Source organism: Papaver somniferum, chromosome 1 (assembly GCF_003573695.1).
Source record: "Papaver somniferum cultivar HN1 chromosome 1, ASM357369v1, whole genome shotgun sequence".
NCBI classification, from domain to species: Eukaryota; Viridiplantae; Streptophyta; class Magnoliopsida; order Ranunculales; family Papaveraceae; genus Papaver; species Papaver somniferum.
In genome coordinates this window covers 1191005-1263093 of record NC_039358.1, presented here as the reverse complement: position 1 = coordinate 1263093, position 72089 = coordinate 1191005, and the positions used below count along the sequence as shown (strand labels likewise).

General features: G+C 37.0%; 4 protein-coding genes and 1 long non-coding RNA gene across 7 annotated transcripts; 4 read left to right on the top strand and 1 right to left on the bottom strand.

The window, feature by feature from the left end:
• The first annotated feature begins 18998 nt into the window (after positions 1-18998).
• Positions 18999-23510, top strand: LOC113276994. 3 transcript variants are annotated; one of them, XR_003324755.1, is made up of 5 exons: positions 18999-19917; positions 20019-20495; positions 20753-21822; positions 22348-22443; positions 22541-23510. XR_003324755.1 is itself a non-coding variant. In XM_026526307.1 (3 exons), exons 2-3 carry the CDS (start codon positions 20105-20107, stop codon positions 20911-20913), a joined length of 552 nt encoding a protein of 183 aa, XP_026382092.1. In that variant the 5' UTR covers positions 19000-19464; positions 20019-20104; the 3' UTR covers positions 20914-21896. The 3 variants fall into 3 exon arrangements, 1 of the variants encoding a protein (XP_026382092.1); XR_003324754.1 differs by having other exon boundaries at positions 19000-19464; positions 22541-23509; XM_026526307.1 differs by lacking the exons at positions 22348-22443; positions 22541-23510 and having other exon boundaries at positions 19000-19464; positions 20753-21896.
• A 5852-nt stretch (positions 23511-29362) lies between these two features.
• LOC113333567 (NAC domain-containing protein 83-like) lies at positions 29363-30617 on the top strand. The gene is made up of 3 exons (XM_026580001.1): positions 29363-29633; positions 29784-30136; positions 30237-30617. The coding sequence occupies exons 1-3, from the start codon at positions 29363-29365 to the stop codon at positions 30615-30617; spliced, it is 1005 nt and encodes a 334-aa protein (XP_026435786.1).
• A 3232-nt stretch (positions 30618-33849) lies between these two features.
• LOC113276978 (glycine-rich cell wall structural protein 1.8-like) lies at positions 33850-35185 on the top strand. The gene has a single exon (XM_026526306.1). The coding sequence runs from the start codon at positions 33910-33912 to the stop codon at positions 34939-34941; it is 1032 nt and encodes a 343-aa protein (XP_026382091.1). The 5' UTR covers positions 33850-33909; the 3' UTR covers positions 34942-35185.
• A 5079-nt stretch (positions 35186-40264) lies between these two features.
• LOC113324839 lies at positions 40265-42945 on the top strand. Its single transcript, XR_003347951.1, has 7 exons — positions 40265-40792; positions 41059-41175; positions 41263-41345; positions 41480-41570; positions 41651-41736; positions 41834-41880; positions 42649-42945. It is a non-coding gene; the product is annotated as an uncharacterized LOC113324839 (long non-coding RNA).
• A 3041-nt stretch (positions 42946-45986) lies between these two features.
• LOC113324831 (major latex protein 15-like) lies at positions 45987-46825 on the bottom strand. Its single transcript, XM_026573121.1, has 2 exons — positions 46573-46825; positions 45987-46460 (listed from the first exon to the last, which is right to left on the bottom strand). Exons 1-2 carry the CDS (start codon positions 46775-46777, stop codon positions 46186-46188), a joined length of 480 nt encoding a protein of 159 aa, XP_026428906.1. The 5' UTR covers positions 46778-46825; the 3' UTR covers positions 45987-46185.
• Positions 46826-72089: the final 25264 nt, after the last annotated feature.

Genomic DNA, 72089 nt, shown 5'->3' with positions numbered 1-72089 from the left:
GAAAAACTTATGTCCAGAACTATGATGCCGCTTCAAATTACCAAACCTTGTAGGAAGATGCCCACATAAGTAGACTGATAAAGAATGTTTCAGTAATACCTCTTTCAATGTCTTCCCAGAATCTGTGGCAGCTGAGAATGAGAGCAGAAAGTGACCAAAGGAAACTTTAGCAACTTGTGTAGCAGGCTCCTACAGAAATTACATGCCACTTAATCATATCACCTCATGAAACAAATATGGAAATGGAATGAGTAAATCAGAAAGAAAATTGATGAACAAGAGAAGAACATCCGACTAGGCAATCTAAGACCAAGTGTAGAAGAGTTGAACAACTGAAGCAATGAGAGATTGGAACGGTTACTGAAATGTAAAGGGTATACGATAAATTAAATTTGAAAAAATAAAAAAAATTAAATAGATTTTTTCTTAAAACTTAAATAGCAAAAAATGGAAATTAAGGCCACAATTACGACTTGAGCAATAAAAACAGACATATACGAGCGTACACACTAACGAGGAATGCATTTCAGCTGAAAACATTTCCAAGCCCCTAAACATGAGATTGGAAGAAGCATTACTGAAAAGTGAACCACACTTAGATTTCCGTAGGATCCAACATACATCCAACATTCCAATTACTGTCATTTACAAAGCTAAACATCAAAGCGAAAACAGTTGCGAAAGCTTATAAAGGAACTCAAAAGGTTTAAACGACAATGAAATGCAAGTAATATACTGACAGACCTCAAAATTTGAACCTCTATCTAAATCACAATAACCTCATAAGGTTTGAAGAAAACTCACTTCTGATGTTGTTCATGCACAATCTAAGATGCATATTAAGCAACCACTTCTTGCTTTGGCTTCAATAAATTGCAGTATCTTGAACTTTAGGATCAGTTGCAATCTCGCATTCCAGCACAGGGAAACAACTTCACATTTTAAAACAGTTGAAGTGTTTTAAAATGTAATATAGATGAGAACAAGGATGAGGCCAAGGTTTTGGAATTCCCACGAATTGGCATCAGATGACATATAGGATGGAAGCATTGCCTTGAGCTTCATCTTTCCACCCCTAGCTGTGAATATGAAAATCATCAATTTAAAAATTATAAATTTCTAGATAAAACCACGTAGATTAAAACTCCAGATTCTAAATCTTCTCAGATTGAAGACTAAAATAGAACAATCACTACAGACCCAGAAATACTAAAATCCTAACAAAGATGGAAAAAGATAGATGTATCAAATGGATTAAAATCAAAGAACATCTCAAGAATACCATACCATAGAAACCCCTAAAAGGGAAAGCTTTAACAATAATAATTCTATGTTAACAGTTTAAAAGGGTAAAAAAATATATAAAAATCGATTTTACAATACTAAGACCTTCTACATTACTGAAATTACGAAGAATTCCGGTCATTTCTTGGTATAAAAGCTGCAATAACAAATATGAAGAAATCAAAATCCCTAACAAATTCTAGATTCAAAAAGAATTCCCAATTTCAATTAAACCCTAGACTCTTTACAATAATCTACCCAAAATTGGATTTTTTTTATGAAAACCCTAGAAACTTACTGTAGATGGGGAAAAACGATTTGCTGGTTTTTACGGAATTGAGGATATGACCATGTGGAGACTCCTTGAATTGATCAAATGCTCAACCTCACACAGATACACTGCAAGAAGGGAGTTCTTTAAATTCGAGAGATCATTCTGTAGGACTCCGGCCTAAACCAGGACAATGGCCGTTACAGAGTCAATTCGGTCACAAGAGAAGATGGGCTGATCTATAGGAGGGAAGCTGAGAAATGTGTGAGATCAACGGGGATAGAGATTGTAGGTATGTTGTGTATTCTGCGTAAGAAGGTTCTGAATGATTGAATTTACTCAGTTGAGAGTGATTGCTCAGAAGATGAGTTCGTGTAGACGAAAGATTGTCTGTGTGAACTTGTCGAGAAATTCTTGTCTGTTTCAATCATGATTTAGAGGCCTTTTATATTGATGAATTGAAAACACCATGATCCCATGAAGTGTGACAGTTACTGGAGTCAAAGAGTGGGGAAGTGAAAAATCGTGTTGAAACTAGTTGTTGATCGTGCAGAGACTTGGTTAACTTTCCACCCACTACTTTGCTAACTCCTCCAACTGATTGCACGACTTGCTCACATTCTCATCGTGTGTATAAACACACATGCCGTAGACCGCCAGACCAAAACCCTAGTTAATATCCTCCCATGTGACACGATTTATATCTCATGAATGTGGAGTCTGAAAGACAGACGTGTATTTAGTTAGTCAGTTGATGACTTTATGGGACTATGACTACTTGTAGTGCTGAGTTGAATATAATTTGCAAATGTTCTGAGACTCATGAATCGAACATGTCTGTCGAGACAGAAAATATCATTGTCGAATAAATGTTGATAACCTGAGCAAAATGTGCTGCTGAATCGTTGAATATTGATAGTCGAACCAATATTCCTTAGTCTGAGCAAATATTGCTAGTCTGAGAAAATATTGCTCATCTGAGCAAATGTTGCTCATCTGATGAATTATTGAATATTGGTAGTTGAACCAACATTCTTCAGCGTGAACAAATATTGTACATTTGATCGAATGTTGCTCATTTAATGAATTGTTGAATATTAATAATTGAACCATTATTCTTTGGTGTGAGCAGATGTTGCTCATTTGAACAAATGTTGCTCGTCTGAGCAAATGTTGATTTAAGATGCTGGCATCTGAGCCGAGCATAATTATTAAAATGTTGACCACGGGATCAACGTAAAATTGTTAATGTTTGAATCTGCTCAGAATTATGTTTTTTGCAGAGCTCTGGATTCGAAACCCTAATTTTGATCAATTGCTGAATTGATGATTTATTGAAAACCGTTCATGATATGAAAGAGGGACCGGCTACATGAGATGATGAATCGACAATGTATCTCCCAGATGCTCAAGTGAGCAAAAATACCAAAGTCTCTGAACACCAGTTGGTGAAAGGATGATTAAATTCTGGTTTAATCATTTATTAAAATAATGCTCGTGTGAGCGTTAGGTAGTAAAACCTAGTTATGAAAAGATGAGGACCGATCAAGAGAGCATGAGACCGACCCTTGGTGGTCGCGAGACCAGCTGATGATCATTTGAGAAAACTCCAAGTTATTTGACAAGAGTTTGGACCTAATATGAGCAATCGATAAAATTAGGTCGAAATTATTAAAACATGCAGGACCGGCTATTTGCAAGCCTTATGACCATCCTTGGTCGGTCAAGGGGATGCCCGTGTTACCATAATGTCTGTGTTTCAGTTCTGAGAGTTTCGATATTTTCCGGTGCGCGTTTGAGCAACATTTTGAGAAAATATGAAGGATCCAGGGTTTTGCTGAAACTAGGAAAAATTCATGAGATGATGAAAATAATTAATAAAATATGAGATCACAAGGTGTGGGACCGGCCACGGCTAGGGCATGGCGGCCAGCTAGCAAGCTCGGTCCCGCATCACTTTTTCTAGTTTTATGTAATTTTTCATGATTTTAGGGAAATATCATAAAATCAAAAAGGTTTGTTGAAACCAGGGAATTTTGTTGAAATCAGAGAGTTTCCATAAGATGAGGAAACATAAAATAATAATAATAAAGTAAGGGACGTGCGGGACCGTCTAGGGCATGACCGGCCAGCTAGGGCCCGGTCCCACGAGTTTCACTAATTTTATATTATTTTTCATGGGTTTAGGGAAATTTCATGAATTCAAGGAATTTTCATGGGATGAGGGAAATAATAATAAAATAACAAGGAATCATGAGGTGTGGGACCGGCCACGGCTAGGGCATGGCCGACCGGATAGTGAGCCCGGTCCCACAATATCTTTCCTAATTTATTATTATTTCTTTGATACGAGGAAACACCATGAGACTGGAGAGTTTCCTTGAGACGAAGGAGATTTGCTTAAATGAAGGGATTTTCATGAGATCAGGGAAAATAATAAAAATATGATAAAAAATAACATTAGACGTGGGATTGGCCACGTCACGACTGGCCGGCCGGTGGGACCAGTCTCCCAGCGTGTTGATTAATATTTTATTATTTATTATTTTCTTCCTACTTTGCATAGTTTCATCGTTACTTCGTGTTTTAGAATGCTCGTTTGTGCATTCAGGTGCTCGTTTGTGCGTTATTGCTTAGTACACTTGCACCATCTTGGTCGGGGCTTACTCGAGAGCTTCTCAGATGCCCGTGCGTCAAATATTTATCACTAACCCATGGAATTCTGCTGGGAAGAACCACAAATTGAAGTAACGAAATATTACGAAGGATCGTAGAATATTGTTAAATATTCAATTAACGATTAGAGATAATTAATTGATGGCTCTATACTAGCAGGCATGCTGTCTAGAAGCATTAATTATCTGATAATTGAGAAATATGAGCTTGTTGAAACGTTATATCTCCTTTATATAGTCAGGGAAAACCTTGTTGCATCCTGAAGACGTTATTTCTCTATACTAGCAGGCAAGTTGTCTAGGAGCCGTCCAATCTTTCGATTCCATATAGAAGTAGTTACCGAAATTGCTCAGTATTCATGAGATGTGTCGTTGCCTCAGCTGAGAGACTACACATCTACATATACTCCGAGAGACAGCATTCTCAGTCAGAGATTTTGTGGCATGTGCTTTCATGCTTTCGACGAGAGACATGAGTCTCAATACTCATCTGATCGCTGGATCAGGAGTACTACAATTATGGTTTTACGATTTTAGTCTTTGTCGAAAATCCACCATCTACATTAAGTCCCCTGCTTAGTGAGGGACATTCATGTTCCTCAGTCAGCATTAAATGGTGATTTTCCAGTTATGAACGAAATAAGTAATTGAACTTAGCCGTAAGATAAGACGTTTCAATTGCACGAGGGGACCACGGCTTGAACGAATATCCCAGTGACATGATGAGCATAAATTGGTGTTAAATCGCTGGTTTGGTTAAGGAACCTTGGTCGATTTAGGATTCATGGGCCGTGCCCGAAAAGGAAATCCTTGTCTTAGGAACAGACGCTCGTTCGTTTCTTAGTTTAAGGAACAAACAAAATAGACCTCAGTCTGATGATATAAAATTTTGTCTATGAGCTTTCACGAAAACCAATTTTTTTTTATTTATTTTAAATATGTGAGATTTCATAAAGTGGAATAAACTCTCGTTTCAAAGGTGGATGCTCGTATGAGAGAAAAGTTTTTTTTTATTAATAGACGTGCATCTGTTAGTAATAAAATTTTGTTTATGAGCTTTCATGAAAAAAAAATTTATATTCGAGCTTTCAGAAATCTTTGAAAATGTACTCTCCCTTCAAAGACAGATGCTCGTGCGAGGGAGAAAACATATATAGATATATTTTTCAAATTTATGTGAGTTTCACGTTAAATATTTATATATTTTGTAAAATCATGTTTTGATTTTGAACAACTGTTGAAAGTAGACCATTATACATGGTGAAATAATGTCTGCATGTGAATTTTCATAATTGTAGAATGGACGTCTGTCTAGTTTTTGAAAAAACAGTGGATGTTAAAATTCACTTGGATTGTTCACGGTTTTATGAAAATCAAGTCATGATTTTGAATAATGAATTTTTCTCGTCTTTGCAGGTTTGAGGGAACGAGCAAGTTTTCGAAATTCTGACGTATAATCACTACAGCTAGTGAAATTGTAAATAGGTAAGAGTTGGATTGTTACCATTTTGTTACGCGTTTATTATTGGTATATCCATGACTCCATGTCTTTCGCCTCAGATAGTGGTGACTTCTGGTTACAACCACTCTTCTGGCCCTTCCGGGGAACGCTCCAGAAATATCAAGTCAAAGATGAAGACTTTTCTAGATGTTCATGTCGAGGTGAATCAACCTTCCAGAGACGCTGGAAAGCTGATGCATTGTATGTTTCTCGATCATACGGGAGTCATCCGTGGTGGAATCAACGCTTTCTTAGCCTTAGCGGATGCAGAAGAGAAGCAAGGACGAGATGAGTTATTACTGAAAAGGAAAGATGAAGATGAAAGGCTTGCAGCTTATCAGAAAAACGCCGCCGACTTCAGCAAATGAGACTAGCGGCTGAAGATGAAGTCAGATCTCGCGCGGAAGGCGTAGTTTCTGATTCAGATGTAGATGAATGAAGAATTTCGTCGTAATTCGTCATCTGAAAATTTAGAAGTCAGGTCTTCATTGAAAATGTTGTAGAATCTTCGTCCGATGTAGGATTTTCCTGATCTACCCGTGTTTCTTCATCCTCAGAAAATTTCCAAGCTTTACCTAAGAAGATTTTCGGCGTTTGAGCACGTTTAAGGGCCGAAATTGACGAAACAGTAAACTTCCGGGAGGTTTTCAGAAAATTTTCAGCTGTCATGTAGTCCAAAATTTTGGCCACATCTTTTTGCTCGTTTCTCCAATTTCTGTGAATTTTGGATATGTTTTAGAGAACATCAGTACGAAGAGAATGGTATATGACCCATCCCTAGATTCTTCACCAATTTCTCCCATATTTATACTTTGTGCGGGACCGTGTAAAATCATCTTAGACAAGCTTGTTGTAAAACACTCCTGTTGTGTCTTTAGAACACTCGCTTGTTTCTTGAACGGTTAGTGAAGGATTTTAATGTTATTGAGTAATTTGAGATCAAGAATCCTTGATTGATACATGAGCATGGTGCTTGCAGTGCCATCTTGCTTCTGTCAGTCGTAGAAACATCACTTCTGAAACCCTGGTCACGGGACCATAGCTGAGGTTGCTCTCAAGAGGGGATGATATAATGACCATGGTTGCATGTCCTGGTCTTAGCATTACTTTTATGATGAATGATTAGCACATGAGAGTCTGGTGCCACCGGTCTTGGACTGTGAAACTGATCATCATGATCAGTGGACCGTCAGTCCCCAGTATTTTGTTAAATATCTCCCTTTCGTTTTCCCTTCTTCCGGCAAGACCTAGATAGAGGAGCCGGGTAGAAAAATTGATGCAAAGACCTAGGTGTTCGAAGTTGGAGGTACCTTGATGAAGGACTTGATGGATAGACATGGTGGACACCGATCGACTGTGGAAGTTATGAATCTCATCCAAGAATTGCTGCCCGCATGTTGTATGTTCTGGAAGCTGTAAGAACCTCATACGATGTCGGAATTCGATGCTTGACCCCAACTTTTGAATATAAGAGACTGAGTTATCATATGATAAAACAATCACTCAATTTGGAGTTGTAGAGGTCATCCAACGAAGCATGCACATTTGTAATTTATAATCCCGTACAAATTTTTCAGATTTCGTAGACCTGACGGTAAAGGCCATATCTTTCAGCTCGTATGTCCGGTTGATGCGCCCTTTTGGTATGTTGTAAAAGATACATAAAAAACATCTTTCGTTGAGGAAGTATTGTCCTATTTCTCACTCAATTGTACGTTTTTGTAAACCCATGGGCTGAAGTATGTTGTATGTCATTTGTAGAGGTGATGAGAACTTCTTTTAGTAGACTTGGGATTGTGCTCGCCTGTTGTGCAAGCTTCGGAAAGACTTTCATGTGAACATATTTCATGTCTACATACCTTGATATGAATCATTAGTGATTGGAGAAGTCTGATCCATCAAGTAACACTTCAGAGAAGGGATAGTTGATGAAGCTGGTCATGAGGATGCTTCCCCTGAGACCGTTGTTGATGCTGGATCACGATATAATTTTCTACAGAAATGCTTGTTGATGCCAATACTATGGTCGGAGTTGCTCCAGAGACCGAAAAAGTTATATCCACGATTATCGACTTAGTCTTTACTCCTTCATCCAGTGAACCTTTACATTCACGAACTAATTAATGAGTTGAGCGTCCCTAAGATGAGGTTGTAGGGTTTAACCCAAATTATCCCGAACCTTTACTGTGAATTGCCTTGTCAGGGAATCTTTGTTGTTGTGGTAGATAGAAGCGGAAGTTTTTATTCTGGATGTGATCGGTGAAGAGAGGAAGTTCCTCAGTCGTGCAGGGGCTTGCGATGTAGAGAGAACCGTTGATGAAGTTTGATGGAATCACGTCAGGTCGGAATAACTTGTTATGTGGATAACATTTATTGAAATAAAATTGATTTATCCAATAAGATCAAGTCCCCGGTGTATGTTGAAGGAGTTTGTGTCATCGATGGATGAATGATGTTGCATCTGTTTCAGAAGTCTTATCATGGGATAATGAAGAATTAGCGATTGTAATTTAGTTACACTTTGATTGTGCTGGTGTTGAATCAGTATGTTATCTTCGAGATATTTGTGCTGAAGCTAGATGCGCCTTTATAGGAGGTGTACTCTTTGATTGGGAGTACAATTTGAAGGCTTCTTGAGCGTTGAAGCGTCATATCCTTTGAGCATGTCTTAGGTTTGATCGTTTGGGTCCTAACTATCTTATGTTGATTCAGCATTCCTTTAGTCGCGGTAGTGGGATTCAACACTTGTGTAAACATCATAGCTTTCTGATTTTGTGGCACACATGAACACTCCTGCAAGGCTATGGAGAAATGACCAAACTGTTCTTTGTCGTGCTTGACCATCATCTCAGTAATGAATGTCTCAGTGAGATACTCGACACGGAAAAATGTCAGATTCAACCACTTGGTAAAATATTGCTGAAGTCAGATTACCCACTTGACATAGACATGGGAGGAATGAGACTTGCTTGAGTGCAGGACCTTTTGATGAATGTATATGCATTTTTTGCAGGTTCTCGTTTCAACCTCGTCAAAGATCGAAATTCCTCCAAGTGCTCTGATGATGGAATATCCGCCAAGTCTTCTGGATCAGAACTTTCTTCGTTGGAGAGATGTGTAACCAAAGGCTTTTTATAAGTACCCATCTGTTTAGCGTGGGTCCACGCTCGTATGAAGGACATGTCATATCCTGGATCTTCCTAATTATGTGAAACTTGGTTTCTGTCCAGGTTGAACTTATGTTCACTTTGAGAGTGATGTAGCCATAAGTATTTCCGAGCGTTCCTTCAAGGTCTCTGATTGAGATGGGAGCATGAGTAGCTTCTTGTTGAGTGATTCCTGTGGATTCGATGGTACTCAGTGGAATGTTGTTGATGCTGGTGCCAGCATCGATCAACATTCTTCCAAGTTCCTTTCTTCTGAGATTGTCTGTGGTAAGCAGTCCCCAGTCGTACATATATTGGTCTGTGGCTGGAGGCTCAAGAAGTATTTCCGGAATGGACTTCTTGACACGATGTGGTTCAGTGTTGTTAACATGTCTCTCCTTTGCGCCTTCGACAGATAGAGCAATTCACGGTCGACCAAGGATTGAACTTGCTCTTTGATAGGTTGTTCAGAGAGTGTAAAGGTTCTGATTGGGAGAGGATTCTTGTGTACTCCTTCAGTACCCAGTTGAAGATATTGTGGATCAACCTTCTCCTTGAAGATGTGCTTCAAAATATTGCAGTTACTTGTTGGATGATTGATGAATCTATGAAGATGACAGTACCTGGGATTATAAATTTTTTCTTCAGTTGGCTCTCTCTGGTGAATAGTAGATTGCATCATCTTGAACCCTTAATTCCAGTAACTCGATCACTCCTTCATGAGAAGAGAGAAGTTTGAGTCTGTCCGATCATTTCCCCGTTCGTTGATGTCGGGTCAAGGTTTGTACATTTCAAGATTGGTTATCTTTCTTTGGTGCTTTCAGAGGAGATGGAGAAGCGTGCTTGCGTTGTGACTCAGCTTTCAAATTACTCCCTTCTGCAACAAAATTTGTGGAAGGTTAGAGGTTGTGTTGTTTGTTGATCAAACATATGTTACCTCGAGTTTCTCGTGGTTCCTCAGTTTTTGTAGCTTGATATTTCTAGTAAAGCAGGTGCGGTAGTTGCTGATCACTTAGATGCTTCATGAAGTTGTGAAAAAGTCTGGAACCAGAGATTTTCCAGTAAAGCTCTGTAGAACGGGATCGTTCCGTTGATGCATAAGTATACAAGTTGTTTCTCTGTGATAACTGGGTCGTGGCAATCCAAGGCTTGAACTCTGAATCTTTTCACATAGTCATTGGGATGTTCATTGCTCCTTTGAAATATTCTCCCCAGATCAGAGAGAGTAATTTTCTCTGACACGAAGAAGTACTTTCTGTAGAAGGCGTTAATCATTTCTCCCCAACTAGTGATGCTTCCTGGCGCGATGTTGTTGTACCAGTTATATGCCCTGCCTTTCAGGGACTTTGAAAATTCCTTCATACAGACAACATGATTGTTCTCATGTTCTCCCAATTCTTCCAGAAACCGAGAGACATGCTCTTGAGCATTGGCTGTTCCATCATACAAAGTGAAGGTTGGAGAGCTATAACCTTTTGGAAGAGGAATTTTTTGCGTAGAAACAGGGTATGGAGGATGGTAATGATGGACATGTGGTGTCTTGTCTTCTCCACGGTCCTCCAAGAGGCGTTCCAAATCTTCCCGAGTAATGAAATTTGGTGATTCTTTCGCTGATGGATCGCCTGCATCTTTGCGGACTTCATTGTCATCCACCGTATGAACTGGAATGACTTCAGGATCAGCATCCGAAGATGTTTCTTTATCTTTTCCCTTTTATTGAGTTTTCTCTGACATCTTGTCAGTGAGCATTTTGAGATAATTGCACAACTCCTTCTGTGTTGCTGCCATGTCCGTCTGATTCTTGGAAAGAGTATGTTGCACCTTCATGGGATCTCCTATGGTAGGTGGATTTTATATGACTTCTTCGGGATGCCGACCGAAGAGAGGATGACTTCCAGTGTTGGGCTGAGGAGGCGTAATGATCACCACCATTGTTGGGATCAAGAATGGTTTCTGGGATACCATTATTGTCATTGTTGCTAGTGCTAGCGTCGTTTGTATTCGTAACTGACCCAGACCTAAGATCAACCATTTTGTGAAAGTTGAGATTGCAACTGAGAGATTAATCTCCTATTGTGGTCGCCAATCTGTAGATGGGGAAAAATGATTTGCTGTTTTTTACGGAATTGAGAAGATGACCGTGTGGAGACTCCTTGAACCGAGCAGATGCTCAACCTCAGACGGATGCACTGCAAGAAGGGACTGCTTTAAGTTCGAGAGATCAATCTGTAGGACTCCGTCCTAAACCAAGACAATGGTCGTTCCAGAGTTAATTCGGTCACAAGAGAGGATAAGCTGATCTGTAGGAGGGAAGCTGAGAAATGTGTGAGATCAATGGTGATAAATTTTGTAGGTGTGTTGTGTATTCTGCGTAAGAAGGTTTTGAATGATTGAATTTACTCAGTTGAGAGTGATTTCTCAGACGATGAGTTCGTGTAGACGAAAGATTGTCTGTATGAACTTGTCGAGAAATTCTTGTCTGTTTCAATAATGATTCAGAGGCCTTTTATATTGCTGAATTGAAAACACCATGATCCCATGAAGTGTGACAGTTTCTGGAGTCAAAGAGTGGGGAAGTGGAAAATCGTGTTGAAACCAGTTGCTCGTCGTGCAGATACTTGGTTAACTTTCCATCCACTACTTTGCTAACACCTCCAAATGATTGCACAACTTGCTCACATTCTCATCATGTGTATGAACACACGTGCCGTAGACCGCCAGACCAAGACCCTAGTTAATATCCCCCCATGTGACACGATTGATATCTCATGAATGTGGAGTCTGCAAGACAGACGTGTATTTAGTTAGTCAGTTGCTGACTTTATAGGACTATGACTACTTGTATTGCTGAGTTGAACATAATTTGCAAATGTACTGAGACTCATGAATCGAACATGGCTGTTGAGATAGAAAATATCATTGTCGAATAAATATTGATAACTTGAGAAAACTGTGTTGTTGAATCATTGAATATTGATAGTTGAACCAATATTCCTTAGTCTAAGCAAATATTGCTCATATGACCAAATATTGCTCATTTGATGAATTATTGAATATTCATAGTTGAACCAACATTCTTCAGCGTGAACAAATATTGTACATTTGAGCGAATGTTGCTCATTTGATGAATTGTTGAATATTAATAATTGAACCAATATTCTTTGGTGTGAGCAGCCGTTGTTCATTTGAACAAATGTTGCTCGTCTGAGCAAATGTTGATTTAACATGATGGCATCTGAGCCGATCATAATTATTAAAATGTTTACCACGGGATCAACGTAAAGTTGTTAATGTTTGAATCTGCTCAGAATTATGTTTTTTGCAGAGCTCTGGATTCGAAACCCTAATTTTGATCAATTGTTGAATTGATGATTTATTGAAAATCGTTCATGATATGAAGGAGGGACCGGCTACATGGGATGATGAATCGACCATGTAGCTCCCAGATGCTCAAGTGAGCAAAAATACCAAAGTCTCTGAAGACCAGTTGGTGAAAGGATGATTAAATGCTGGTTTAATCATTTATTAAAATAATGCTCGTGTGAGCGTTAGGTAGTAAAACCTAGTTATGAAAAGATGAGGGACCAATCAAGAGAGCATGAGACCGGCCCTTGGTGGTCGCGGGACCAGCTGATGATCATTTGAGAAAACACCAAGTTGTTTGAAAAGAGTTTGGACCTAATATGAGCAATTGATCAAATTAGGTCAAAATTATTAAAACATGCGGGACCGGCTATTTGCAAGCCTTAGGGACAGCCTTGGTCGGTCAAGGGGATATGCCCGTGTTACCATAATGTCCGTGTCTCAGTTCTGAGAGTTTCAATATTTTCCGGCGCGCGTTTGAGCAACATTTTGAGAAAATATGAAGGATCCGGGGTTTTGCTGAAACTAGGAAAAATTCATAAGATGATGAAAATAATTAATAAAACATGAGATCGCAAGGTGTGCGACCGGCCACGTCTAGGGCATGGCTGGCCAGCTAGCAAGCTTCGGTCCCCCAACACTTTTCCCAGTTTTATCTTCATGATTTTAGGGAAATAGCATAAAATCCAAAAGGTTTGTTGAAACCAGGGAATTTTGTTGAAATCAGGGAGTTTCCATAAGATGAGGAAACATAAAAAAATAATAATAACAAAGAAAGGGACCTGTGGGACCGGCTAGAGCATGACCGGCCGGCTAGAGCCCGGTCCCACGAGTTTCCCTAATTTTATATTATTTTTCATGGGTTTAGGGAAATTTCATGAATTCAAGTAATTTTCATGGGATGAGGAAAATAATAATAAAATAACAAGGAGTCATGAGGTGTGGGACCAGCCACGGCTAGGTCATGGCCGGTCGGCTAGTGAGCCCGGTTCCACGACATCTTTTCTAATTTATTATTATTTCTTTGATACGAGGAAACACCATGAGACTGGGGAGTTCCCTTGAGACGAAGGAGATTTGCTCAAATGAAGGGATTTTCATGAGATCAGGAAAAATAATAAAAATATGATAAAATATAAAATTGGACGTGGGACTGGCCACGACAGGACTGGCCGACCAGTGGGCCCAGTCCCCCATCACCTCGATTAATATTTTATTATTTTCTTCCTACTTTGCATCGGTCCATCGTTCCTTCGTGTTTTAGAATGATCGTTTGTGCATTCTGGTGCTCGTATGTGCATTATTACTGAGTACACTTGCACCATTTTGGTCGGGGCTTACTCGAGAGCTGCTCAGATTCCCGTATATCAAATATTTATCATTAACCCATAGAATTCTGCCGGGAAGAACCACAAATTGAAGTGAAGGATCATAAAATATTGTTGAATATTCAATTAACGATTAGAGATAATTAACTGATGGCTCTAGACTAGCAGGCATAAGCGTGCACACGGTACGGTTCGGCTGGTTCTTGTCGAGGCCGTACCCGTACCTCCCTAACCTCGGTTCCAAAATTTTGGACCGGTACCTGTATCCTGTACCTCGGTTCCGGTACCATTCGGTACACTTGCGGTACCAGGTATGGTTCCGGTACTAGTCTCGGTTCCAGACCCAAAAAAAATCCCATTATAGAGGAAAAATAGAGATTACTGTAACATATGTTGTAATCGATAGAGATCCAAATACAGAGATTCTACACTGGTTAACTGTGTTAAGTTAGCTCGGAATTGTTATGATGTTGTTGCTCCTAATGTCCAGTGAAGGTTACTCATTTGTCGGGAACACAAGTTAGGGTTTGAATGAGTAAATGTATGACTAATAACTATTTTCTAACACTCTTAACAGAATCTAATACATATTTTCATTTTGTTACTTGTCTACCAAATTGACAGGAGGGTTTTCACTTTTGAGTTGTTCTAAAACGTTTTTAGAATGTGTGAATGAGTAATGATCAGTTCATTAAGTTGATAAGTATTTGTTCATGCCGATGAGGGTATTTTTTAACTTCTGGATCCAAACTCAACGTCACATAATCGAAATTCTTGATAGATTGATTTTTCTATTAACTTTTTTTCAGCATCTCCTATCTGCAACTCAAGTTTAAAACTCTCATAACATCAACGCATCCTTAAGATTCCGGTACATTCAGTCCAGGACGGTACGGGACTATAGAAGGACCGTGTACATGTACTTGCTTAGTCCTAGTTTCTATTTTTTGGACCAGTACCTGTACCTCCTTCCTCGGTTCAGTACAAAAACAGGTACGGTTCAACCGGTTCCGGGACGGTCCATCGGTCCGGCTCGGTTCTTGTGCACCCTTAAGAAGTCATGCTGTCTAGGAGCTTTGATTATCTGAGAATTGAGAAATATGAACTTGTTGAAACGTCATATCTCATTTATATAGTCATGGAAAACCTTTTTGCATCCTGAAGATGTTATTGCTCTATAGTCGCAGGAAAGTTGTCTAGGAGCCGTCTAATCTTTCGATTCCATATAGAAGTAATTACCGAAATTGCTCAGTATTCATGAGATGTGCCGTTGCCTCAGCTGAGAGACTACACATCTACATATACTCTGAGAGACATCATTCTCAGTCAGAGATTTTGTGGCATGAGCTTTCATGCTTTCGACGAGAGACATGAGTCTCAATAATCATCTGATCGCTGGATCAGGAGTACTAAAATTACGGTTTTACGATTTTAGCCTTTGTCGAAAATCCACCATCTACACTTACAAGAACATTAAATCTAATTAAATCCAAATTCAACAAGAGAAAACGAACAAGAAGAATCATACGTGAAATAAAGGTTTTGTTTAATGAGAAATAAACTGTTTTTGTTATCTTTGGGTTTGTTTGAGAATTTGGGTTTTTGTCGAGAAGATAAAAAAGACAGAGAAAGGGGTTTGAGTTTGGGTTTATTTTCTCTTAAAGTTTCAGTTTTTGGTTCTTTGGAGATGGAGAAAACGGAGAAGAGGCGCACAAAGGTTAGGGCTAGAAGGAAAAGAAATGGAGAATGAACAAAAATTGGGCTTGTACTAGTGACCAATAGGTCCAATACCGAAGCAGGTGAAAGCTCGCGGCAAATTAGGGGTGTGCGGTTAACCATTTTCAGACTTACAGTAATGTGGCATTACATGTGGCTAGCCACCTCTGGGTATGCAACAGAAGGCTAGTACTGAGCGTATAAATACTAAAAATATTTGTCGGATTTATTGCGTGATATAATGGTTTCTCGTTGAATCACGCACCTAGTGAATTATCACGTTCGAGAATGACATCTTTTTTGCGTTAAATGATGGGCCTTACTATTTTAATTTTATATGAAGGATTTTGTTTGTGAAACTCTATTCACGTAATTAACCCATCATATAAAAACGTGATTAATATCCCTTTCTGGACTAGTGTATGTTTTCCTATCAGTTTGCGTCCATGTGTACTCTACATGACAGTCTGCACGTTTAACTAGCATTGGTAGACTATGTATGTGTAACTAGTAGTTACACATGCTAATTAAATATGTAACTTCTAGGTACACAAGATAAATGGATGTGTATCTACTAGTTACACATGCTAATTAGATGTGTAACTTATAATTACACATGCTAATTTGATGGGATATGCATATGCAGTTCTTAGAGGCATACTTGCTGATCTAATTGAAACTCGTATGCTAATCTAGTAGTTTTGTGTTTTTTTGTGCAGGGAAACACATTAGCAAGTTGGTTAAGATGGATTCATCAGCTGCAAACCAACACAAATTCACTCTCGATCTCATAAGAACAATTGGGTTGGCTGCAAATATTTCTGAGAACCTTTCAGACTATTGGTAAATCGCCTACTCTTAATCTTTTCTAGTATGTATATCAATATATGTATTTTTATAGAAGTAATTTCTAAATGATTTTAACCTTTTATAGATCAATTGATGTCTATGCAGGTCTCAATGTGGTTTGCACGCATTAACATGACACTCTAGCAATTTATGCCTGTCAAGGTAAGCAGTGATGATCCTTTTCTCATGGATGATATCGTTGACTATGTCAAGTACTTACAGCTTCAGATTAAGGTACTTCTCCCTCTTATATTCATATGTTTCATTTGGACATGGATAAATTGTACAAAAATGATGCAATAGTAGCATCTTGAAGTACTAGGCGAAGTTTTTAAATTTTGCTAATGAACATGCCTTATAACCAAAAAGTATGCCTGGATCTCATCCCATATGCACGTGTAACTAACTGATATACATCCCATATGCATATAAACTGCTGAGTGCACGTCTCATATTCTTGTTTCACCAAGTCTAGACACTACTTGTATTTAGACTTAAAAATGATTTTTCACATTTTGTACATGTTATCTTGCTCGTTTTTTTTTATTTACTTTTCCTTGTATTGGACTAGACTACTTTATCTCTTAGTTTCATTCGGTTATATGGTTCCTAGTAGACCTTTTAGATATTTCCTAGTCTTTTGATATACATAAGTAACATGGATGTGTAATTCCTAGTTACACATGCATATCACATGTATAATCCCAGTTACACTAGTCAGATATATGTGTAATTTCTAATTATACTGGATAGATGCATATGTAACTCCTAATTACACATGTTAAGATAAATTATCAAGTTTTTTTATGTTATTCGCATTGCAATTTGTTCTATAATTCTGTTTTTTCCTTTCTGTTCATCCAACCTAATCCCATGGATGTTTATTTTGTTATAGATATGTAAGCATTTTGATATCGAGGAAGACAAAAAAGGAGCGGATCATGATTTCACATTTTTAACTCGTTTATTGTGTTCAATAATAACCATTTACTATGATTGATAAACGAAGAAATTATTGGAAATGAACATTAAATTAATACATGTATATTCTGTATGTGTATATTTGTGTAACTGCTGAGTACACATCCATATTCATGTATAACTTCTCACTACACATGTCATATGGATGTGTAACCTTTGGATACAAATATTATGTGGATATTTAACTTCTTGATACACATGCCATACTCATGTGTAACTTCTCCGTACACATGTGTAACTACTGAGTACACATCTATATACAAGTGTCACTTTGCATTACACATGTCATATGAATATGTAACTTATGGATACACATGCCATATACATGTGTAACTTCTGTGTACACATCCATATGTTGGTGGGTGGCGACGGCGGTTGTCAGTGACAATGGTGGTCAGAGGTAGTTGGTGGCGGTGGCGGTCGACGATGGCGATGATGGTCGGAGGTGGTTCAGGGTGGGTGGCGGGAGGTGGTGGTGGTCGGAGGTAGTTGGCGGTGGTGGTGGTCGGAGGTGGTTAGTGGTGTTGACGGTCGGCGGTGGTGGTCGGAGGTGTTGTTGGTGGTGGTCGGAGGTGTCTTTGGTGGTCGGAGGTGGTGGGAACATCACACTATATTTTAATAATTTTGGGCTTAGATTTAAATTTTATTTAATTATGGGCTTGACAATATGTATCAAGGTCTTTTAACATTTGGGGGCCTAGATTTAAACTTTTTTTAAGAAACCTATTGTAGGGGCTCCAAGAAAAGAGTTTTGAGGGCTCCTACGGATTCAAATATCCTACAATGAAGATAAGGGCACCTAATTCATAAGAAAAATACTAAAATACCCTTAACATATTAAATATATTGAAACCTAAAACTAATTTGTTTTCATTCCTCTCCTTTTAACTCTTCCATTTTCTTCTTTCCCATCACCTCCATCGTCTATTTCTTCGATTAATCATCAATTCTCAAAATAATTATTTATCGGTTAACACCACTTAATCCACCCGGAATGACTTTAATAAGGTAAAAATCAAAAAAGCTTCATTAGTTTTTATGCATAGATAGGTCGGAATCGATAGAATTAGGTTTTTGAAAAAACAGTATCAGAACTGTCTACGGTGTGGAGTTAAGAACTCCAAACCGTATATTCTGGGTTCAAAAATCCTACGCTTTGAAAAAATCATACTTCCATACCGTAACTTGTACGTACGGTTGGGAAGTATGAATTTTCCCGACCGTAGGTTAACTTATAGTTCGAATTTGGGGGTTTTCAAAAGCAAAAATAAATGATGAGTTTTCTTAGTTTTTTTTTCTTTTTGTGGTCGTGTTCTTCATCGCGACGGAGAATAAGAAGAGGGATAGAAGAATAATAGGGTATTTTTATGATCCTCATCTTCATCATGATTTATGAATGAAAAGAGAAGGAGAAGATAAATAAATTTAGTTTTTTTGTATATGATCATCATCTTCGTCATGATGAAATTATAGTCATCATCTTCATCATGATTTATGAATGAAAAGAGAAGGAGAAGGTAATAAATTTAAATGTATAATTCATGGAGGATAGTTTAGCCACTACGAAAAATAGTTGGATATGGGATTTTGTTGATTATTATTTTATAACCTGATTTTGTCATTTTGTGAGCCTTCAAAATCCAATATTTAGAACCTTATAATAGATTTCTTTTTTAATCAAGGGCTTGATATTATGGATAACCTGTGGATCACGCCTTAGTTCTTATACGGTTTTTTGCTTTTCTATTGAAATTTATGGACCGAGTAAAAAAATGAATGCCAAATCCTAGTAGTCTAGTGCCATTCTTGACTCTTCTAGTCAGTCTCGTGGTGACCACCACTATCAGTACTTGGTAGTCTTGTCTCGTGGAACTCAATTTTATTTTGGAACCCCTAGATATTATCTCTGAAGTGAAAAGCATCCAAAATTCCTGAATCCATTTCGTAAAATCTTTCTAATGACCACCACTACCAGAACTCAATTTTCTTTTCGATCCAAACCCTAATATTATCTCCGACTCTGAAGTGAAAACCATTCCAAATTCCTGAATCAATTTCGTAATTTTTTTCTAGTTTCTTTAAAATTTCTTTGCAATTTCAATTTTTAATGTATGAGATTCGAGCACGATTGGTTCATCATGAGCAGGAAAGTTATGTAATGATTTGGACATTCGGTTTGGGCGGAATCGGAAAAGGATACTGTTTACCAAAGGACAGCTACGGGATCATTCACTTATTCTGTTGATGGTGGATCGTTCATCCGTAGTATCTTGGCCTGTTCTATGGCATAAACATACCCGATCTACTATTCTTTTTGCGTCAGGAATATTATTTTTTTTCAATTTCCAAGGTTTGCTTTCTTTTCTATTTCGAATTTCTCCCTTTTAGGTTGATTTTGGTATTTGTGGATCTAGATTCATTTTGTTGCTGTTTTAGAGAGATTCATGTGTTGTGTATTGCCTGGGGGTGAAGCATTTAGGGATTTTTGCTTATTTCTATTTTAAATTACCCTTTTTCAATTTTGTTGTTAATGTCCATAATTCATAGTTGGTAGCTTTGGTGTATTCATGTCATTTTGATTTTTATTGTATCTGTGTGCATATCAATGGATTCCTTCTGAATTTGTAATTTTGAGTTATTATAGATCTATTAAGTTTTTACATTAATAGATTTTTAGTTAATAGAGCTAAGATTGGGTCTTCTTCCCGGTGGTTTCCTTAAATCATCATAGATTAACAAGAAGAGGGCATTTTCCGAAACGGTTCACATACCTTACCTATATATACAGGAAGGAGTTACAGTGGTAAATGCAGCTTCAAAAATTACAGGAGAGTTACTTTCTGTGTCAAAAATTTAAATGGACTTTCTAACTTGTACTTTCAAATTGGTGTTGCTCCATTGCAGGATCTTGAGGAAGAAAAAGTGCAGTAATGTTGATAAAATTATTCCATTTTCTTTTGGATACTTGGCATGCCTCTACGGGTCTATGAATGCAGATGGATCCGTGTCATGCAAGCTTTTCTTATTTGAAAAATGACAGAAAGAATCAAATAATAGATCTTATCAGTTGCGGATTCCAGTGTCCTATGTGTGACAGACATGACAAATTGGAGAAATGTTCAAATATACTGTTGCCCAACAAGCAAAGCTTAGAGAATTGCTCCGACCATCACTTAGATATTCTATTGTCTCTATTTCCTGAACTTCTTTATGATGATTCATCTGAAGAGGCTCAGGCTGCATGTATGAGAGTTATTCCGCGGATCCTCATGCACACGCCTCAAGACTTTCTTAAGACAAAGCATAAGTTCACTAAGGAAACTGATATGGCGTCACTACTTTCTATGCTACCAGGAGTCTTTGCTCTTGCACTTCTCCAAGGTAATAGGACAGCCTAGACCTCATGTTGCAGTTTTATCACATACGAACTGGATTTACCAAGCGGGATATTTTTGAAGCTATATTACCATTACTGGTCCAGAAACTTGTGGCAGAGCACCAGTATATTCACACAGAAAAAAATTTATAATATAGCCATTCAACATACTCTAGTAAAAATTATTTTCAGTAAATTTTATTATGGTAAGATTTCTTTATCATCTCCTTTGCATTAATCCATTGTAGTGTCTATGTTGCAGATAATAAAGGGCAGCAAGACTACAGCAGTATACACCATCTCCTAAGAAACAAACTCAAAACGAACAAAAACAGGTTGGAGCAACCTGAAAGTGCTGGACCTATGGGTCAAAATATCTCATTGCGATCTGACAAACCAGTACTACCTCAAACTGCAGTCTAAGAGAGTTGCTGATAATGCTAAACCGGCACGAAAGGGAGTAAAGCAGAAATTGGGATCAGGCCATGTCCCAATGTTCGAATCAGGGATGTGGATGATACTTTTTTAGATATGGAGGCAGGATTTGAAGATTTACAGTCCGACATAGCTACAGAAGAGGAAAAGATGGGGTTGGAAAGTGATATAATGATGTGGTAGAAGAAGACATGGGAATGGAGAATGATGTCGGTGTTACTGCTGATAAGGATACGGTCAGGCAACACCATGATAAATTCCGAGGCAAGGAAGGTGCAATCATTAAATTCAAGGCACCGAGATAAGGGACGGGACTATTAAATCTCCGGTCGTAGTAGCAGCTGTTGACATGGCTGTGCTCAAGGACGCTGTTGCTTTTGGAAAACAAGAAAACAGGCTAGAAGAGCATCCCGTGTTTGTCGGACTGGTTTTCCTCGGGTTTTACGGCTATGACAGTGACATATCTGTTGTTACCACAGAGTACATGTTGTTTTGCAAATACCAGATGTGGACGAGTCCATTTCCAGTGGTAGCTGGTATTACCTCAAGCCTTGTCTGACGTCTTAAGCCCGTAATGAGTATAATTGCAAGTTTCTATTGTCATGGTTAGATTGGATTATGGCAAACTTTGGAGTGTTTTTGCCATGTGGCCTGCACATCTTCATCATTCTCATTTAAAGTCCATTTCCAGTGGTAGCTGGCATTACCTCAAGCCTTGTCTGACGTCTTAAGCCCGTAATGTGTATAATTGCAAGTTTCTATTGTCATGGTTAGATTGGATTATGGCAAAACTTTTGGAGTGTTTTTGCCATGTGGCCTGCACATCTTCATCATTCTCATTTAAAGTCAAACACTCCTACATCTCCTGCATCAACAAGAGGATCCTGACTTGGAAAGGTACCTTCTCCACGTACTCTTGAATTGCTGCTGTTGCTTCCATTTCTCTCTTACTCGCAAGTAGTTTCTTTCTTCCTTCCTTTTTAAAATTTTTTGTTCTTTGTTTTTGTTTTTGTTTTTGTTTTTGTTTTTGTTTTTGTTTCTTTTTTTTTTTTTTTGCTTGTGTTTCTATGCATATTAATGATGTGATATATGTACATGAACCAAGATAAAATCCCAGTTGAGGTTCCGTGTAGCATTCATCACATCTCTGAATTATCCGAAAATCACAAAATCTACTTGCAATTAGTGTTAAGAATTCTAATATCACTGTAAGATAAAATTTATTGCCTTTTCGAAACTCATATATTTCTTCCAAAAACTTGTTATCATCGTTGTTGATTCTATTATCTTGTACATCTGTTGAGGTCCAAGCTCAATTGGTTATTCACGAGTTGTTAATCATAGTAGTGATAAAGATCCAGATTACGAACAGATATTCTGTTGATGGTGGTTAAAAGGAGTTCTCTTTATTCTGTTTTTCAGAAATATTTTAATTACTTGAAAAGGAAGTACAAATGGGTTCTATATTGATTTTGACATTTGGCATGAGCGGAATCGGAAATGGAGATTTTGTATCAGGTAATTTTTCATGTTCTTCAAAAGATGTGGCAATTGTGAGTGTTATGTTTTTTGGTAAAAGAGATTTTCTTATTTTTAATGTTTTATGTGAAAACAGATTATGTTGTTGGGTTTATGAGGTCCAAGGTCTGTAAACCTAAGGAAAATGGTGGGTTAGGCATTCACAGCTTGAAATTGGTGACAGTCTTGTGAGTAAGATTTAATGTCCTGCTGCATCAGCAGTACATTTATCAGTAACAATTTTGACCAGCTGAGTAAGTTATATGGTCGACATCTTCGATGAAGGTTTCGCATAAGATCCATTAGATAATAGGATAATACCGATTGTTGTAATTAAACAATGTTGTACTAGGTAGAGATGATTGAACACACTAGAACCTCCACACTCTGTTTCTTCTTTAATTCCTTCATGATAACCTTACAGAAAAGATCACAACAATACGAAGAAACCCTAAAATGAAAGCAACTAACACACCACAAATTCAACAATTAAGTTAGATCAAAGAACTGTTTAACTAAAAATAATAACTCTCTTAGTTTATTACTTTCAGCATCCTATCCTCAGATACAAGCAGCCACCAGCAGGTACACACGACCAAATGCTACTGATAATAATCCCCACTCCCCTAGTTAAATGACTACTTGTGCTTCATGTTTTATCTTTTCTAATTCATATAGGGATGTATAATACAGCAAGTAACTTGTTTGTACCAGAACAGGGACGAACACAAAAATCTTGTATGGGTAGGGCTGGAATACCGGCAGTTGGCAATGCGGCCGAAGGGCGCAATTATTTTTCGAACGAATCGAATAATAACTCATATTTACAATTGAAATACTAGACAGATAGACAAATGATCAAAAGGTAAGCAAGATGTATGGCGAACGCGATTGGACAAAGAAATTTCTGAATTAGGGAAAAAAACGAAAAAATAATTATGTTTTAAAGAAGATTTTTGTCTTAGTTTTCTCATAACATCGGGTAAATACTCCAAAAAAGAACAAAAACATGGGCTAAAGCTAATTAGGCAAAGAAAATACATTAGCTAAGTTCAATTAGGGGAGGGCTAACCACTAATTTTTAAAAATTTAACATAACAAATTTTTCGTTAACAATTATAGTGACGGGCAATAGCCCGGGTTAGCCCCTTGCTAGGCCCGTCCCTGTGCCAGAACATTCGCCTCAATTTCTTTTTTTTTGCACCGACTTACTTAGACTAGTATATCAACCGATCCTCAATGTCTCTCTTGCACATCTGGTAGAAGTGTACATTTGAAATTTTGAACGCTGAAGTAATCGATTTAAGTTTTTAAAAGTCTCGCGCTTCATGTTATCTTGAATTTTGATTTTCAGATGTTGCTCTTGTTGATGTTGTGATCTCCTAGTTATTGTTAAGAAACATTGTGTTGACAACATGGAGGAGTAGAGACCTTGCATATCTCACTATCTTTATAATGAAGATATTGGCGTATATATTTTCTACATGTTACGCATATATATTATTTTGCATGCAAGATATATATTATTATGTATTATTGTTATTTACTTTCTAAGTCTCTGTAACTTGTATAAGAGAAGCATTGCTTCATTGTAATCTTTACACCGATTAATATATCAATCTTGATTCCATGACATTTCTTGTCATGGGATCAGAGCCACAATCTTCCGCTGCAAACCTTCAATAATCAGATTCCTTTCAAACTCTGAAATCGTGTTTACTCTATTTATTTTCTTTATCTCAATACCTACTTTCTCATCATGTCTCGAGAAGACTATTCACCAATTACAGCCAAGTTCGATGGAACTAACTATAATCATTGGTCCTTTCTCATGAGAAGTTTCCTCAAAGGAAAAGGACTATGGAAATACATAGATGGTACAGAAAAGCGTCCTGCAACAACTGTTCTAGAGAAAAAAGACAAAAAGGAACCCTCAGCCAGTGACAGTCTCAATGACTGGGAGATCAACAATCACAAAATTCTTACATGGATCAGAAACACTGTTATTACATCCATCAGTATGCAGCTTACCAACTTCGAGGTCGCCAAAGAAGCATGGGACTTTCTCTCCAAAAGGTATACTCAAATCAATTTTACTCAACGTTATAAACTTGAACAAGATATCCGATCCTTAAAGCAACATAATGACCATACAATATCGGATTCTCACTCAGAGATGTCTGTAATATGGAATCAATTAGCATTATGGAACCCAGATGGACTACTGATGCACAACATTGGTAAAAATATCGAGAAGAATCGCGGTTAGTCCGACTTCTTATGGCTTTAAGAGACGAGTTTGAGTCTGTTAGAGCTTCAATCCTACAAAGAACACCTCTACCAAAAGTAGAAGCTGCATTGTCAGAACTCATCACTGAAGAAACAAGGAAGAGAATTAAACCAGAAATCTCAGCTGTCTTTGCTACATCTTCAAGGCCAAACTATAATACTCAAAATAATCCATCAAGCCGTGACATATCTCAAGTTCAATATCACAACTGCAAGCAACTTTGACATCTAGCCAGAAACTGTACCCAACCATCTGTTCAATCATCAACAACGTCTCAAGCTTTATCTCCATATCAATGTAACTACTGCAAGGAATTTGGACATACGGTGAACAACTGTACATCAATAAATATGCGTGAGAGAAGGAGGAACCTGAATTCAAATACATCAACAAGATTCACTGCAACACCAGTTTCAGCTGAACCAGAAAAGAAGCATGAACCATATCTACCTGATATTCAAGAGATGATCAAACAGATCATGTCAATTGATAATAATTCTTCATTGGCTTCTGCACTGGCAATTCCCACAGGTATATTCTCAACTGAGTGGTTTCTCGACTCAGGTGCTTCCAGCCATATGACCTTTAATCCGCACTTCTTTGAGAGTCTGAATCCAATAATAACTTCTAAAATTCATACTGCTGATGGATTTCTATTAACTGCAAGTCATATTAGATTGGTTAAAACGTCCAACAATTTGTGTATACCTGATGTACTTCTTGTTCCTAAGATTACCATGAATCTTATCTCTATTGGACAACTATGTGATCAAGGATTTAAAATTCACTTCTTTTCTTCTGGTTGTGTTATACTGGATCCAAAGACGGAGAAGCTAATTGGGATAGGCTGTAGAGTGGGTCGACTTTACCTTGTAGAGATGCTCATTGTCCCTATACAATCCAAAGATCAAGTTGCTGCTATTTCAACCTCTACACCGTCTTCCATATCTCCATTCATGTCTTGGAACTCTAGGTTAGGCCATATATCATTTCCTCGTCTTAGATATATGATTAACAAAGGTTTGTTAGGTTCTGCTCAACTAGATAAAGAACCTTGCTGCATTACTTGTAAGATGGCTAAACAACCAACTTTACCTTTTAATAACAGTACAACTTTTTCTAATGCTCCATTTGATCTTATTTATTCCGACGTTTGGGGAGAATCACCTATTGTTTCAAAGGGAGGGGCTTTATACTATGTGATTTTTATCGATGATTATACAAGATATACTTGGATATATCTTTTTAGTTCAAGGTCAAATTTCTTAAAAATCTATATTGAGTTTTCTACCATGATCAAAACTCAATTTTCAAAAACCATTAAAACCTTCCGTGCTGATCAGGGGGGGGGGGAATATATATCAATTCCTTTTAGAAATCATCTTAAATATGAGGGTACACTTCTCCAATTATCTTGCACAGAAACTCCTGAACAAAACGGTGTTGCAGAACGCAAACATCGTCACATAGTAGAAACAGCTAGGACTCATTTACTTTCTGCTTCAGTTCCATCTAATTTTTGGGGGGAATCTGTTCTTACTGCGGTTTACACAATAAATCGTATTCCAACATCTGTCATAGGTGGAATATCTCCATATGAACGTCTCTATGGAGAAATACCCAATTATTCAGAACTCCGTGTATTTGGATAAACATGTTTCGTTCTTTTCCCAGAACGAGAGCGTAACAAACTCAGTAAAAAGAATTCAATATGTATTTTCCTAGGGTATGGGATATAACAGAAAGGGCATCGTTGTTACGATCCAACAAGTCAAAAACTTCGTGTGTCTCGACATGTCACCTTTTGGGAGAAAATACCATATTTTTCTCTTCCTAGAAGTAAGCTCTCTGAAAGTTTCACATATAAAGATCCTTTTGATATAGGTACTCTTCCATTAGAACCTATTTCCGAGACAAGCATATCACCAGAAAATTCTCAATCCTCCATTCCTGATACTCAAGATATGCCTGAATTCTTCATTCCTCCTGAACAAGAAGTGCCTGAATTATCCATTTATGATGCTCAAGATGTACCTGAATTATTGTCGAATCACTCTATTCATCATCCCGACAATGCTTCTCCTGAACATGATCCTACACCTTAAGAGATACCTTTGGATCCCCGTGAAAGACGTCCACCAGCTAAGTTATCTGATTATCATTGTTATTTTGTCAACCATTTTTCCATCATATGAACTCTAAATCTTACAGAGAAGCGTCTGCCATTCCGGAATGACAACACTCAATGAAGACAAAATTGGGTGCACTAGATAAAGCTGGAACTTTTGAAATGATAGATCTTCCACCTGGGAAATCTGTGGTTGGATGCAGATGGGTTTACAAGATAGAAACAAGGGCTGATGGTTCTATAGAACGATACAAGTCTCGTCTTGTTTCTCAGGGACATACACAGGAATATGAAATTGATTACGAGGAAAATTTTGCACTTGTTGCTCGTATGACAACAGTTCGCACTATTTTTGTTGTTGCTGCATCTCGTGAATGGGATCTTCATCAAATGGACGTTACAAATTCCTTCCTTCACGGAGAACTTCAAGAGGAAGTGTACATGAAGCCACCTCCAGAATTGTCTCACTCTCCAAACCAAGTTTGCAAGCTTCGTAAAGCCCTGTATGGTCTCAAACAAGCACCTCGTGCTTGGTTTGAAAAATTCAGCACTTATTCTTCAATATGAATTCAAACAAAGCCCTTACGACTCAGCTATGTTCTTTAGGAGATCAAGCAAAGGTATTGTGATTCTTCTTCTTTATGTTGACGATATGGTGATTGCAGGCAGTGATTTAGACGGTATTGATACTCTAAAATCACAACTGAGTTCATCCTTTTAGATGAAGGACCTTGGTCATTTATAATATTTCCTTGGCATTGAAGTAGATCGATCATCTTCTGGGCTTTTCATCTCTCAAGTAAAGTATGCTTCTTAGATTCTAAGTCGTGCAGGGTTATCTGATAACAAGACAGCTGATACTCCATTAGAAGTGAATGTTAAATATAACCCTATGGATGGAGAAGTTTTATCTAATCCTACATTATATCGTCAATTAGTTGGTAGTTTAAATTAATTAACTGTCACTCGACCTGATATTAGTCATGCAGTTCACATCGTGAGTCAGTTTATGTCAGCTCCACGTTCAACACACTATGCAACTGTTTTTAGAATATTGCGCTATATCAAAGGTACGTTATATCAAGGATTGCATTTTTCTTGAACTTCTGATCTTAAACTCATAACGTATTCCGACTCTGACTGGGCTGGTGATCTTACTGATCGTCGTTCAACCACTGGGTATTGTTTTTTTATGGGAAACTCTCTAATTTGCTGGCATAGTAAGAAGCAAACTGTTGTCTCTCGATCTAGTGCAGAAGCTGAATATCGAGCACTTGCTCCTACTACTGCTGAAATTGTCTGGATGAGATGGCTTCTTAGATATGGGAATTTCATCTTTCAAGACCTACTTCATTGTTCTGTGACAACAAAGCTGCTATACATATTGCTCACAACGATGTTTTTCATGAACGCACAAAGCACATTGAGATTGATTGTCACTTTGTGCGACATCTTTTTAAGAAGCGAACCATTGATCTGCAATTTGCCAAATCTGAACTTCAGATAGCATATTTATTGACAAAATCACACCCCTCTAATCTTCTCCGCTTTCTGATATCCAAACTCAAATATGTGCTCTAGGCCATCTTGAGTTTGGGGGGGGTGGGGGTGGGGGGGGGGGGGGGGGGTGTTAAGAAACATTGTGTTGACAACCTGGAGGAGCAGAGATCTTGCATATCTCACTATCTTTACAATGAAGATACTGGCGTATATATTTTCTACATGTTACGCATATATTATTCTGCATGCAAGATATGTATTATTATGTATTATTGTTATTTCCTTTCTAAGTCTCTGTAACTTGTATAAGAGAAGCATTGCTTCATTGTAATCTTTACACCGATTAACATATCAATCTTGATTCCATGACATCTCTTGTCAGTTATCATGACTCTTGGTTTGTGTATCTTTGTTTGTTGTTTCAGATATGTTGTATGTTAGGGTCATAGCCTAAGAAATTAAGGGAATGGAGTCTTTCTTGGTCTTACGGCTGCTACATCTTGGCTGAACCCAAGATCAACGTGCAGCCATCAGAAACGAAAGAGATTTGAGCAACATGACAGTCTGTGGAGCAAAATATATAACTAACCGTCTATTTGCAGCCGTATAGATTAGAGCCCGAATAGCATACAACACGGACACAAATTTAATTAGTAATCCTCACCGTAGAATTTAAATATTTTTTTGATAACATACCGTTGGTAGAGTTTAATATGCATCGGAACTCTACAAAACTAGTGAATATCAAACTCTATAATCATCTAAAATAAACTAAAACTCACCGATATATGTAATTTGTGCCGGTATTTAATCTTCAGACGACGTTCTCTTTTCTTTTATCATAGTAAGACTCTGATTATTCTTCCCTTCTCTCGGTTAAGGTAATACTGGTTTTCTTTTGTCATTGTTGATATCTTAACCTTCTCTTTACTTTGATAATCCTTAGTATTTTCCTTGTAAATTTATTGATTTTTTGATTGTTTTAACATAAGAAGAAGACGATGGGTGACCAAAACTTTGTTGCAAAGTCAGAGTTATCTCCATCGGAAAAATATTGCATGGCTGGTGATCAATGTTACTTAAAAACTTTCAATGGCTACCCAGATGATCATGAGTGTTACATACAAAGGATACCAGTTGGTTTTAGATTTAAACCAACTGATGCTGAGCTAATATCTCATCACCTCACTAACAAAATCACACACAAACCATTAGATCCTCACCATATCCAAGAAGTAAACATCCGCGATTATGCACCTTGGGAGCTTACAGGTATACATGCACATATTTATGATTCTCGCAAATACTTCATCATACACTACCTCCGTTTATGGAAAAGAAGTATTTTTACTTTTTCAATTTTGGAGTATATATTTAATTTATAATTATGTTTTTTTTTTCTTTTTCGTGATCAAATAATAGATATGTATAAGGATCATGCTGTGGATGGATTAGAATGGTATTTCTTTACCAAGAGAGAACGGAAATATCCCAACGGGAACCGGCCTAAACGTGATGCTGGTGGGCGTCAAGGATATTGGAAAGCTACTGGGACTACTCGGCTGATTAACGACGAAAATGGGAAAGAAATTGGGTCTAAAAGGACTTTGGTTTACTATAGATGGAAGAATAAGGATTTCCCGATCAAAGGAACCGAAATTAAGACTGACTACAAAAAGCACGAGTACGTTATGGCTGCCCCAGCAAAATCTGCTGAAGATCCTGGCACTGCTGATATTGAATATCCGACCGAGCAAGACAGTAAAGTGAAGGCGGTAAGTACACATATAATCTGGTGCAGTTTATGAATTTTGATTTATTATCTTTGATTTTGCTTTTATAAATTTTGATTTAGTATGTTTGATATTGTTGCAGTTTACAGATTTTTCCTTGTGTAAAATATATTTGAAACCTCCTAAAACGACAGGAAACTCCGGACCTGACAATGAGGGCTATACTCCAGCTGATTCTGATGATAATGAAGAGGAATTCGTCGATCCGTTTCCATATCTTGGAACGAGTCTAAGTCCAGAGGAGGAAAATGAACTCTTTCAGAGGGAACTTATAGAAGAAAATCAAACGAACGAGTACTTTAATAATCTACCAGATACGGATCCAAACCAACCAGATTTCTATGATTTTGATGGTCAAGAGATTCTCACTGATGAGCAACTCTCCTTTATCAGTTGTAACCGGACTCATTGTGCAGTTCCCACGCTACAGAAGTCACGTCAACCGCGGAAGCAGCGCAAATAGCTTGAGATAATGTTTCACATCTATGAGTGCAGTAGTGCATGCAGCTTAGATGTTATAAGCTTAGTTGAGTACTATTTTTAATTATAATCAAGCATCGAGTTCTTGTTCTTTCTTTAGAGGCATCGGACATGGGTTCTTAATTTACTACATAACTAGTTTCATCATTGTTAATTTGCGTTTTTTTCTTATATTTATTTTCGCCTGATCCAACAAACGATGAAGGAGATTTGGAGTGTGGTAGTTGGTATGAAATTCTAAACAAGTGTTCATATGACTTACTTTCATATATTTGTGAACTTTCATATATTTGTGAGCTCTATTTTGTTGCTTATTTTTATCGATATGAGGTTGCTTTTGTCTCAGTTGTGCCAAAACTATCTTTATCTGTTTTTCGGGTCCACTTAGACAGCTATTCCTACTTGCTAAGTTAGCTGGGGAACAATTTGTAGGGGTTAAATAACGTATCCACAGGTGTCATGCGAAGGGATTCTATTATAAGGGGGCGAACGTACTCGCATGTAGTGTATTTCAGATGACGAGGCTGATAACGTCATAAGGTCACGAGTAAAATGTGAAGTCAGTGCGAGGATTCAAGAGTATGTGCGACAAGATCAAAATGAAAGCGTGAGAGAACATCGCACGTTAGATCCGAAAATAGGGACTTTATTAGCTGTCATCCAATATGTAAAAACCCTATATATAGGACCAACCATCACTATGTAAGGAGAGAGATCTTTTGGAGAGTCGAGTTAGAACTTTAAGAGAGAGAAATTTATTTGCTCCCCAAGTTAAGGGTTTTACTTTACTTCTTTGTATTGATTTCAGAACTTAATAAAATTCTTATAAGTGTTCTTCACGATGATTTCTTAGTTGATTGTATAGATTATCTAAGGGTTGTAGTAGTAGAAGAATTTTATGTTACTACATGCAGTATATATTGCATCTATGATATTGTAGTTGCTAAGTTTTGTAACAATTAAGAGTTCAATGCATCGGTCACGCATACGGTGGTGCCTAAAGTAAGAAATGACTATATAATGCCCTAACTAGTAACTATCATTTTATGATTATTGTTATATCTTTTTTTTGGGTTGTTAGCATTTGCCTTATGTTTGTGTTTGTTTAGTGGTTGTACTAAACAAAGTCTTATGGCCACTGGGATTGTATATTTTTGCTGATATCTGATAAGCATGTCCTTACGATATATAATTACATTTGCCGAGGGAAAAAAACGAGAGACTAGCTAATAATCTGTCTATTTAGTCACACACAAAACATAAGATCAACATTGTCAATTCAAAACATATATATTCACACATTAAATGGGTCTATTGAAGCAAATTATCTAGTGATGGTGATGAGTTTAGGAGTGTTAGGGGGAAAAAAAATGGAAAATTCAGGACAACTCATGTCAATGTGTCTAATGAAACATCAAAAACAACTCTTGTTGATCCCTTCTGTCTTCTTCATAGTATCTTGGTTTATTTTTCAACAAATTTGAATAAAAAAGAAAATGTAACAAGGCAAAGTGCCCCCATTTTGATGTCCTTTTAACTGAGTACATTCTATCTATCATGATCTTCCAGTGAGAAATTAAATCTCTAAAAATATAATGTCCAAACCATTTTTGATTTGAACCCCAGATGTATATTAACAGTTTGACTTCATTGATGATTTTTGGTGAGCTTTTGGGGCGTTTGTGTGCCATGACACTCCTGTTCCTCTCAGTCCATAAAGCCCAAACAATTGCAAAAGGAATTAAGGGCCGAATTTTCCTGCCTCTGTGTCTTCTCCTTGTAAAAACTTTTTACTTCGTGGTCACTTAGTCACGCTTTTTTTGAATTGTGTATTTTTGGATGCTGAATCTTATTTGAATTTAAAACTCTAGCGGACACAATTGACTAGACTCCCATCATATTTGTTGGAAATCAATAAGCATCACCCATGGATAACTCACTTTTCGGAGGTGAATGCCGGAAATGACAAAGGAAACCTAAGAACCGGAAACTGGATAAACGCTGAAACATATATGTTTTCCAACAAGTTCGGCCTTTTCCGATCAGAAAAGAGAAGTTCCGCTCTGCAGCTATCAGAGTCATGCATGCAAAAAAAAAAAAAAAAAGCCATGCATGCACCTACTCTAGTACTTCTTTTGTCGTGTGAATTAATTAAAATATCGGAAAATGGGTCATTTATCCAAATATTTTTAAATCACAGTTCAAATGGACGAGTAAAAAATAGTTTGGATGAAATGGCCAAAAAAAAAAATAGCAAGGATGAAACTGGATTCATCCTAGCTTAAATTTAAAAAATAGCAAGGATGAAACTGGATACATCCTGTGTAAATTAAAAATAAGAAAAAATATTTGAAAATGGGCACGATGAAACTGGTTACATCCTGCCTATTTTTATATTTTTGTCCATTTAAACAGTATCAAAATCTAACTGTCCATTTCACCCAGAAATTGTTGATTTTGGTCTTTTTAATCAATTTTGTGTTAAAACATATAGTACCACTAGAAAGAGCAAAGCAATCATGAGTGGGAGTTGGTTTGACAAAGAAAATTTCACCTCTTAGCGGAAGTGGCAGACATATATACAGCGTCAGTAAAGAGCTACTTCTTTCTTTTTTTTCCCGAAAGTAGCCAAGATATTACATGGATTTGATCACCAAAATTTCTCGCCAACCCTCACTAATTTCATCCTCAAATGCGGAAGTCAAAAAGTTTTACTGATGTTTATAAGATTTTTTCTTTTTTTGATGTAATCTTTATAAGAATTTATATCTTAGTACCAGCTTACTAGCAAATTAACTTTAGCCGCGATGTCGGTTTGCCTCGTCATAATTTGCTAATTTGGATTATTAGGACTGCTAATCAAATCTACCCTACACTTTACTTTATGGACGAAGAAATTCAATCCCTTTTATTGTCATGAAAAAGCAGTGGATACGTGTATAATAATACCAACTAAAATAATAAAACAATAGTGATTACTGATTAGAAAACTGTTGATATTAACCATAATGAATGGACGATTAGTCAAGTGTCTGGTGAACTTTGCAGATTCGGCCATATATATGTTTTGCACATACAGTTGGTGCCGTGGGTCCAATAGAATGCACAAAAGTCTACCTTACATATGCTCTCTCTCTCACTCATTGGTTCTCCAGTCTAAAGCATGCATGCATGCAAGGCGGATCAGGTGCCCTCTCCAGACTCTATAAATACCAGGATCAGTAACCTTGCAGTGTCATCAGTTTCTCATATACATTCTCATAGTGTTGGTTAAAATGGCTACTCATAAAAGAGCTATTGTTAGTGTTATTTTCAGTGTCTTATTAGGTTTAAGCATTTGTTCATCAGCTAGAAATCTGCTCAATGACGAAGAAGGTGGTGTCGGTGTAGCACATGCTGGTGGTGAAGGGGGTTATGGCGGTGGAGGAGCCTATGGTGCTGGTGGAGGAAGTGGTGGAGGATATGGTGCAGGTGGAGGAAGTGGTGCAGGGTATGGTTCTGGTCATGGTGCTGGAGGTGGACATGGTGGTGGCGTTGTTGGTGGAGGATCTCAAGGTGGAGGTTACGGTGCCGGAAATGGTGGAGGAGCTCGTGGTGGGGTTGTTGGTGGTGGAGGTAGTGGAATAGGTGCTGGTGGGGCTCATGGTGGTGGTTATGGTGGCGGAGGTGGCGGGGGAGCTGGAGGATCTCATAATGGTGGTGGTGGAGCTCATGGTGGTGGTTATGGTGTCGGAGGTGGTGGAGCTCAAGGAGGAGGTTACGGTGCTGGAGGTGGTGGAGGAGCTGGTGGAGCGCATGGTGGTGGTTACGGTGTTGTAGGTGGTGGAGGATCTGGTGGAGCTCATGGTGGTGGTTATGGTGCCGGAGGTGGTGGAGCACATGGTGGTGGTTATGGTGCCGGAGGTGGTGGCGGAGCTGGTGGAGCTCAAGGTGGTGGTTACGGTGCTGGAGGTGCTGGCGGAGCTGGTGGAGCTCATGGTGCTGGAGCTGGTGGAGCACATGGTGGTGGTTATGGTGCCGGAGGTGGTGGCGGAGCTGGTGGATCTCAAGGTGGTGGTTACGGCGCTGGAAGTGGTGGAGCTCACGAAGGTGGTTACGGTGCTGGAGGTGGTGGCGGAGCTGGTGGAGCTCATGGTGGTGGCTATGGTGCGGGAGGTGGTGGCGCTTACGGTGGTGGTAACGGTGCTGGAGGTGGTGGAGCTCACGGTGCTGGTGGTTACGGTGCTGGAGGTGGTGGAGCACATGGTGGTGGTTATGGTGCCGGAAGTGGAGGAGCTGGTCACGGTGGAGGTGATGGTGGTTACTAAACATATTGCTGTTACCGGAGAATATATATTATGAATAAGAGTTTGAATTGGAAGGAGGAGTTCTAAGAAGTTCTGAAAGATACATCATTAGTATAATGTATGTTTTATAACTTATATTCAAAAAGTGTATCATGAAGTTATTTATCTAGTTTGGAGAAATCGCTGTGTGCTTCTGTGACACTGTTATTAATTCTGAACGTACCACCTATTCAATCAATATTCTACAGTTACGATCGAGTTCATAGTTTTTTTGTGTTTGTTGTGCGTGTTTATTTTCAGTATTGTTTAGTTCTGAGACCAGCCTGGCAGCCTTAATAAAAAAAAAAAATTGGTTCTCTCAAAACTATTTAGCTATTCAGTCGAGAAAAATTTCACATTGGTTATCTAATAAAAAACATAATGATTCTACTTCTAAACAATTAGGTTGTTTCAGTATTGAATCACTATATAAGATACCATGTAAAGTCAAGGAACGGCTTTCGTATATGGAGCTCTAGATTGCAGTGCTAGGAGTAAAACAGTGAGATTACATCAGCGTCGGTCTCTTCTTCCCCACCAATATATTTTTTTTTCGGTAAATAAAATTATATCAGAAATGTAACGTACATAAATTGTTGTAGGAAACCCATATACAAGTTACAACCCCACATTGAAATGCCTATAAGAACGCAAAATGGAGAATCCAGACCAAGGCAGATGAATGCCTAGCCAAAATTCGTATCCCAAGAATACTCGATCGAGCGCAGAGAAATACATGTGAAAAGCCCAAATATCCCGCGGACATAAGTCCGCAAATAAACCCAGTTAAGAAGTCCACAATAGAAAACCCTAACAAACAACCCTAATAAACATTAGATCTCCGAATCTTCTATCACAGTTATCCGTCAATCCCACTGTCACCGCTGCCTCTTTTTCCGATCATCGCCACCTGCCTCCGATCCATCTTCACTTTCACCTCTACTACCACAATCATCACCCCAAAATATCTCCCACCAATATTTCCCCCACCAATCTCCCCTAACCAACCTAATCCTCATCCCAATATTTCCCCCCACCAATATCTCCCCTAACCAACCTAATCCTCATCTGCATGTCAGCATCAATCATTGAATTTGACAACTAAGTTACCGGAATATATATACTAGTACACTAGATGGTCACCATGGATTCTTTGAAGCAGTTTTTGGCCTATCAATCTCACCCCTCTTGCTCCACTTTTCCCCTCTTTACCTCCTATAATTCCAAATACAATTATCCAACTGTTTTCATACAAACTCTATTACCTTTTTGTGGAAAATGAACTATTGTCTTTCCTTCTGATGTGCCTTCACAAATATCCGTAACAGACTTTACAAATATCCCTGATGGAATAATTGAAATTTTCAGTAAAAACAAATTTTTTATAATTCTATTGTTGACCTTCTACTTCTTCTTCTTCTTCCTGTGTTTCTTTCTTCTACGAATCGATACGTAGTTAAGAGAGAAAGAAAACCCCTCACCGTCGCCTGCACCAATACCAACACCTTCACCAGCTCCGCCACCTCTATCAAATTTGTCATCAGCAGCACCTGATTCGTATCGATTGAATCAGGAATCAGAGATAAACAAAAACCCCTCACCGTCGCCTGCACCACTACCAACACCTTCACCAGCTCCGCCACATCCATCAAATTTATCATCAGATCCGGCAGCATCTGATTTGTATCGATTGAATCAGGAATCGGTAAGAACCTAATCTCCAAATCTCAAACTTGATCATCAGAAATATTAGATTCATTTTGATTTCAATATTGAATTCAGTTTTAAGAACCTAAAATCGATAATAACGGTGTTTGTTCAGGAAGATTTGGATGTATCAATGGGGAAGAAACGATGAAAATCGTCATTGGTTAGTGGATCTGAAGATTCAATCATCACAAATGAATCAAGGATAAGTCGATCTCGTACTGTCATTTTAAGTAGTAACCTAAATTGGATCCTGATTTCAACATGATTTATTGGCTTATTTTTATTTTAATTGAGCTCTTAATTGTTAATTCGTCTCTGAAATAGGAAAATTATTATAGGATCAACTCATGTTGTTGACGCCATTTTTAAGTTTGGTGGTAATGACATTATTATAATTGTATTTGTATTTGATGTTTTTGATGGTGGTGGAAGGTATAGTTGTAGTGGTGGTTGTTTTGTGTTTTGCGGCAGTGGTGGTGGATGTTCCAACATAGTGTTGGTGCTTGTTACTATGGTAACCGCATTTCCTTAGATTAATATAATTATGATGTCATGGGATTTCTAGCGAAATGGATGGATATGCATTGGTGTTGATAATGAACGACTCGAGTTAATGGTGTTTGTAGAATGCATTACAAGGAAATGAAGTGTAGAGAAAGAAATTGCAGGTGCAGGTGGTTCGAGTGACTGAAATGTGCATTATAGAAGTAGAAATGGAGTTGTTGGTGTTTGTTTTATGTTTAACTTCAGATGGAGAGCTTGGTCTTGAAGCTATTGTTCTTTATGAAGCTACAGGTGATGATCAATTGTTGTTGTTTATTTTTTTTTATGGGATCAATTGTTGTTGTTGATCCATTTTATGGGATCAACTCCTGTTGTTGACCCAATTTTTTATGGGATCAAGTATAGTTGTTAATCCCATTTATTGGATCAACTCCTGTTATTGACCCAATTTTTTATGGGATCAACTATTGTTGTTGATCCTATCAACTCCTATTGTTGACAACATTTCCTTGGATTAGTATAATCATGCTTGTAGTTTAAATCATGTAATTTCTTCAAATGTCGAACTTGTGGTGCAATGGTAGCATGACTGATTTCATGTCAGATGATGCGTGTTCGACTCACGCCAAGTTCATTTCATTTACCTGGATCAACTTTCATTGCTGATCCCCTAAATTGGATCAACTTTTACTGTTAGTTCTATTTTTATTTCAATCAACTATTGTTATTGATACAAAAACCAGTGGTGGCGGCGACAGCGATGGCGGACTCGTGGTGGTGGAATATTAGTGGTGGTAGCGATTGGTAGGTGGTGATCGTTGAACGGTGGTGGCGGAATGGTAGTTGAATGTTGGTGGTGGTGGTGCTGGTGGTGGTGGTGGTGGTGAAGTGGTAGAGGAAGAAAATTATCTATTTTGAAATAAAAAAAAATATTATATGAGTGAGGGTATTAAGGTAATCTAATATTAAATGGATAAGATTATTAAAAAGTAGGGACATATCTTTGAGTCCACGATATCTCCTCCAAATCTGAAGATGCAAGCCATCAAACACAAATAAATCATCGATTGAGCTTAGAAAGGAATTAAGATTCTAGCTTAGAATGTTGAAGGCTTTGGAAAAGAGATAATATTAACACTCATGATCCAGACATAATTTTCTTACTGGAAGCTAAAGTGGATTCAGATAAGGCCGTAAGCTTCATTCATGCTTATAACTATCCTCATTGGACTATTGCTAGCTCGGATCAATGGTTTTACAGGGGTCTAATTCTCATGTTGATGGGTGGATTTCCCCGTGAAATTGCATTTGCATGCACCATAATTAGATAACATCCTGGTCATTACCAATCCCTCAAAACAAGAATGGTTGTTATCTTGCGTTAATGGGAGCACATATAACCATGGTAAAATCGAACAATGGAAGTATATTAATGTGGGAATTGAATAAATACGCTTGCTATCCACGAGTCTTCACAAATATCCCTACACATTATAATTATAACCTCCACTTTCTAAGAGAGTCTGTATAATCACTAGTACCATATTTGTCGTTCCATATCTTCTATTACTTCATCCATTGGTGAACTCATCCAAAACAAAATTATGTTTGTCTCCACCACTTCCATCTTCGTCACCACCATCGCCGTCTGCATCTCCACGAAAAAGTGATAAAACAAAACTCCCCCACCATCACCTCCAGCACCACCTCATCGCCCACTGTCTCTACATATTCATTATCATCCATCACTACCTCTTATATTCCACCAAATCCACCACCTACAGCACCACCTCTTCCTCCCAAACAATCGATTCAGATTCAAAACCTAAATCTGGTGATGATTCAACGAAAAAATAATCTTCAAAGCCTAATTTGGAGAATCGATTGTAAAATAATGATGATAATAGTCACCAACAATATTCAAAAGAGATTCAATATTCAAAAGAGAATTAAAAGATAAGTTTTATCTCTTATTTTTATTCTAATTAGTGGCGATTATTAATGGATAATCCTTGAATCTCAAAATGTAAAGAAAGTGAATTAAATAAGTAATTTTAAGATGTATACATGACAAATGTTTTGGTTAATTCGATGTTTAGGCATAGATTTCTGCAACTGATTAACAATCTCTATGTATGAAACGGTGGTGGTGGTGGTGGTCGGGAGATGGTGGTAGTGGTGAATTCTTCCTGCTTCCTAATAAAAAGGGTACACAAATGATGGTGGTGGTGATGATTTCGTGGGTTTGGTATGTCGCAACATTTTATTGGTCTGTTACTAGTCACTACTCTCAATTCTATATTGTTTGGTATGGTGATTTACTTCCAGTCTACACCAGGAATGATATTTGACATATTTTATATGGTTTTACATGGTTTTTCTTGGGTTTAAAAATGCTATTTTTACTTGATTCTGTTAAGCATCGGCAAGAATACAAGGGGTCAAGTCACGGATAACACACTTTTTTCATATTAGCTTGGTTCTTTTTTAAGAAATTGCGTCACTGTTTGACTATTAGTGGGTCTAGATCAAGTAAGGTGTGAAATGTGAATAACATGGATTTGCCAAGTCTGTAGATTGAATGCTACATTTAATTGAAAGAAAATGTAGGTTCTTTACTTACTTATTATAAAGCAAGATGCTGATGCTAGTGTTTTGTAATTCCACAATTAGGTGATATAATTCCGTATTTATTGAATTGAGAATCGTTGATGGTGCTGATGTTAGTGAGTATAGAAGACAAAGTGGAGAGTACCCTTTTATATCCTTCCTATTTTTAGCTGCAAGACACTAGTCCAGAAGGGGTTATAAATAACGTTTTTAAATAACAGATTAGTTATGTGAATATGATTTCACAAACAAATTTCGTCATATACCACAGTAATAGTTGGATCCATCACTTAACTAAAAAAACCCGTCATTCTCTAGTGTGGTAATTTACTAGGTGTATGATTTAACGATGAACCATTAAATTACGGAATAAATCCGACACACATTTATAGGTTTTTTATGCCCAATACTATTTTTCTACTGTGCGCCCAAAAGTGGCTAGCCACGTATCCAGCGGAATGAAAATGGTTAGCCATAGGTCTTCTACATAGTGCAATATAGGTTCCACTAGTAATTGGGCCGGTATAATTAGGCCTAAGCTTGAATTTCCCCCTACAATCCAATCGAAGGTAGTAAGGCTACGAGTATGTTTCCATCTCGATCTAAACTGACAACCCTTCCTGCACTCTCTTTCCATGTTTCCATCTCGTTCTTTTTTTCTCTTTGAACAAAAAAGGTTTTTCTCCCCTTATTATTTTTCTGAGTTGAAACCGCACTCTTACCAATGGAACTTAATCATCACCCTCATCTCAAAATCAAAACCTTGTATCACCAGAAATAAAAAACAAAGTCTTTTTTGTAACCCTAAATCTAGTTGTTTTTCTCCTGAAATCCTAGGGTTTGAGTAATGGAAAGAAGAAGATATGGAACTGAGTCAACTCATTTTCAACTATGATTTAGTTTTTACTTATTGTTATTTGATTAGATTTGATTGGTATTGTTTAAATCGATCTCAAGGTATGGATTCATCACCAACGACATCAAGTTCAGCATCAGTAGCAAAACTTTGGTATAATTTCTTTCCACCTTAAGTTGATTTGATTTTTGTTAGCTAGGAATATTATTGGTATCGGTTAGGACTTACGAGTTTCCTGAAAATCTGTTTCCGTGTAGGGTTTTGTATTTTTTATTTTCTGAAATAATGTTGATTTAGGTTATGTCAATGATTCTGGTATTGATGCTGGGTTTTTGATATCATGATCAAAGTTATTAAGATCTCTTACTGATCAGGAAGGATATGCTAAATATTGAATTAAATTTATCTTTTGTGTCCAGGACATCTATGAGAAGTATAATTTTTTTTAAAAAGAAGTGAGTATGTGATCTTCATTTCTCGGAAGTGGTGGAAGATTTCATTTCTAAAGTAGAAAGGCTTGAAAGTGATTTGTATAGGTATAAGTTGTGGTATCAACTGTAATAGTGTTGCAAAATGCTAGATGGATTTTTTTAATCTTTTCTTGATTTTTTTAATCTTTTCAGGTGGTGTATACTGTGTACAAAGTGGACAAAAGGGATTTGGACTCGAGTTTGGCTCTTCTCAAGTTCATTCAGTCTTTTAGCTTGTATGTATAAACTTCCATACTGTAATATAACTTATACAATTAATATTACCAGGTTTGGTTAATTATTTGTGGTCAGACCTATGGGAGGTCACACTAACAAACTGCTGTGCATGTCCCTATATCTTTTGTGGCAGTTGTAGGTTGAACTTCCAATTGTAGATAGTTTGGTGAAGGGGTAGTACAACGTGCTCTGAATGGTTATGATTCATTTCAATCTAAGTCAAGGTAAGCTCTCATTTTCATTCTCGTTTGCTGGAAGTGATCAGGGAGTTTTTACATGTGCCGATTGGTTCGTTTTTGGGTAGGCATAAGTCACAACATACAAATGATCTTGTATCTTTAACTTACACAAGTTCAGCAAGCAGCTGCCTGCTCACAAATATTCTTCCAGGTCTTGCATCCTCATTTTCTTATCACTTTAGATTGGTTCCTACTTGTTTGTACATTTCTACATCCAGATGGTGATGCTGTAATTTGTTTTCTTACAGGTTCAAAAGATTCAGTCTTTAACAACAAATATTGGAGTAGTATACAGGTTTGTTTCTTCCTTTTTCTGATGCATCTTAGTTTCAGTACAATACTTCTTTTCTTTGTTACCGATAAAAAAAACTTCTTTTCTTTGTTTGTCTTTATCCATTTCTTATAGTATAATAATTATAGTTGGCTAATTAAAGTTAGTCTGCGCACCATTCGTTTCCACGAGCAGCAGGGAATGAATTTGCAAATAATACCTTTACCCTGTAACAAAGAGACCTCAGCTCCTTTCCTCTAACTCTATTATCTTAAATCCCATACCCTTGTATTATTGTTTGATATCGGCTTACTTAATGCTCAATCTCCAGACCTATTGTTTTCAATTTTCACCACTTCTTGTAGAGGCTTAGATATGTTTGTTGTCCTTGGTGCACCACATCTCCGTTATTGCAAATATCTCCCCTGATAATTATAGTGTCAGAATGCATAAATTTATTAATTAGAGTTCGCTAGGATCCTTGAACTCTTCACAAGTTTTAGGGGTTTGGAATGTCTCCGGACATTTAAATATATCACCTAATGAATGCAGAACATGTCGTATTTTGTCTCTTAAGTTGAATTTTACCTGAAATTGTGTTTTTCTTTAGATATTAAATCACCTTCTTGTTGTGGTTCCTATTACCACCCCTGCTTCAATATTAGTCATGGGGGGTCAGAATTAGTCTTGTCCCCTTACAAATGATGATTCTTTCAAAGTGAGATTACTTGGTTCCTTCGAATTGGTTCATATCAGGAAGTAGTTATACTAACTTGGTATTTGGTTATACAGGAGAGTAGGTTCCCCGCACATTCCTATTTCTATTGCAGTTTGAAGAACTTCAGGAAAAGAGCAGTTGCAAAGGAATTGCTGATAGCACAAAGCCTCCAAACGATGACGATTTTGACTGCCAGGTTGATGAAACTGTGGATGCAAGTGCAATTTTAATCTATAGAGATGGCATACTTGGATATGTTTCAGTAGGTTAGGTAGCTAAAAACTTGTGTAAATCTTATAGAAGAGCTATCAAATTAGAGTGGTAAATCTAGGTAACAATTTAGTAATTTGAATTCAGTGAAAAAAGGTCAGTTTAATATTTGGATGTGATTTCAATTTACTTATGTTGTATGATGAATATACATTTTATCTGTATTCGAATATTTGATGTAATTTTTAGTAATTAATATAAAGTTAAATTTGTCTTAAAAATGCATTTGTATATTCAGTGTCAAAACGTAGTAAGTTTTCAGATTTACCTGAATCAAAATATACTTCTGATTCACCAAATCTGAATACCAAATCTGAATCAGTTTCTAAGGTATCACAGAACCCAATCGTTATTATATTTAACAAACAGAGAACGTGATTCTATATCACAGACTTTATTCGTCACCATAAATGGCGAATTTTGGTCATCATACTTAATGACGTTTTCTGGTTGTGATTTAGAAAGAATCACACCAAATAAATAACAGATCGAATAACGGATGAAAATCGTGATAAATCACGTTTTATAACGGATTCCTTTCGTCATTTACAAGCCTTTCTGGACTAGTGAGAAATGCTGGTGTTATGCAAGACAAAGTGGAGAGTACCCTTTTCATTTTTTGACCTTCACTCTTACAAGAACCTTACGTGTTAGAATATTAATCCTGGTCATCCCAATGTTTTCTTTTTAATCAATATGCTTTTCAGGTCCATATATGAGGCTCATTACATCATATCCGGTTGCCACCTTCCCCGCCTCTTGCAAGTGATCTTAGTTTCCCAAGGTTTGTATATTTTCAAGCACAATTAGATTTTTTTTTTCTTCGGGTTAACTAATTGCTTTTTGTTCTCGTTGGTATTGAATTTATTTGAAGAAGCATACATTTGTACTTGAAGCATACATAGATAGAGTCAATTGGATTGGTTGGGATTTGTTGCACCATACATCATGGCAATGGTTCATATAGCATCAGCACTACGAGTATATTTCAGAGGTTAGTCGTTTTTGGTGGTATCAAATTATAACTTTATTCAAGTGGGTTTAATGAGAAAGGTAATGAGCTAATCCTTCTTTTTTGCTTCTTCGATAGTAGTTTTGTTGGAAGCATGTGGAATGTGTTTCATTACTTATAACCACATCATTGTTATCGTTTTTACGTGTTATTTGGAAATTGATTAGGATACGTTGATTATCTTCATTTCATTTATATCGGAGCCAATATTATTCTAGATCCATTTTACATGTTTGGTTCTTAGGTATTAACTTCCATGGTCGAACTTTGGACTTCAGTTTTTATGGGATCAACTACTTTTGTTGATTTATTTTTGTGGGATCAACTATTGTTGTTGACGCCATTTTTTATGGATCAACTACTATTCAACTCCTGTTGTTGACAGCATTTTCTATGGGATCAACTACTGATTCCAATTGTCGACAACGTTTACTTGGATTAGTATAGTCATGTTTGTAGTTTAAATCACGTTTGTTAAAGCTTAATTTCTTATTGGTCTGTGTTTGTGTTTTGTTGTTCGACTGATGGTTGTGGTGGTGTTGTTGGATTTTATAGGTGTAAAGTTCTTCAAATGTTGAATTTGTGGTGCAATGGTAGCATGACTAACTCTACGTCAGATGATGCGTGTCCGACTCACGTCAAATTCACTCATTCATATATGTCAATTTTTGTTTTTTGTGTCAAACTTTGGTTGTTGATTCCATCTACTGGGATCAACTTCCATTGTTGACACAACTGGACTACAATATTTTTCGATTATTTGTGCAAACTTAAATTGTTGATTCCATTCATTGGGATTAACTTCCATTGTTGATATAAAAATGCTGGAGTATTTTTTTCAGTTATTGCGTCAACTTTGGCTGTTGACCCCATTCAGTGGGATCAACTTCCATTGTTGACACAACTGAACTGGAATGTTTTTTTGTTATTTGTATTAAATTTGGTTGTCGACTTCATTCACTGGGATCAACTTAGTTTTTTGACTCAAAAAAATTGAAATATTTTTTAGTAAAGTTTTTTTTTGAATTTTTGGATCAACTTCGGTTGTTTACACCAAATTTTGGTAGCGGTGGCGGCGGTGGTGGTGGCGGCGACAGTGATGGCGGCGGCGGTGGCGACAACGGCGTTGATAACGTCGACAGTGGTGGTGGTGGAATATTTGTGGTGGTGGTAGAATATTAATTGTGGTTGTAGTTAGTAAGTGCTGGTGGTGGTGGCGGCGACGATGGTGATGGTGGTGGTGTAATGGTGGTGTAATGGTGGTGGTGGTGGCGGCTGTGAAGAAATAGAGAAATAAATTTATTAATGGATAAGGTTCGTAAATGAAAAATGATCATAAGTGAGGTATTAAGGTAATAGATTAAGGTTTGTAATCTATTTTTTAATGGATAAAATTTTTAAATGATATGGGTATTTTTATTGTTGCATAAGGATATATTTATTAGGGATCAAAATTAAGAATATTTAGTTAACGTACCCTATATTAATTAAGGTGCTCAGTTGCTTTTATGCCGTGGGTAGTAATAGCACTCGCGCATTAGTTTTTTTCCTTTTCTAATGGGAGACTACTGGAGTTGGTCACAAACGCTTTATGGTGGGCACTTCCTGGGCATTTAGTTTCATCGAAACTTTACCTCGAAAGCAAATCAATGTACACGTTTCTTCCGCATTTCCTAAGCAGACTGTTGGCCCCGGTTACTTCTTCTATTTAAACTTTCGCAATTTCTTCCCAGTGGTATGGAATCTGGTTTTGAAATTACTATTTAATTCTAGTTAAACGGCGACAATCCTACCTTCCAGATTCAAAGAACAATTGCAGAGTGCAGACCTCAAAGGTTTTGAAATTAATCATACAAGTGTGCTTAAAGCTCATCATATATGTACGGTTACACAACTTCATTCGATATTCCAGTGCCATGTGGCTTTATGCGCATCCCTTGAACGGGAAATATGTACCTAGTGGCGTTTCTTTGCAATTACTGTCACTTGCGGCTGTGGACTTGTAAATAAAGTTAGGTGGTTGCTCCCACCAAAGTCATTTAGGTCACCATTTTGCCAGCGATATATAACCAGAAATCATAACTCCGAGTCCGATGCCTAGCCTTATTTAATGAAACATACATAGAATAGTCCTTGAAACTCTTAAGCAAAATATTTATTAGTAATAAAATAAAAGAAAAACAGAAACAGAAAGTGAAAAAGTAGAAAAAGAAATTAAAAAAAATGATTGAAAAAACGAAATACAGATCAACGAGCTCATGCAAATAACACACAAACAAATAAACAAGTACTGACGTACATATGGGACACCAAACGTTCAAGACATATTTTACTCAGAAGCGCAGATGTGAGCACTCAGATCTATTATGCTCTGATGGACGCTTTTTAGCATATCAAATGGAGTTGGAGAATCCTCTTTCATTTTCTCATACAATATAGATATAGATACAATGCTTCCATGTCCATCAGGCTTTGGTGTAGCTACAACGATCTCATCGAACTTCTTGTAATCCTTCATCACATCTCCTTCAACTATGTGGTGCAATACGGTCCTTGTTTCATCGTCACATGTTGATTCCTCCTTAGCGGTCATTGTCTTACCATCTGTGTGCACAAATTAACAATATATGTAAAGTTGCATTACTACAAAATGTAAACAATTTTTTTTCGGGTTATAACTATTTAAAAAGGATAGAGTGAAATAATACTGTCATACCAACAACATAGCACCATTCTTTGAGGCAAGCTGGACGGAGTTCATCTCCTTCTACTACTTTAACACCAGTGTAAACATTAGAAACAGCCTTATTTGGGGCTTCTAGATGCTTCCTATAGGTTTTATAGTATATGTCAGCATCACAATTGACCTCCAATTCAGTTACAAGTTTCCCAACTAGACCTGAAACACCATGACGAGCCATCGACTATTGAGGATTGTTGGGTTATAGAATTTTGAGGCTATTGAAGGCTGGACCTGTTGATAATGACTATCAATCCGAAGTTGATGGGGTTTATATAGAGAAACAAGCATTTGATTAGGATGACTAAAGTAGCCTTCGATATGGCTAAACTGCCGGTCAAAAGGATAACTGAGGTCATTTGGTATGTGAGATATGTAGTTAAGGAGGGGGGCACGAGGGATGACATACTTTTCCCTTTTTGGGGCTTCTTTTTGCGATGGATCATGGATTTTGATAAAGAAAAGGAAAAAAAAAAAGGACCCTCCCCTGTGGGCGTTGGGTAGGACCATGGGAGTTGAACTGAAACATTCCGAATGTATTCCATGCCGTAGGCCCTAATGTTTGTCACAGGCCGGCCTGTACTGTGAGTTCGGGTTTCGGTTTTAATTTTGAGCCATCTTTTGAGGATCATGATTTTTTTTTTGAGTGGATCATGATTTTATTTTTGGTAACATATTTGTAAGTAAATTTAAAAGCCATCCCATATCCAAATATTTATATTAATACATAAATTATCCTTCCTAATTAAGTTTGTGTAATTGTTAAATGTAACGATTAGTTAAATGATTACATTAAGCTAATTAATAATTACTTTAAGATTAAATCAACACAAGAGTTTGGAATTATTTTCTTCTTTTTTTTTAATCCGAACCTTCAAACTACCCAGGTATACTTCAAACTCAGTTTTTTGTTGGTTTATTTGGCCAAAATTTTCTAAAAATGAGAAATTTTATAGCTTGATTTTGGCTAAGTCAAACACGTTCGACTACAAGATCTGAAGAGCTGGTAATCGAACTTATATGCAAATGTAATTCGGCTAATGTTTATGAGGGCATATGTAGCTGAACTTAATTGTAATGGAGTTTTTGATTTCAGAGAAAAGTTCGGTTAGGAGAAAAAAATTGCGACTCAATAAATAGGTTTTGAGAGAAGATTCAAGTTAGGAGAAAAAAATGTGAAGTAACTGGACTCAATATATAGGATTTCAGAGAAAATTTCGGTTAGGAGGAAATTTTTTGCGACGTAAACGAACTTTTATCTGAAAATTAGGCTAAGAAATCAGAAAGTTCATCTAGGAAATAAAAAGTTCGGCTAGGAAATTTAAAAGTTCGGCTAGCAGATAAAAAGTTCGTCTGGGAAATTGAAAATTTCGGCTAGGAATACTTTTTTGCGAAACAACCTAACTGTTCTTCATCATGTTCTTCGTTTTTAGCAGGTTCGGCTAGTTCCACAAAGTTTTTTCACAAAATTCTTAGCCGAACTTCTCTCTGCAACTTCTATTTTTACGATTACTAGTCCCTCAATTTTCCAATTGCAAATGTATAAAAAAGACATGGGTTAGTTGGAAAGTACCTCTAATATATAAATTTATAAAATCTGGATTAAAAATGATTATGAAAATAGAAGAGAAAACAAAAGGATGAGAGAAGAGTTCAAAATAAAATTTGTGCTTTTGTTTTTATGAATTAGAGTTTTAATTAAGTTGGTAGGTTTAGGAGGGAGGTTATTAGATTAGTCATAATTTAAACAAGGATAAAGGATAATTTAGTCATTTCCTAACTTTAGGACACCCCTTATAAGTGTATGGAAGGTGGCCTAAGTATATCATCCCCCTCCAGAAAAAGCATGGTCCCCGATAAATCGTTCTTAATTTTATTTCCCGGCTTGATATCCTTCTAAAAGCCTCTTATTTATGCCCTCTAATAGGCCCATTTGTTAAAAAAATCATTTATTAATGCTCTTTTTGTTTATTTTTATAAGTCCGCTTTGACAAAGTCAAGATATAAGGAGACCGGAGAAAATTTCATATCTACCCTTATTCGGTGCTATATTTTTATTAAAAATAAAAATAAACATGAATATTTGGTGATTTTATTATTTTTGGAGTGGAAGGAAGATAAATACAAAAGAAAGCGGATTCGTTTCTTATTTATGAAGATTCTCATTAAGATTTTAGATTGTGTTATATTAAAAATATACTTTCAAAATTATAAAAAAAATTGAAGGGCATATTGAGGATTTAATAGGAAAGTACAACTTTAAACAGATGTAGGCCAATATTTTAGTACAGATGAAAATAGGATAGAGGACGAAAAAAAGGACGAGTATGATTTATAAATTTAGTTATATATTTTTAATTTAACAATTTCAATAAAGCTCCTACATTTATACAAAAATTTCTATTTCTATTTCTATTTCTAAGCTAACAAAATGGACCAGATACAATCAAGTAAAACTAAATTCATGAAATAATTTGATCATTAGAAAACATCATTGTCATATGTAAAGGTCGTATTTTTAAATGCGTCATTGTTAATTATAGTTCAAATTTCCTTATATATAGATTCCGTGCTCCAGAATTTAGAATAAATTTCCATTGGGAAGAACCATTTCTGTCAAGATGACAAACCTATTCTCTATAATGTTAATACGATCAATTATAACAAGTAACATTCTTATATTCGGAAATACAAAAACAAATAAGTTTCACGGTCGAGCTACTAGAATGCTCTATAAATAAAAATCCTAAGTAATTTCTTTTTTATTGAAAATCTAGGACTTCGTGGTTCTTATGAAGCTAACTCATTGAAATTTCGTCCAGTAAAATAGAAGAATTATCAATCTTTGAAATTAGTATATAAGAATACTGCAAATAAAGCGATTAGGACATCCATAAATATAAATGTTTTAGCTATAATCAATACTTACAAAATATGAACGACAATACATTTTTCATTTTTAGAATTTTCTTTTTGTATCCTTATTAATTGCTTAGCATAAGGAAAAACATAAGAATTTCACTGTACAGTCAAAATTTAAATATAAAATGTTTTAATCACAATATTAGTTAAAATAGTATTACGCACAATATGTTAAGCTTCGAAAAAACCCGATACTCTATAAAAAGAAATAATAAAGTTTGGGAGCTGTATTTGAAATTGAATGTCTAAAAAATTCCAATTTACGAGATAGTGGCGTGTCTTGCCTAACCTAGCACTCCTGCATAGGAAAGAGGGCTTTGGGAGTTAAACTATTTAATTTTGTATATGTTAACGAGAGACTTAATGAAAATAACTATTTATTCAATTATTGTTATTTTGTTAGAACATTGCTCGGTTGAATCCACCAAGCGTTGGTATGTAAAGTTTGGTTGTCATATTTTAGTGAACCAAAACTCATTTAAAGAGTCGCTTGATTATATACTAGAGTTAACTTCGTATAGGTTAACTAGAAAATTATTAGGATATGAGACATACAAGTATTACACGAAGACTTGAAGAATGTGAAGAAGTAAAGTGCTACATCGACGACATCATCCTTCCTCTTGAGGTTAATAATATTTTGACTTGAACTGTTTCATTCCTAACGTATCTTTCAATTCGTGTTATATTGAGAACATAACTGCGATGATTTGAATGATTATACTCTAGTTAGACATATTATTAAGGAATTATAATACAAAGTATAAAGCCTATCTTTTGAACTTCGTATACAAGATATCGATATAATCGTATGAATGCTATTGTGATTATGTATGGGTAAAGGTGAAGATTTTATCCTAGGAAACAATGTTTACATTTTTTTAAAGGAAGTACTTTCATAAACTTGTTTTGTGAATCGAAAGGGAAATCGCTAGGCTTACTGGTATTGTTATTCGTTGAAAATCTTTGGATTACCAATATGGGTGATTGAGTAGAAACGATCATAACTTGCTGATGTATCTTGGTAAAACTAATCATAATGCCTGACTTATGTATTGGTATGACTTTTATTAGTGCAACCGATCCTAAGTAATCACCTGAGATGGTATGATCGATATTTGTATTTGGTGTGACCGATCCTAGTCATTGGTTAACCGATCCTAGAAGTTGGTGTGACCAATCACAAGAGATTGAGTAACCGATCCTTGTAAGAGGTGTAACAAGTCCTAGTAGTTGGTGTAACCTATCCTATGACTTGTGTAACTGATCACAAGTAATACCATGAGATTTTGGTAACCGGTCCTGGTACTAATGTAACCAATTTTTGGAAACTGATGTAACCAATTCAACAAAGGTGTACACGTTTAGGTACGGTTACTCATATCTAAATGAAGTCACTTTTCATTTGTGTGTAACAAGCTAAGTTCGATCTAACGGTCGAAAGATATTAGCTTGAGTTTAATCAGGTTTTTATCTAACTGTGAATATTGAATGCTTTGTTACCAAGGTAACATTGATTGCAAACCCTGATTTGAAGACTATATAAAGGAGAGCTCTAACAATTGGGAAACCTAATCCACACACCTCCTGTGTGATACTAGTTGCGACTAGAGTCGATTCTCCTTTAACCTTAGGTTTTTCCAAAACCCTATAGGTTAACGACTTGAAGACTTCATTGGGATTGTGAAGCCAGACATAACTATTTTCTCTGTAGTTGCGTGTTCTGATCTTGCTGTTTTCTATCGTGATTGGGTACTATCTTCTCTAAGATTTGCTCGAGATTTATCTCCGATAGACAAGATAAAAAGTAGTCACAAACATCTTTGTCTCATCGTTTGTGATTCTATAATATCTTATTTTTCTACCATACGGTTAAGATTATTTAGAGATGATTGATATTTCTAGGCTGTTCCTCGGGAATATAGGTCTGGTGTATCAATTGGTTCATGTTCACCTTGATTTATCAAAAGACTGAACAAAACTCATAGGTATATCTGTGGGATACATATATATCTATTCAATATACTTTTGTTTGTGACATGGATTGGTTTATCAAGTCTTCGACTTTGGGTCGTAGCAACTCTTAGTTGTGGGTGAGATCAGCTAAGCCAATCAAGTGCATAGAGTCCTGTTGGGATTCAGAGAGGTAAGGAGCACAATTGTATCTTGATCGGTGTGAGATTGGTTAGGGCTCAACTACATTCCAGTCCGAAGTTAACTTGGAGTAGGACAGTGTCTATAGCGGCTTAATACAGTGTGGTGTTTAAATCTGGACTAGGTCCCGGGATTTTTGTGCATTTGCGGTTTCCTCGTTAACAAAACTTCTGGTGTTTGTGTTATTTATTTTCCGCATTATATTTGTTTATTTAATTGAAATATCACAGGTTGTGCGTAAGTTTAATCAATTTTGAATCCAACCTTTGGTTGTTGATTAAATTGATTGACACTCCGATATTGGTTTTTGATACCGTCCAAGTTATTTCTTATATTCAATCGGGCTCGCAAATTCCTATTTATTTGATTGCAGATTGAATTAGAAGTTGAGATATAATTCTTTGATATACTTTTCTTAAGATTGAGTCTGACTGTCTAGTTGATTCTATTAAAAGTATATTGGATTTAGTCCATACATATTGTTAAGCGAACTATTGGGTGTGGTTGTTAGACCCCCGCTTTTTCAATTGGTATCAGAGTAGGAAAATACGTTAAAGACCTCATAAGTCTGTGTTTGTAGCAATCTGATTTTTATGGACGAGCATATCTAATAACGTACCAGTTTAGAAATTACCAGATGTTTTTTCAAAGCTTAAATTCACTTGAGAGAACTGTCACATCTAGGTCAATATCTAAATATCATGATATCTTGTAAACACACCTAGAAGAAAAGTTTGATGAACTTTCTGATGAAGGTGATTCAGATATTGATAGAGATGTTGATGAGAAAGTCTCAGAGTATGTGAAGGTGTTGAATTCGTCGGAAAAGAAGAGGATGACAACTTCTCATGTCACTCAACTTCTGACTCCTCTCCGTGGTGAAAACAAGAAATTGAGAAGATGTTACGCAGGTGTTTATATTTCGAATCGTTCTAACGAATCGATCCTCAAGGATTTTGAGGAAAACCTACGTATGAAGTCACTTGAATGTGATAATCTTTATCAAAAGTACTTTTCGTTGGAAGAGAAACTTGCAGAATCTGAAGAAAGTATTAACTCCCAGCAAACAAGTTTTGATGACAGAAAAGCGCTTATCTTGCTCGAGAAAAAGTCCTTGAGGCTGATTTAACTGCTGCTCTTGAGAAAATCAAGATGTTGGAAGATAACTTGAAAAAGTTCAATACTAGTTCAAGAAAATTAACCACTATGCTAGGAGCAAGTAAAAATCGTCGTGATACACGAGGATTGGTCTATAAGGGAATAGATGCTCCAAGTATTATCAAAGAGGTAAAATTTGTCAAGGCTAGTGATTCTTCTCAACAAAAGGTTTCCACTGATGGAAAAAGTGAAATACCTTCTGAAATACGAGGGTACCCATATATAACTCAATCTAAAACTTTTCCACCTATAAGTCCTTTCTCTGAAAGTGATTATCAATGGACTGAGTCGGGACAATACAACTAATCGGTTCACACTTCGTGTGATTGTCTATGGATACGAGATCGAGAAAATACAACAACGAAGTATGATTACTTGATAATAGGTTCGGACTTAACCAAACACAACAGGGTTGCTATCAGGTAATTAGGAATTAAAGTTTGTGTATTTTACTTCTAATTATAATAAAAACAATTATAATTGCGGAAATAGAAAAGTAAAAGACACAGCAAGATTTTGTTAACGAGGAAACCGCAAATGCAGAAAAACCCCGGGACCTTGTCCATAATTGGATACTCTCAAGATTAAGCCGCTATACAAAATCTAAACCAACTTCGTATAGTTAAGACCAAGCAATTAAATCTTTAGTTCACCTAGTTCCCTCTGTATCCATGCGCCTCCAACTTGCAATAAGTCACGCACTTGGAACAATTCCTTTGGTTCGTATTCCAAACAGTAAAGGAACAACAAATATGTTCGGTAAAAACTCTTTTCAAACAACGTGATATGAGTTTGACAACATGCTCTTCCTTTTATCCCAATAAACTCCTTTATCGGGTTCTTAGATCAATCTATTCAACAACAACCAAAGTAATTGTTTAGATTATGCAATCAATACTATGAATCACAAAGAAATGTATTGACGTCGATCTACACAACTAATCAATCCAAACTACCAAAAGATAAACTGATTATAGTTGAATCCCCAGTCGATCAAGTTTTGTGCACACCAAAGATTATGAACTCAAATAAGAAATCTTCTTTGTCTTTAAATCTTCTTATATATTCAATGAACATCTGCACACAATCAACTTGAATCTCTTGTGATCAATCACACATAATAATTGATTATCACAAGACGTCTTTAGATCTATAAACATTCTAAAGATCCCCGTCGATACTTCGGTCTAGTTTGAGTGAATCTTATATCAGAAGAGAAGATTCTCAAGCATAAACAAACTAGGTGCAATCAAAGTTCAACAACCGTTAGTCAATCAAATCAATCGAAAACTAATAATAAACTGCAATTATCTAGTTTCCCACCAATAGTAATCGTAGAGATTCCCAATCCCAAAGAAGTCTTTAAAACGAGCGGTCGTAAGAGATTTCTCCTAATTAGGGTACTTTATTCTCCGAATAGACGGCTCCACCAGTAACAACAACAAGGTAGTTTTGCTGGCTCTGAGGATTAGTTTGCTCGAAATGAAAACTTCAATATTTATATGCCAAGGAAGTTTGGACACCAAGGAATTTACAAAACCGAATATTCTCAAAGATATGCAATAAACGCCAAATCGGTTTTCATAATTCCCGAAAATGCTCTGTCCAAATATTGACCGAAATCTCAGTAGAAAATCTCTAATTAGTAAATAGACATTACCAATTTCTATTTTCTAAAAATATGCATTTAATTGCTGGAAATTAAAAGAATATAAAACTAAAAACTTTAATTAAAAGATTCTCAATTTATTTCGATCCGGGGTTCTCTTTTAGTTATTAAGGAATATCTTTGAACAATAATAGATAAGAATTATTGCACGTGTTCAAAGTATGTAGACATATTTACTTTGTATATCCTATTTCATATTTATAATCTTGGAACCGATTTGCCACACTTCCAAACGAGTTTAAAATTGGTTCATCTGATTTCCAAGAATTATGTGATTGATCAAAAACATTCAATCACCATTCATGGGTTTAACGGTTCTACCAAAACAAGTTTTGGTTCTACCTCCAAGTGGCTAACTAAGTACCACTACACCAAATTCACGGATTCGTAACAGGCATTCGTAACGGCTTTGTGGCCGTTACAAAAATCCCATTACAAATAGTCGTTACAATAAATTCGTAACAGGATGAAACCATTACTAATTTTTTAAGAATTCGTAACAAAGGTAAGCCGTTACGAATTTTCTTATAGGCGTGCGAGTCACATGCTTGGTAACACCTGGGTCGTAACACCTTGGGTTTGTGCACGTGCCATTCACATGCGCGGAATTATATTTCCACCCACGATAAGTAAAGCTAGAGGATTTTTCCTCTCATGCGTGTGCCAGTCTCATGCGTGATTTTGATGATATCCTGTGAATCGACCAGATCGAATTTCATTTTCATTCTTCTTTTTTCTCTCTTCTCCTCCTGCCTCTTTTCTTTCCTCTCAGGCGATGAAAACAGGGTTTCATCACAAAATTCGTATTAGCATAGAAACCATCTCAGATATCTCTTCAATCTTTTCAATAACCTTGAATCATTGATCTGTGCAAGTGTTAATCATCTTAAGCTTTTCGATTTTTAGGGTTTCATCTGTTTACAATAGATTTATTTTTTAGGGTTTCATTTCATCTATTTTTTAGTTTTTCCATTTGTTAATCTGTGAATCTAATTCGATTTGCTTCATCTTAATTTCGATTTTTTAATCTTCTTCATATAAATCTAATTCGATTTTTTTTTTTTTTTCTGATTTCATTTCATGATTTGAAGTACCGGAGAAGTTAGAAGAATTTTGAAGAAGTTTGAAGAATATGAAGGTAAAAGTTTCAATAATTTCTCTATATAAAAATAGAGTTTTTTCGAGGGTTGTGATTAACCGGAGCTTCTGGTTGATTATGATCCCACCATTTATATTTTTTTAGTAATTTTTTGATATATCCGGTAAAAAAAATCTACAAAAATATTTTCAAATCTAAGAAAATTTTACAAAATATTAAAAATCACCAAAAATTGGCTAAAATATATTTAATCACAATCAAACAAAAAAAATCACAGCGAGATATATATTTTTCATCATGATTTCATCATAAAATTAAATTAATAATAAAATTTAAAATTAAAAAGTCCAATGTCCAAATACACTTCTAAAAAATCAAATTAGCCCCAATTACAATCCCAATCAACTAATTTAACCTGGATTATAATTTCAATTTCATCAAATTTAGATCAATGTTTAAAATTTGAGAAATACCCGGAGTTATCGATTATTACACGTTGATTTACTTCTTCCTCCCCGAAAATATTGATCCTTCAACCTGTCAAACGGATGAAATACAAAATCATCAAAAGAACATATTAAACAAATAGAAAACAAAAACAAAAAAATTGAAAAGATAAAAGAAAACGTTTGTGCGAAAAACAAAACAAAAACCCCCAGGAGTATTTCATGTGCAATTATTTTATCATTCATTTCATAACAACACTAAATAAAATAATTTCTATTATTATTAGATGTGTAAAAGATATTCAATGTTTTTCTGGAAAAAGAAAATATCCCAACAATAAATGCAGTATCTTAACATATCGTTGGAAATCTCTTATTATGGAAATTATACAAATTTTAAGATATTATTGTTAAAAGAAAAACTATTTTTGTATAGAAGTTATGAGTTTGACGATTCACTATAAAAAGCACTCGAGCAACAACCAAATTTCACTGTTTCCACATTTTCTTTTTACTTCTAGGGGTTTACTTTTTTTTTTTTCTTTTGCTCTTACAATGCAAGGTTTGTCGGTTTAAAGTCTTATATATTTTTGTGATTTGTTTTGCACGTACCATCGGAAGTGTAATAGCTGCGGCAATGGGAGCTCGTGAATGCTAATATCAGATGTAATGGAACTAATCATGATGTTTTTGTTTATGTTTACATGGGTTTTCTTTGATTTTAAACTTCCTATTTTACTTTTGTTGTAGATTGGTTTACGATCTACGAAACCAAAAAAAAATGTAGCATGAAGAATCCAAGGTCGTGATATTTGTTCTCCCAGTCGAATGACGACTTAGGTAAATATATTTGTCAACCAGAGGTTTTCTTTTTTCAAGTGCCTTTGCATGGTTTTGTGCTTTGTCCTAAGAACACACCGGCGATCTCTTCTCTTTCCTTCAGTTTTCCTTTAACTATATAGGTCCCATGTTAAGTGTTGTCTTGATTAAGGGTACGCTGAATAATTGGAAGAGGACGTGGGTGAGTTTTCGCTAACGGCTCGAGTCAAGTGGTCCACAGCACAGCCATGGATATGAGTCGTTTCAAACAAAATGAATCCTTTAAATACCGTGAGAGAAGAAGGTAACGGCTATCAACACACTTTTTATTTTCATTACTATTTTTTTTTGCTCTGTTTTGTGTTGCAAGATAGTTGGATTTCATGACACATTGTATATTAGCTTAGAGCAACCACAGCCGCGATTAAATTTGGGGACTATACCCAAATTTAGTCTGAAAACGTAGCGCAGTGGGACGGACCATAGGTATATTTAGTCTGGAAAACTAGGGTTTGAGACTAAATGTAGTCGTCAACCCAGACCAAATCAACATATAGTGTGGCGTAAGTATTGAGAGCGTGTGATGTTAGGCGTGAGTATAATGAGCGTCTGGGACTAGGCGTTACTATAGTGAGCGTTTGATTGTGGAGCGTAAATAGAATTTGCGTCTGAATGATGCGCGCTTATAAACACCGCCTGGAAAAACGGTTACTATATGTACGCCTCGCACCAAGCGTTGTTATAATCTCCGCCCCAGTTATATGGTACTTTATGAAAAATAGAAAAACTCATATCAGGCGAGAGTAATATGTGCGCCCCACGCCAGGCGAGAGTAATATGTGCGCCCCACGTCAGACGAGAGTAATATGTGCGCCCCACGAAAGGCGAGAGTAATACTTGCGCCCCACGCCAGACGAGAGTAATATGTGCGCTCCACGGCAGGCGTGGATAATACGTCCGCCGGATCAAATTTTAATCTTTCACCATTGTGCTTCACCTCCACTAAACTCATTTTTTTTTAGCTTTTAGTCTGGTTTATAGTATTTAATCCCGTCCATGACTGTGGTTGCTCTCAGTGTGCTAAAAAAAATACCAAACTTGGGTCTTGCCGCCAGTACTGAACCTGTTAAGAAGGTAATAAAAAAATATCATGTTTGAGTTGGTATTACTTTTGCAATTTATCTCATCGGTTTATTTTTGATTGGTTATTTTTTGTTTTTTGTTTTTTTTTTTTAGAAAAAAAATATTTTATATGATCTGAAAATATAGTAAGTAGTTGTACATGCTCCCAAAAGAGTTGTGAAGGCTCCCTGTAACAGCCAAGAAAAATTTAGTAAGTTTCAGCTTTTCAAAAATCAAGATCGAACCAGGAAACCTTCTATTGGCATATGGTCTTCAATACATATGGTAATTTACTCTTTTTGTATGATTAAGCAGTTGAATTGATGCTAATTGATAGTAGTACCTTTATGGTAATTGGAGACGGTGTTCTTAGCTCTTATGGTAATTGGAGACGGTGTTCTTAGCTATTACTCCAGTAATTTCAATTATTTTTCGTGATCCATGGTATCTTTCCTTCACAGGTGGAAAGAAACCTTAAACTGAATACAGAAACATCATGTTTTTGTAAATTGAAATTATCATTGCTGGCATTTTTGAATAATCCTGATAATCAATCTTGCCTTTTTGGTTAAAAGTGGAAAAATATTGGGGGTGATTTAATCTCTTTTTATGGCTACATATATACGCGCGTATTTGATTGATTTTTTGTGTTAGATCGTCTTTCATTTTTCCTTAATTCCTTAATTAATGAGCTATTAAACAAACATTCTGTCAGTTTGTTTCATGTTAGATATGTAGGTCCTTATAGTTGATCCACTGATAAAATTATTTGCAAACGAATCCAGATTATTCATGATTTCAAACTTGCGGACTCACGTTAGACCTTCATTTTGGTTTTAATAATCGTACTTAGGTCATATATGTAGTTTCTGTTGATGCTCTGGGTCTTTTTAAGTTTCTCTTTGTACTACCCTCTCATAGGGTAGTACTTAAGATCGATTTTTCCTTGGCCTTTTGTTTTTTTTATTAGTTTTTGTCTGCTGTCAACTACTGAACTTCATTAGTGGTTGTTTTTGCCTTGGCTTTTTTTTGTTTTTATGTATGGTTTAGTGGTGCAGGTGTATTGATTGTTTTACATCATAATGGTTTGCATTGGTTTGGTTGTTTTTGTGGGATAGCAATGTTGTCGGATAGTCGTTGCCGGATAGTCCAATTTGTTAAACGAACACGAACACCCTTTGTATCTAAAAATGTATATTAGTTGGTGATGACGCACATGCTTTGATTGACTAATTAATTTTTTCCATGTTATGATTATCTTATACTGTGTTGTAAACCAAATTGGTGCATTTTTAAGAGTTCTTTTAAAAGGTACTGTGACGGCGACAAAAATGGATACCAACCTATGGAAATTTATATGGTGATCCCTATCCCATCATGATACTGGCGTTCTTCATGGAATAATCGAGAGACCCAGGGCTGCATAGCCGGATAGCTTATTTCCAAGGTTAACTCTACGACTTGCATCGTTTTCCTTCTCCTAGCGAATTCACATCATGTGTTTAAATTGTGGGTTTCGGCCTTCTGGATCATACCTGCGAGGAGATTCTCTTCCCTAAGAAGGTTGACAGTGTACGTACGTATACGTAATTAGTTAATTCATTTTCACGTTTATTTGTCAATGGGTGGCTAAATATGGATGTACAAGGTTTCTTTGTTTTTTTTGTTTTTTTTTTTTTTGTTTTGGAACTAGCTCACTCGATACTTTACTGATAGAAGTGTAAGCAGAATATTTCCTTAAATCCGCACCCACTCACTCATAGCTCACCCCTAACAAATATATATATATATATATATATATATATATATATATATATATATATATTGTCCACCTATGTCCAATACATTAAAATGACGGATATGGAAATGTAACCGTGTCCAGTCCATTACCTACCGGGTAAAATATCCACGAGTGAATGGATGAACGTGGGGTGGATGCCGGTGGATTGGCGGAATTCAAAACATAATTATAAAATATTAATTTTTGTAGTGTGTCCAATAAACACACACAAACAAAAGATTAATGATCATGCCTATTGGGTCCATACTATCCTTAACTTTGTCTCATTTTGATCATGGTTATTTCTATGGTTTCTAAATGTTAGTATCTTGCTCACGCTCTAATATTTCCCTCCGGATTGGGTGTCCTACGGATGGGTAATGTCTCACCCACGTCCAACCGTTAAAATGACCGGTTTCAAAAATTCACTCGGACCCAATCCAACCGAGAGACGGATTGGTTTCATGAGTGTGGATATTTTTGGTCACCCCTAATATAGATTGCCCCAACAAGAGATTGGTTACTTGGGTTATTTCTCAATCGACATTCATTGCCGCATCAAATTCACATCATGTGTTTGCAGACTTCACTAGGAGTTCTTCGACATCTGAACTTCCAGTCCCCTTTCCTGTTGCAGATTTCTGTTTCAGCTGATAATGGGCTTAGTCAAACTCAGTACTTCCCACAAATCTAACTTTAAACAAAAGATGGAGACCACCTAATTTATCAGTACAAGATAAATTTTGTTGCATCTTGGCTTGATGAAGTTTCACCTGCAGGATATGAATTAATCCTTCATTCTGATTAAGGTACAGCTGTCCAAGATGGACTCGTGACCAACAATTCCTCCAGCCATGAAGAGGCATAAGACCGACTCTGCTAGAAGCAACACAATTGGTTGCAAGCATGGACACTCAACATTTTTTGATTGAAGGAAATTGCAATGGGGTAATGGAGTTTGTCATAGGGTAAAACAAACACAATCCAGTAGAGAAACCAGACCATAATCTCTAAACCAGAAGCTCTCAAGATTTTTCTTTCAACCATAGGAGTAGTAATAAAATGGTAGATACTTTAGCTAAGAAGTCATGGAAACAAGGACATAATATCTCATAAACAACAATGAAGACTAATGCCTAGATTTCCTTTCTATAATTTACATCATGATTTTCGGTATTTAATTTCAAATGTAAATCCATTTCAATCTTATGAGGATAACTTTCTGTTGAAAGATACCCATATTTCAAAATACTCGCTTACCATGCAAGAATACTTAAAATTTTTCTAGAGAAACAAATTGGTATTATATATTACATGGATTTCAAAGTGTGTTGTCCCAAAGTAAAGGGTGAAAGTAAAAGTTACTGGCGTATTAGATGCAATTCAATCGTACTTCCAAATCACAGTAATTTAGGAAACACATAATTCTGGACTCTTGAAACAATTATACTTCCCAAATCACAGTAATTAAGGAAACACATAATTTTTGATTCTCGAAACAATTAAGTAGCATATTCTTATAAGTCAGATACATACACTGCAAGTTAAACAATAGGAGACGGAACTGCAACAACAATCGATATAGTAATAGGAAGGTCAGCTAAACAATTGCTGATCAAACAATACAATCTAGGTATAATTGCTGATCAGACGATGCAATCTAACGAATCTATCCAACAATGAATTCTCAATACTGAAGATTATCATAACACTTGAAGACAAATCTATCCAACAATGAATTCTCAATATTTATTTAGTGTTGACATTCTGGAAATTGATATTAATGTTCTTTTCATCGTTCTTATACAACATCTATTGGCTGACTCTGCTAAAGTATTTGGTGTAACCATCTGAACACTTGAAGACAAATGTGGCCCATGTGATTATATCTACTGATTAGAGAGGTGCTTGCCACCGCAATTCTGATGTAGTGCAAGATATGGCAGAATCTTATTTGAAAGGAAGAGATCAGCGAAAGAATATTCGTTAACCATGCAAGAATATCTGCATGTTTGTTATTTTTGTTAAGAAATAAGAGATATCTTGCATGATATCGTATTTGGGTAGATTTCCTTTTATTTGCATTAATCTTAGAAGATATTGTCATTAAGCCTAATAAGGCCTATATATGTCCTCGTCTAAAGAAAAAGAGGACAGACTTTGAATAATCATATTCTTCATTTGAGAAGTTTTATCTATGTGTGGTTTCTTCCGTTTCCAGTACTAACATCCTACACCATTTGGTATTCAGAATCTGGGTATCGATCCTTCCAACATGGTTCGTGGTAGAGGTCAGGGTGGTCCTCGCGAAGCTCTAGTTGATGAGGTGATGGAGAGGACTAGATACGATGAATTGTCACGCACGGTTGAGCAGCTCGCCGGTCAAGTAGCAACATTGTTACAACGACATGAGCGTCGTCGTCCTCCTACGGATGAATCCAATTCGGATGGAACAGATGACGATAATGATACTGAAAACCCCATTGCTGGGCGTGAGCGTGATTCTAGGAGTTGGGAATCGTCATTCCGCATAGAGATTTCTGAGTTTCATGGTAGTGGTTTATCACCGGAAGATTGTATCGACTGGTTCTCTACTGTGGAGGAAGTTCTGGAATTTAAGAGGGTTCCTGATGATCGAGTGGTTCCGCTTGTGGATATGCGCTTTCGCGGAAGGGCTGCTGTTTGGTGGCGTCAGTTGAAAGCGTCTCGAAATCAAAAAGGTAAAACTCCTATTTCGTCCTGGATTAGGCTTGAAAAGTGCATGCGTTCGGCCTTTTTACCGTTTAACTATACGAGGGAACTCTATATTCGTTTACAAAATCTTCGTCAGGGTTTTCGGTCAATTGATGATTATACGAAACAGTTCTATGATTTGGTCACACGTTCAGGTATTACAGACACCGAAGAACAACTTGTCTATCGATACTTAGGGGGCATGCGTGAGACTTTTCAAGATACCCTTAATCTGTTTGACTATTATTCTGTGTCTGAGGTTCATCAGCGTGCTTTGCGATTGGAGAAACAACTATCTCGTAAGTCGATTCGGGCAGCAAATGGTCGTCCTCCGACTTAGTCTTCTCATACTGCTTCCGCTCAACAGGTTGTTAGTACGCCTACAAAGTCTGGTCCTAAGTGCTATCGTTGTGGAGATCCGAATCACTTGGCAAACGAGTGTCGCAAGATTGGAATACCGGGTAAGGCTTTGCTTGCAGAAGTGGATACTACTGCTGATGTCTTTGCTGATTCGGAAGAGTCCGCAGCTGAGTTCGATGAGGTGCTCCTGCCAGGTGACCAAGGTGAATGTTTGATGATCTACCGACGTTCGTTTCTTACTCCTAAAGCTGACGCTGACGAGTCATGGCTAAGAAAGAACATCTTCCAGACAACGTGTACCATTGCAGGCAAGGTGTGCCGTTTGATCGTGGATTCTGGCAGCTGTGAAAACGTGGTTTCGGACGAGGCTGTTCGGAAACTCAAGCTTCCCACGGAAAAACATCCTAGCCCATATTCCCTTCACTGGCTTAGTAAGGGATCCGAGGTAACTATTTCCAGACGTTGTCTTGTGAAATTTTCCATTGGTGCTGTCTATGAAGATGCCGTGTGGTGTGATGTTGTGGTGATGGATGCCTGTCATCTGCTGTTGGGTCGACCATGGCAATACGATAGGGCAGTGACTCATGATGGTAAGCTGAACACATACTCTTTCATTTTTAAGCATACTCGTGTTACGTTGGTTCCTGCCAATATGACAGTACACGAACCTGTTTCTCCCGTGGCTTCCAATTTTCTTTCTTGGCGTCTGTTTGAGAACGAGATGCTCACTGAGGGGATGGTGTTCCTCTTGTGTGGTCTCTCTCGTGAGGCTACATCTGCTATGGAAGTTCCTACATGTGTGCAGGAGCTATTATCGGACTTTGAGGATATCTTCCCAGTTAATCTTCCAGAGGGTTTGCCTCCTTCTCGAGCTATTCAACACCGAATAGACTTGGTGCCTGGTTCAGTGCTTCCTAATCGACCTCATTATCGCATGAGTCCAAAAGAATATATGGAACTACAACGTCATGTGGGGGAGTTATTAGTCAAAGGCCTTATCAGGGAGAGTCTCAGCCCTTGCGCAGTTCCGGCGTTGCTCATTCCTAAGAAGGATGGTACCTGGCGCATGTGCGTGGATAGTCGTGCTATTAATAAGATTACGGTAAAGTATCGTTTTCCTATTCCTCGATTAGACGATATACTTGACCATCTTCATGGTGCTACGGTTTTTAGCAAATTGGATTTGCGTAGTGGCTACCATCAGATTCGTATACGGCCAGGAGATGAATGGAAGACCGCTTTTAAAACGAGGGAAGGACTTTATGAATGGTTGGTAATGCCGTTTGGTCTCTCCAATGCTCCTAGTACATTTATGCGCGTAATGAACGAAGTATTAAAACCATTTATGGGTAAGTTTGTTGTCGTTTATTTCGACGACATATTGGTTTATAGTACTAACTTGGATTGTCACTTATGTCATCTTCGTGAGGTCTTAGTAGTTTTACGCCAACAACATTTTTTTGCTTCTCCAAAGAAGTGTGTTTTTTGTACGGATCGTATTCTGTTTCTCGGATACGTCATATCCAAGGATGGCATCTCGGTGGATGAGTCTAAGGTTGATGCTGTACGTACTTGGAATTTCCCCCAAACAATCCATGAGGCTCGGAGTTTTCACGGGTTTGCGTCTTTTTATAGAAGATTTATTCCCCATTTTAGCACGATAGCAGCGGCAATCACCGACTGCATGAAGAATGGTAAATTTGCATGGACAGAAGAGGCGACAGCAAGCTTCATTTTGCTTAAAGAGAAGCTTTGTTCGGCTCCTATATTAGCTTTACCCAATTTTTCTTTGCCGTTCGAAGTTCACACATACGCCTCTAATGTTGGTATTGGTGCCGTCTTAAGCCAAACAGGTAAGCCGGTCGCCTTTTTTAGTGAAAAGTTGAATGGAGCCAAACGTAATTATAGCACGTACGAATTGGAATTTTATGCCATCATACAGACTCTCAAGCACTGGCGTCATTATTTGATTCATTCCGACTTTGTTTTGTTTACTGACCACGACGCTCTCAAGCACATAGGTAATCAAGACAAGATGAATGCACGACAGGTTAAGTGGGCTAGCTATCTGCAGGATTTCACGTTCGTCCTCAAACACAAAGCTGGTACTCTAAACCGTGTGGCTGATGGTCTGAGTCGTCGTCGAAACCTCTTAACATCCCTGCGGACTGAAGTATTGGGGTTTGACTCGTTTGCGACATTATACCAATCAGACCCATATTTTTCTGTCATATTGGAAGCTTTACGTGCAGGCAAGAGTACACAATTCTCCTTGCTGGAAGGATTTATCTTCAAAGGTACTCGACTGTGCATCCCGTCCTGTAGCTTGCGGTTGAAGATCATCCAGGAGATACATAACGAAGGTCACTTTGGTCGTGACAAAACATTCCAACTGATCTCTTTCTCCTATTTTTGGCCGCGTCTGTTTAAGGAGGTACAACGATTTGTCTCCCGTTGTCACGTCTGTCAGATCTCTAAAGGGTCAGCTACGAATGCGGGTCTTTATATGCCGTTACCGATTCCTTCGAAGCCATGGACTGATATTAGTATGGACTTTGTCGTCGGTTTGCCGCGCACTCAACAGGGAATGGATTCTGTTTTTGTTATAGTTGACAGATTTTCCAAGATGTCACATTTTGTAGCATGCAAGAAGACTACGGACGCGGTTAATGTGGCGCTATTATTTTTCATACATGTATACCGTCTGCATGGTCTTCCGGAATCCATCGTTTCCGACCGTGATTCTAAATTTCTTAGTCATTTTTGGAGATGTCTTTGGAAATTGTTACGTACGGAGCTAAAATTCAGCAGCGCTTATCATCCACAAACGGATGGGCAGACAGAGGTAGTGAACCGTTGTCTTGGGAATTTACTTCGTAGCTTGGTTGGGTCTCACACTAAGCAATGGGATCAACATCTGTTTCAAGATGAATTCGCTTTCAATAGAGCAATTCATAGAAGCACAGGGTTTAGTCCTTTTCAAGTGGTCTGTGGGTTTAACCCTCGTTCCTCACTCGACCTAGCACCGGTTCCAGACCTACAACGTGTGCATACCACTGCGGATGCGTTAGTGGAGAATCTTCACCACATTCATGAGATTGCTGCTCAAAATTTGGTAGCTTCTTCTACCAAATATAAAACGGCCGCTGATAAGCATCGTCGTCATGTTGAATTTGAGGTAGGTGATTTCGTTTGGGCTGTGCTTATTAAGGAACGTTTTTCGGCGGGTACATACAACAAGTTGGGTCCTCGCAAGATTGGTCCATTTGAAATAATTGAAAAACTCAACCCCAATGCTTACCGTCTGAAGCTTCCCAGTCATATTCATACGGCTGATGTGTTCAATGTGAGTCATCTAATTCCCTACCACGGCGACTCGTCCGATGATGATCTTCCTAACCTGCCTAATTCGAGGGCGAATTTCCTCTTTCCCGGGGAGAATGATGTAGTGCAAGATATGGCAGAATCTTATTTGAAAGGAAGAGATCAGCGAAAGAATATTCGTTAACCATGCAAGAATATCTGCATGTTTGTTATTTTTGTTAAGAAATAAGAGATATCTTGCATGATATCGTATTTGGGTAGATTTCCTTTTATTTGCATTAATCTTAGAAGATATTGTCATTAAGCCTAATAAGGCCTATATATGTCCTCGTCTAAAGAAAAAGAGGACAGACTTTGAATAATCATATTCTTCCTTTGAGAAGTTTTATCTATGTGTGGTTTCTTCCGTTTCCAGTACTAACATCCTACACCAAATTCTAATTCCTCAAGGCCATCCAAAATGGGAAATGGGCTCTCAAATTTTAAGTTCTCATAATTAAATTCTCATCCCTATTCAGATAACATTAGTTTAGCAATGAATTTTCATTTAAATTTAACTGGTTTCATATGCAGCATACATCATTTGCCTTTTCCATTTTTTTTTTAATTTCGTTGTCTGAATTCAAGTTGTATTGCTATGCAGGGGTTAAAGGGATCTTGTCTATGAATAGCCTTATGAAGTTGGACTTGTTAATCATAAGATGCGCCTTGAAATGGTACACTTCGATCCATTAAAGGGGTAACTAACTTCTTACTCAGGCCATATGAGATTTCTGATATTATTTTGTTCTGGTTAGGGATTCATAGGTCCAAAGTCGTAGCATCATAAACTGAAACATATTAGTATATTTTTTGGCATTTTGATCCATCCTCCCAGTCCCCTGCATATTAAGTATCGACCATAAGCATTCAAATGAAGATTGATATCTTTTTTGCGGACACCAAAACTATTCAGTGGCCTGTACTTCTATTTCAGGGGGTGACTTGATTCCTTTGTAAAAAGAAACACTTAAAAACTAGTCTTAGTTGTTGGAGCTATAGGACTGACAAAGAACCTGTATGCAATGCACACAACATGTACTTCTATGCACACAACATGTAGTTGTAATTAATTTCTAAACTACTAACCATTCATTATGTCGATGATGGAAAACAGTGAGAAAGAAACTCTGTAAATCATAATAAACCACATATCCTAATAGTGTGCGGAAGTATATCTGTGTTCTAATGTATGATAAAATGTCATAGTTATGCCAAGACAACCCACATATTTGAACTCTTGTGTTCACTAGGTCATCCCTTGGTTTCAGCTTTAAGCTTCTTTTTGTTTTGGTTGTCTTTGTACTACACACAACTATTGAGTACTAAAGCTAAAAAAATGTTTATAATGTTTGAACTTGGAGAGAAAACACCCCACAAGCACTAACAACAATATAGTCAGCTATGTAAAACTAGTGAAATCTGTGAAATTTGTGTACGTCTGCACCTTTATTTACTTGTTTTTGTTTATCTAAAGGTACACATGAACTCCTTGTTGGAAGCTAGTAATGAAGCTTGTGATTATACAGTGCAAGATCATCCAAGTACTTGAGGACTAGTGTCCATACTATAAGCTCAGGAAGCTGTTGATAAGCTTAATGGTCAGTTCTTATTAGCTTAAACAAAACATCTGTCGTAGTAAAGCAATGTACTGGTGAAGCAGAATTTTAGGTCTCCAATTTTTACTCATGGTACAAAACAAGTAGCTTCTAGGGACTGCTGTTTAGAAAAAACCGTCCCTAAAGAAGGATATTTGGGACGGTGATGGCCTGACCGTCCCTAATAGTCATAGAATATTTAAATCAAGGCTGAAATATGTCCGTCCCAAAAAGAAAACATGGCCAAATAGTATTAGTGACGGTGGAACAGGGGACGGTACATAAACCGTCCCTAATACCTCTTGGGACGGTTTTTTGGCCTCTTGTGACGTTTTTTGGCCGTCCCAAGAGGCCTTCTGTTTTGTAGTGATCATCATAGTTTAGTCTTTAATGAGTGAGCAACGAGATACATCGCACATGAAGCCATGTTAGCAATTTTAAGTAATAGGTACCCGTAAGTTTGCTGTACACGGCTGCTAATGTAGGTTTGATGTAGAGCCGTTGGTGCTTTATCCTCTGTTTTGTTGGTGTTGGTGCATGGTGGTTTCCCTTATATGTGTGTTTATGACTTGGAAAATAGACTGACTCACTATTTTCACTTGAAGCAATAACTTCATAACTGCTCCAGTTTATGTGAAAGTTTGAATGCATGATTTGGTTTTGAATAGCATCGGCGAAACAATGTACTCTTGTATTGACTAAATCATGCAATGTTCTGTTGCTGTTTGCTAAAAAATTGGTGATTGTTGGTCTACAAGGATGATGGTTCCTTGGTGTCGATATTTTCACTTACGGGGAGCAATGCTCAAGATGGACATTTAGCTGCTGTCCAGAATGGTGTCAAACGACTACGAACGGTAACACATATACACATGTGCTTGGGGAAAATTTATTGTCACCATTTGTTGGATTCTTCTTTACTAATGGGAGCTTATTTGTGGGCTTATTTGCAGGTCAGGCATCCAAATATCTTATCATTTCTTCCCAGCATAGAGGCTGAGATTTTTGATGGTGCTACTCCAAAGCATACTACCTACATTGTTACAAAGCATGTCATGGCACTCTCAGAGAAGATTAAGGAACTAGGACTTGAAGGTACTCAGAGGTATACCAGGATTTTCTTGCTTCTTCTATAACTCTAGAGTTTTTTTTTCCAATTTTCGGGGTATTTAAAGTAACTTCTCGGAGACAGTTCGTGGGGGATACATGTTTCATGTAGTTTAGCATTTCTCCTGATCAGCATATCTCCTTTCCTCTGTACCGGAGAGTGATGGTTATCTCTGTTGGTTGTAGGAAGAATTAGAATTTGAACTTGATGAGTTGGAAGGAGCTGAGTTGGAGGAAGAACTTCTACAACCTGTAGTCCAAACTCAGGTTCAAATCAAGGTAAACCTTTCAGCGTTTTCATGTAGTTTAGCATTTCTCCTGGTCATCATATTCTCCTTTCCTCTATAAATTCTTTTTGGATGTTTCAACTGATTCAATGTGGATTAAATTTTCACAGGAGATGCATGGAAGGAATTGCTTGATGCAGTTGGAGTGATCAAAGATTAACCAACTGATGAAAACTTAATGGATTGACTGGTTGGCTCCGTTGGTGTTTCCATAGCAACTTGAGTTGGTGCAAGGACAAGAGCGCTTATACGGTTATACCCCTGAAATCACACTTAAGCAAGAGGTTCTACCATTGAATGGAAGCCATTACGTCCCTTAGCAGCTGCAAGTTTTTAGTAAGTTTCTATGTAGTTTCTTCTTATAGTGATTTAAGTGAGAATGAACTGAACTTAGGAACTTAGTTGGTTTCTATGACTTCCCTCATAATTTGATACTTAACAGATTTTTTTTGGTACTTGAAAAGAATTTGTAGTCTTTTTTGCATTGATTGATTGAATGTTGATATGAATTGATTGATTGAAGGACGTATTAAATGTGGATTATGGATGGAATGAATGATGTATACAGGATATTTGAAATGCCCGGTCAATTTCCGGCAAAACTGAACTGCCGGTTATATTGACCTGGTCAAAATTGGTGAGTATTGACCAATTTTGACCAGGTCAATATTGATTGGCAGTAATTTTTTTGTTGTTACGAAAAAATTCGTAACGGCTGTAAGTTGTTTCAAACTGCCACGTAGTAACGACTATGACATGTTACTAATGTACCACGTAGTATCGGCTTGGGGATGTTACAACCACGTTGTTACAAAACAATATGTAACGGCCCTTAGCTGTTACCACGTGACAAAATCGTAACGGACCTCAGCTGTTACTAGAGCCGTTATAACTAAAATTCGTAACGGCCCCATTCCCGTTACAAAAAACTGTAACACCCACTTTTGCAACAGGCAGGAGCCGTTACAACCCGTTTTAGTAACGGCTAAGGTCTATTACGCATCCGAGAATTTGGTGTAGTGTACCAAGATCGGTTACAACTATTTATGGTAGTTACTTGTGATCGGTTGCACAAGTTATAGGATCGGTTACACCAATTACTAAAACTTGTTAACCTGCTACAAGGATCGATTACACAACTTGTGATTAGTCACACCAAGTACTAAGATCGGTTACCCAATGACTAGAATTGATCACACCAATTACAAATATCGATCATACCATCTCAGGTGATTACTTAAGATTGGTTTCACTAATAAAAGTCATATTGATACATAAGTTAGGCATTGTGAATAGTTTTACCAAGATACATAAAAAAAGTTATGAGCGGTTATACTAAACACACATATTGGTAATCCAAAGATTTACAATGAATAACAATACCAATAAGCCTAGCAATTTCCCTTTCGATTCACAAAACAAGTTTATGAACGTACTTCCTTTAAACGAATGTAAAACATTGTTTCCTAGGACGAAATCTTCACCCATACCCATACATAATCACAATAGCATTCATACGATTATGTCGATGTCTTATACACGAAGTTCAAAAGATAGGCGTTATACTTTGTATTATAATTCCTTAATACTATGTCTAACTAGAGTATAATCATTCATAGCTTCGCAGTTATGTTTTCAACATAATACTACTGGAAAGATACGTTAGGAATGAAACAGTTCAAGTCAAAATATTACTAACCTCAAGAGGAAGGATGATGTCGTCGTTGTAGCTCTTTACTTCTTCACATTCTTCAAGTCTTCGAGTAATACTTGTATGTCTCATATCCTAATATCTTTCTAGCAACTTATACGAAGTTGACTTTAGTAGATAATCAAGTGACTCTTTAAATGAGTTTTAGTTCACTAAAATATGACAACCAAACTTGACATATCAACGCTTAGCGGGTTCAACCGAGCTATGCTCTAACACCTTCACCGGCAGTTAAGGTTCGAAAGAGAAAAGTATATCAACCTCCAAAGTCAGCACATAGGGATCGAGGTAAGAACATCCCTTATATTTTCCATTATTGCGGAAATAAAGGTCATCTGGAAAGGAGATTTTGTTTCCTTATAACGAATGAGAAACTTCATGATGTTCTTGTTTGGGATCGGTTACACCCTTAACGTTATAGGTTGTACCTGTCCAACCTTTAGGCAAAGGAATCAGTGTGATAAACCTATATTTGCCTATAAACGTCATAAGAAGCCTTTTCATAATCGTAATGATTATCAAAAGGATAACTTTGTAAAGAAGAAGACAAGATCCGATGCTCCCAATTGGAGAAATACTAACTTGCAAAAGAATAATCAATCCAATTCTCTTCCGAGAATTACATAAGAAAGTAAAGGGAAGAAGGGTCAGGTTGTTTCTAAACACACTCAGAAGTGGATACCAAATAAAGTTAATAATGCTTTGAGTGTGAAAAGGAATGATCTCCCATAAAATTCCATGACTATGGAGAAGGCAGTATCCATGATGTTGGAACTTAAAAAGTTCTTTGGAAAGATGGATTTAGATGTGAAACGCTCTAAAAGAAATCTCTTTCATGATAATCCAAAAGTGAAACAGAACAAGCCAAAAACTATAGATGGTGAAGAATCCGTAGTTACGGTAAAGTATGTTTCAATCACTTGTGGTGAGAAAGACCTTGTTCACCTCAACACAACTTGATTTTGTTGTAAGTGCCTCCTCACCAAGGAATGCCCTTTTATGTATACGGTGAGGGAAGCACGAGAATTGGGGCGCACAGATTATGTTTGGTAAGGCTGTAAAATTCGATTGGATTCGTCTAAAAAGGTATGTATATAAAATTGAGAAAAATTTATGTTTTTATTATTTGCTTAGAGTACTTATAATGATCCATGTACCTTTCTTA

Bases quoted from the DNA above. Each gene is read 5' to 3' on its own strand.
- LOC113333567 (XM_026580001.1), top strand. From the start codon at position 29,363: ATGGGTGACCAAAACTTTGTTGCAAAGTCAGAGTTATCTCCATCGGAA. The intron at 29,634-29,783 runs GTATACATGCAC...ATCAAATAATAG, and splicing joins TGCACCTTGGGAGCTTACAG to ATATGTATAAGGATCATGCT. The intron at 30,137-30,236 runs GTAAGTACACAT...ATATTGTTGCAG, and splicing joins AAGACAGTAAAGTGAAGGCG to TTTACAGATTTTTCCTTGTG.
- LOC113276978 (XM_026526306.1), top strand. From the start codon at position 33,910: ATGGCTACTCATAAAAGAGCTATTGTTAGTGTTATTTTCAGTGTCTTA.
- LOC113276994 (XM_026526307.1), top strand. From the start codon at position 20,105: ATGCAGATGGATCCGTGTCATGCAAGCTTTTCTTATTTGAAAAATGAC. The intron at 20,496-20,752 runs GTAATAGGACAG...TCTATGTTGCAG, and splicing joins TGCTCTTGCACTTCTCCAAG to ATAATAAAGGGCAGCAAGAC.
- LOC113324831 (XM_026573121.1), bottom strand. From the start codon at position 46,777: ATGGCTCGTCATGGTGTTTCAGGTCTAGTTGGGAAACTTGTAACTGAA. The intron at 46,461-46,572 runs GTATGACAGTAT...TTGTGCACACAG, and splicing joins AGAATGGTGCTATGTTGTTG to ATGGTAAGACAATGACCGCT.